Source organism: Panulirus ornatus, chromosome 66 (genome assembly GCF_036320965.1).
Source record: "Panulirus ornatus isolate Po-2019 chromosome 66, ASM3632096v1, whole genome shotgun sequence".
NCBI classification, from domain to species: domain Eukaryota; kingdom Metazoa; phylum Arthropoda; class Malacostraca; order Decapoda; family Palinuridae; genus Panulirus; species Panulirus ornatus.
Genome location: NC_092289.1, coordinates 2,706,866 through 2,778,954, shown reverse-complemented (window position 1 = coordinate 2,778,954; position 72,089 = coordinate 2,706,866). Strand labels below are relative to the sequence as shown.

General features: G+C 41.1%; 2 protein-coding genes across 2 annotated transcripts in view; one reads left to right on the top strand and one right to left on the bottom strand.

Annotated features, from left to right (window-relative positions):
- Positions 1 to 12,364: 12,364 nt before the first annotated feature.
- Positions 12,365 to 60,156, bottom strand: Pdcd4 (Programmed cell death 4). The gene is made up of 8 exons (XM_071658432.1): positions 59,689 to 60,156; positions 26,710 to 26,879; positions 25,456 to 25,675; positions 22,849 to 22,988; positions 20,418 to 20,651; positions 17,862 to 17,993; positions 17,485 to 17,612; positions 12,365 to 14,022 (listed from the first exon to the last, which is right to left on the bottom strand). Exons 1-8 carry the CDS (start codon positions 59,978 to 59,980, stop codon positions 13,959 to 13,961), a joined length of 1,380 nt encoding a protein of 459 aa, XP_071514533.1. The 5' UTR covers positions 59,981 to 60,156; the 3' UTR covers positions 12,365 to 13,958.
- Positions 60,157 to 69,645: 9,489 nt separating this feature from the next.
- The window catches only part of LOC139746957 (putative pre-mRNA-splicing factor ATP-dependent RNA helicase PRP1), a 53,873-nt gene continuing 51,429 nt past the window's right edge, over positions 69,646 to 72,089 (top strand). The window contains exon 1 of the mRNA XM_071658655.1: positions 69,646 to 69,795. Within this exon, the coding sequence (XP_071514756.1) occupies positions 69,749 to 69,795 (47 nt within the window). The 5' untranslated portion in view covers positions 69,646 to 69,748. The remainder of the gene's footprint in view (positions 69,796 to 72,089) is intronic.

The window sequence follows — 72,089 nt, the reverse complement described above, 5'->3', positions numbered from 1 at the left end:
ATGACTTATGAAGAAATCAAAGGAGGGTAAAAACTTAAAAGGACTGAGAAAATCAAAGTTATAGATGTGTATAGGCAGAGGAAATATTTCACATATAAATAACCAAAAAATAAACTTTTCACAGTTAAGTGGAAATAGGTATAGATGATATGAAGTTAATTGGGTGTTTATGTATGTAGGTAGTGTAAATATTGGATGGTGTGAACATGAATAGTGATAGCAATGTTATGAGGATTTGTATGTGTCAGTGCAGTTGAGAGGAAAAGATGTATGTACTGTTGGATAAATACATTAGACAAACTTTAATTATACTTTCCCATGGCCAGGGTTATAAGAAAAAAGTACCACAGAATGTAAGATAGCATTATGTACACTTGTTTTATTGGATATTGTTACCAGGAAAATGTGCTGAGAATTGCAAGTTACCAATTAAATGTGCTGAGAACTGCAAATTTTTAAACAATATCGTTCAACAAGTGAGTCATGTTTGACGAGTGTTAATTGTTAGTCAGACATTAAGTCAGGCACTCTAATTAATGAGATCTTGTATTAAATTTTTTGCCATTTATTGTTGTTTACCTTATCCCAGTATCCTAATATGTTTAATGATATTGGGGAGGTTATCAGCAATGAGATGTCAGAGGAAGAACCAGGACCAGTGAAGCAGTCAGGTAAGCTTAGCATTGGTGGTAGGTTTTGATATCAAGAGAAAGATCTCTGTTTACCTGTTCCTGATATTGTCACACTTGGGCAGGAAATGTATATAGTGTATATAGTTTTTTTTTTTTTTCAAAACTGATTTGTGTTGTGAATACAGCAAAATGAAAAGTTTTCAGGTGGTCATTCTAAAGTAACTGACATATCTTACCTCACGTTGACTGGCAGTCAACTCTTGAAATATGGGTGAATTGCTGAAAGTTCAAGATTTTGACAAAAGGTTTCATTATGAAAGGAATGTAGGAAAGTAAACTATGTAGAAAAGTGACAACTTTTGTGACTGTGGTAAAGTGAACTCTGTATGGTCTTTAGTCATTATGGTCCAGTCCCTGGATCTCTTGTGCACCCATTAACCTCTTGCGCCACCGCCCACACGACTGGTTGGAGTGCCCACTAACTTGCCCAATATTATGGCGAAAAGCAAAGTCAAAAGCTCCAACGAGGGATAGAGGATGGGGGTAAACCTCTGATGCAAGTTTAACAAAGCCTCCCCACTTGTGAAGAAAATGTGCATTCTAATAAATAGAATAATTAGAAAAGTGAATGAAAATTTATTGAGATGTACCTTAAGATATGTAAGGTAGGAAGTTCATAGTGAGCCTTGTGACTCACAATGACCAAATGGCATATCGTTATTTATGTGAAATTTTTGGATTAGAGAAAACATAGGGTTCATAGAGGGTGTTTCGAATATATGGTGTTGGAGAAAACATAGGGTTCATAGAGGGTGTTTCGAATATATGGTGTTGGAGAAAACACTATGAACCTAATTTTTACCAAGGAGTAATACGCATGGGTGAGGAAGGCAGGGCGGATTTACGGGAAGGGGCCATGAAGGGACCTGGTTTCCCAGTGAACCTGGTGTTCAGGAACGCTTTTCTTTTTTAATCAGTTTTCACTGCTTTTTGCTATATATATTGTCGTTCTGGTTTCTCTCATTGGCTTTCATTTATGAGTTGTGCTTATGTTTTAGCTCGCCTATGATTGGTCACTAATGACCATTATTTTCATTTAGTGGCTGGTACATATGTTCCTCTGAAGAGTTGCCAACTCAGCGCTATTTATAAAGATCTAGCACCAAAAATTCGTATTTAAAGTGGTTTTTTTCGCCAAATTGTGTTATTTCAATACACGAGGAAATTCAAACATTAAGGTATGTTAATGTGATTCAGGAAGTTCAATTGAAACCTATTAAGACAAGGAAAACAATACAAATGTTGCACGTAATTCATTTTCATCGAAATGAACATGTTCGAAAATTAATTGAACAGCTTCAGTCCAGTTGTATTCCGCTGGCTCCCTCTCAAGTCCCTCTTCCTCCGTTCCGTTCAGGTTCAGTCGGACTCGGTGGTAGCAGAACTATCCGCTGGTCATGAAGGACAGTACTAATGCTGCAGGTTGTGTGTGCGTGCAGGCCATTACACTTAACGAACACAACATTGAGTAAGAATATATATGTAAAGCAGAGTGGTTGAAAGACCCCAATTATGAAAAGTGGTGAAAAAAAAGTAGAGGTGGATGATACATAATCTTTGGAAATACTGTCATTGTCCGTTGTCTGCCAGACTTAATTATAGATGCAGTTAAATTTAAGTTATAAGTTCCTCATCTGATCATGATCAAGTGTGTGTTATTCCCTACAGCTATATATTCTGTCTCGTGCAGCAGCAGAGTGCCTCCCTAGGAACCTGTATTTTATGATCAGAGATACCTATAATTGGTTCTCCCACTCTGCCAAACAAGGTATATGGGGATCTTTTCTTTAATCAGTGAAAATCAAGCTCCATTGAAATTAATACAGGAAAGCCAGAACCTATGGCTGTCAACTGAATCAGCAGTTGGAATACTGAAGCAGTGGGTTGAACTTCAGACTCGCTTTGGAATGACAAGAAATTGTGAAAGGTGTTACACAGCTCAGATCCTTTATGACAATAATAATGATGAAAAAATATGCTTTCCTGATATTTCTGAAGCATATTCTTGGAGAAGTTCAGCATGTAAATGAGAAATGTGAAGCGGAGGTACAGGATCCAACCAAACTGCTGAATGACCTTATTCAACTTATTGATTCCATAAGTTCTAAAGTCTTCATCCCAGGCAGAAAATTAAAAGATTCAGTAGAGAACTACTTGACCCACATCCATACTTGAGGTACGAGTTTGAAAAGATGGCAAAATGTATATTTCCTAATGAAAAGGATCTTCGAGGAAGCTGCGGACAGTTTGTAGTAGAGTTGGTGAAACAGCTTCGTCAACTTTTGCCAGATAATGTCCAAGTGTCACAGTCAATGTCATTACTGAATGCAAGCCATCGCCTGCAACCTATAAAGTCTGGAATACTAAAATTAGGAAAGATGTTTACTGATAACGAAGAAATTCTCACACGCATTGAGTTCCAGTGGAGGAAGCTTCATCATGTGGAAACAGAACACTGGCACTGTAGGTTAAAATAACCTCGAACATGGATGCAAAAGGAGAAAATCCCTTCAGTAACCTCTCTGAGTTGGCTTTGTGCTGACATTGCCTCACCAACGTTGATGTAGAGTATCTTAGTCATAACCATCGTTAAGTCAAAGCTTTGAAAAGTTTAAAGGCAAAACTATTATAATTGTCAGATATAGAATTAGAAATGTAAACTGCTGTTATGATCATAAATTCCCTCAGGGAGTAATGAAAAACATTAGGTCATTGAAAGCACACGATTCACCTCAACCATGACCCTCACATAGACCAGGACCTAGACACCGAGGATGAAGAATGGTGAACATTTTAGTGTTAAAGCAGTCACTTGTACCTGTTATTAATAATCTGTCACGTCAAAAACCAGAAATAATTCGAAGAGCAATTTTTTCACCGTCATTTTAGTAAGTTTAACGCTTTTTCGGGAGTGAATCTAGCGCTACCTGAAATTTTGAGTTGGCAACTCTGTGCCTCTGTTTCCATCCTCCAGTACCAGTAGTTACGTCAGTGTGGTTGCATGTGTGTTGACCCAAGTGATTACGCAGGAATAATTGCCTTTACTGACATATCTGCGCAGTGCTAGAAACAAGTTAGTGTCAAGTGAAATTTATTTATTGTCTGTTACATTCGGTAATGCTTATTATATGGACAATGTAGAGAAAATGATGAGAATAGTACTCAACACGTTGAAATGTCCATGAAATGATGGTGATTGGTGGGTTAATGATCGAGTATATATGATAGAGGGTTCGTTCATGTGATTGATTTATGTGATGGTGATCACTACTTAACTACTGACGAAATTACCTTCTAACGAGACTCCTTATCAAAATAGAATGAGTGGAGTAAATAGCCATGAGTCCATTATTGATGGTGTGGGAGTAGGGTAGTCGTCCAGTTTATAGACATTTGTACGAGTTAATATTTTTTAACGAAATTGATTACAGTTTTGCTGTAATGTCTGAAGTTGACGTAGTGTGAGATGTAGAACGTCCTACGACATTTCGTGCCCTTAAAGCAGACGGGGGCTTTGAATTAGAGGTAAATTGGGGGAGGAAGGACTGTATTAAACAGTTAAAAGTTTAACGACTATTTCGTCAATGCTTTCGTGAAGATTTAGGAGGGACGCTGGCGGCAGACAGACATCCACCTGACGCTCAGTCTGATTTTATCGAGATTGATTTAGTTTGTAAGTCGACATACAAACGAAACGAAGCTGTAATACACGAAGAAAACTTTCCTGCCTAATTTTCTGTTTTTAATGCATTTTACTGAATGTTAGAGTGCGTCTTTAAGTATGAATGTGGCTGGGTTAGTTTTGTTAATATGTTAGGCAAGTTCAGGTAAAGATATTGGGATCGAATTAATATTCATATGTCCCACTCAGGGTCACAAGCCCCGTATCTCCCTTGACACCTAACCTTCCTGTGTACCTCCCTCAGGTAAGAGGAATATATGTTTAGATGATGGAATTCACCATCCATGTTACCCAGGAGAGATCGGTAGCGTAAATCATGTTAGATAAGTTTAGTATTTATTGGTATATAACATTATGTATTATGTAACACCACATTTTCCCCCTCTCCATAATAACCTTACCATGAACGAGTTATTTGTTATCGGAAGACAGGTTTTTGAGAGTGATAAGAAGGTAAAAAATCCCACAGTCTTAACTCCAGAATGACAACCAATTTAGTAGTAGAAGAAATTGTAAGCTTAGATAAGATAATATACGTCTGCCAGAGTAAACCATACAGGAAGAAGTGGTGAGCTGTGATGTTCATTAACGTTAACTTTAAGACCCCATCGTATTATAACTTGCGTGTATATGTATAGAAGTATACATAAAAGAATAAATAAATACTACAGTAAATCATTAAACTATTATAGACACATTATTTGACTAGGTCGCATTTGACAGGTTGGCAGACACCGATATGTCGTATCCAGGTATATGCTGACATCGGCTTTACCTGGTGTCCATAAGTAGGTGCCTTAGGATCAGTGTCCTATTATACCTATGATTCTGTAGGATACCTGGTAGACTTATGACATTTTTGTTTATATAACCAGTATATTGCTTATCTGTTTATCTGTGGTGGTATGATTAATCGGAATTATCTAGGAATGTGTTAAAATCGGGTTTCCTTAATGAAATCCAAGAGGATTGAAGTAGGTTTAGTGAGGTATAGCAATGAAAGAGACCCAGTTGCCTTGAATTCCTTTGGGTTTCAGTAGATTTTGTGAGTGGGTGTGAGATTGTGTGGGTAACCCTCACCACTACGCAGAGGAAGTAAGGCAAATCGTTTGAATAGAGATTGCGAAACAAAATAAAAAAAAGAATACAGAAAAGTAATAAATTGGTAATGCAGACAAGATTTTCAATGGTCAATTGTGTTTAATACAGTATTTGAATTTCACTGATGTTATTACAGTTCGCGTGGATTTTGGTATACTTCGTTGTTAAGAGAAACTCCCTCTTTGCACTGTCAGTTTAATCATAATTGCGGCAGGACTCCCAATAAAAGAGTTTGTGTTTCTCAGGACCTATTTCCAAGGGCACCTGAAGGCCCAAGGCTTGGCTGCCTCCAGTAGCAGAGATATGTGGACTAATTTAGAGTGTGAAGTTCTTTGACGAGACTAAACTCTTCCAATGATACAGCCTCGACATATGTGACTTGTCAAACAGGCGGAGCCCGGTAACACCTGCACTGGCTGGATCAGTTTGGCAATTTTCTATAGTGAAGATATTATTTCTTTGCTAATATTGCTGATAAAGTAGAAAATTTGATTAGTGGCCTTAAATCCTAGATTTATGAACTTGCAACTCATTAATACCGTAGAGTTTCCCCTGAATTAGTGTCAGTGCCTCTGGGCATGTTTTGAACACATCCTCATGATTGCGTCGGCGACAGCAATTTAATAAGTCTAAATTCTCATAAGTATAGAAAAATGATGTATCTGTTTTTAGATTATATGTATGCGTAAATGTATACAGGGGAGAGCTACGTAGGTCTACATCCCGGCCACTTTGTTAAAATTGGCCTCTGGTCAGCCAGAAATGCCTCTATCCGGGGACATTCCATGGTGCCTTCAGTTCAAAGGTCTTGCTTCGTAATTTCTAGTTTCTCAACACGTTCTTCATTATTTTTTCAATAAGTGTAGCTGTCTAGTGTATATAAGGGTGTTAAGGCAGAAAGATAACCAACTTTTCCTCAACAAATTAAATGTTTGGCTACCACTCTTCCAGGCAAATACCAATGATTTAGAATTCTTTGTTTTGCTCATTTCATGGTTTATGTTATTTTGGAGACGACATATGTGAATAATAAGTGAGTAAAAGTTAGACAAACTTCAGATACATGGATCTGATAAGGAAGGAGAAAAACATCAAAGATACCTTCATGACAATGCTCAGAAACATGCTTCTTCGACCCAGATGTTTTTCCAACCCTAATTTGGAACTTCCTAATTAGTACTGTGCCCAGCCATTATGTCATCTGTAGTTACAGCACCATTGTCACTTGAGACTGATACATGTGTACCAGAATCAAAGATTATGCAGAGTACAGAGGACAATGACACTACAGCAGTGGTTACTGTAGACTGGATCATATCACCTTCACCTACTGCATCTTGTGAATCATAATATATGCAAGGTACAGGTGAGACATTATCAGCAGTGACATCAAAATACAAGAAATTTGCACATAATTCTGCAACATGCAATTATGTTTGTACTGTATTGCCGTACAGAGGCAGGAATGCAACACACTCCTTAGACTAACAGAAAAGTACAAGTTGGCAGCACAGACCATGTCTCTTCAAGGTCACAGAGATAATGAACCTATTGACCATCAGGCCAGTATTGACCACAATATAATGAGAACTTTCATCACCTGCTTTTTCGTGTATGAAATGGTGACACATTACTGCGCAAACAGCTTAAAATGGCTACACAAAGAAGACAGTTTATGAGCAAGACGAGTTCAGAGACCACTCCTACTACACATGATGTCACTTGTAAAAGACAATATTCATGAGATGTGAATCTCCAATATGGTTAATTTTACCTGTTGAAAACTCAAGCATGTGAACAAATGGTATTAACTGTGTGCTACTTTGGAAAGTTTATGGAAAATTTATTGTTAAGGAAGACCCAGTATGTATGTGAATTTAATGACATTTGAAAACTTGTTGAATTAGAACAAAAAGGGGAAATTGTGTTGATGAAAATAACATTGCAGCTGCAGTTCAAATAGAAATAAGTAATTTTGAAGTTACAGTTTATGGGTTAGTTGGTCACGTATTTGTTAGGGTAGCAGTCGTGTCTTAACAAGTACGTTGCTATAACAGCATACATTGAATAACTTGTAGAATACTTTCAAAGTGCAAGCCATGCAGTCAGCTTACTGTGCTCATTAGGTTGTGGCCTTCCATCATGCCTAAGTTAGTGCATGGGACTCCCTAGTCGACTGCATCCCCCTTATTGGGTAAATTTAAACTGCCCCAAGATAAGGTTAAGTGGTTCCTGAAGGTGGATCTACAACTATGATGTGTGATATCACTGTGGATGTTTAATCTGTTTATGTGTAGGGTGGAGAGGGACTTGAATGCAAGGGTTTGGGTGAGGGGCATGGCTGCAATCTGCTAGGACTGGGAAGCAAGTTACTTTCTGTATGTTGACAAGACTTTTGTTTTCAGATTTAAGTGAAAAACTGCAGAAACTGGTTTTTGAGTTTGGGATTAGTGTGTAAAAGAAGAAAGTTTTGAGTAAATGTGTGTGAAAAAAGTTTGAGAGGAGATTACTAAGGAAGAGCAGGTTTTTACGAATGGATAATGGCAAATAATGGAACCATGGGCTCTTAAGTGAGTCACGGGGTGGGTGAGGGGTAGATGGTCCTGGCATATTGAGGAACACATGGAAATGTCAGTATATGTAAGGGCAACGATATATATGTTTGATGGTATAGTGCTCCCATCAGTGTTGTGTGGGTGCAAGGTATGGGCCTTAGATTACATGCAAAGAGGGTGAATGTGGGGGAAAAGAAATGTTTGAGGAAAACATGTGATGCGAGAAAGATTGTTCTAATAAATGATAGGATAAAAAGTGTGGTAGTAAGATTAGTATGTATGAAAGAGTTAAAGGAGGCGTAATAAAATGGTTGGGCATTTGAAGGGGATAACCAACAGGGTAATCATAAGTCAAGGAACAATGTAAAAAGGAGAAACCAAAGAGGTGGAAGGATGGAGTGAAAGATGCTTTGAGCGTTCAAGACCTAAACATGTAGAGTGCGAGACGTGCAATGGATGTTGGAGTAGTTTGGTATACATGTGACGACGTGCTGTCAGTTCCCTGAACTAGGGCAACTGTAGAGATGGGGAAACCATGGAAATCTGTGGGGCCTGGTTGTGGATAGGGGTCTCTGGTTTCATTGCATTATACATGACAAAGAGTGGATCTTGGTGAAAGGGATGATTTCTTCATCTACCTCTACGTTCTTAACACTTGATGCAGAGGCAAGTGAGGCCCTAATCAAGATCATTTTGTGCTACATAATATCCCTGGGGATAGAGTAGAAAGAATACTTCCTACATATTTCATGCTTTTCATAGAAGGTGACTGAAAGGGGTGGGAGATAGGGGCCAGAAATCTTCCAGTCCTGTTTTACTTTTCCAAAAGAGGGAATAGAGATGTGGGTCAAGTGAGCACTTTTCTCTCCGAGGCTCGGTCATTTGTTCTTGACGCTACCTCGCTAAAGCAGGAAATGGTGAATATGTACGAAAAGATAATTATATATATATATATATATATATATATATATATATATATATATATATATATATATATATATATATATATCCTAGCTTGAGTCAGGTACCCATTTTATTGACCAAACCCTAGGGGTTGATGGACAGCTGGGTTGACAGTGGACCGATTGCCACTACCAGAATTCAAACCAATGCGATTGATTCTGGGTGGCCCATGAATGTGTCACAGGCAGGAATGTTAACCACTGCACTACGGATGTCCATAAATATTATTTTTTTTTTTTTTTTTTTTTTGCCGCTGTCTCCCGCGTCTGCGAGGTAGCGCAAGGAAACAGACGAAAGAAATGGCCCAACCCACCCCCATACACATGCCTTGATTCAATCCACTGACAGCACGTCAACCCCGGTATACCACATCGCTCCAATTTACTCTATTCTTTGCCCTCCTTTCACCCTCCTGCATGTTCAGGCCTCGATCACACAAAATCTTTTTCACTCCATCTTTCCACCTCCAATTTGGTCTCCCTCTTCTCCTCGTTCCCTCCACCTCCGACACATATATCCTCTTTGTCAATCTTTCCTCACTTATTCTCTCCATGTGACCAAACCATTTCAAAACACCCTCTTCTGCTCTCTCAACCACGCTCTTTTTATTTCACACCTCTCTCTTACCCTTACGTTACTTACTCGATCAAACCACCTCACACCACACATTGTCCTCAAACATCTCATTTCCAGCACATCCATCCTCCTGCGCACAACTCTATCCATAGTCCACGCCTCGCAACCATACAACATTGTTGGAACCACTATTCCTTCAAACATACCCATTTTTTGAATTGAATTGACCCTCAACCCTACTGTACCTAATAACCTTGCTCTTATTCACATTTACTCTTAACTTTCTTCTTTCACACACTTTACCAAACTCAGTCACCAGCTTCTGCAGTTTCTCACATGAATCAGCCACCAGCGCTGTATCATCAGTGAACAACAACTGACTCACTTCCCAAGCTCTCTCATCCCCAACAGACTTCATACTTGCCCCTCTTTCCAAAACTCTTGCATTCACCTCCCTAACAACCCCATCCATAAACAAATTAAACAACCATGGAGACATCACACACCCCTGCCGCAAACCTACATTCACTGAGAACCAATCACTTTCCTCTCTTCCTACACGTACACATGCCTTACATCCTCGATAAAAACTTTTCACTGCTTCTAACAACTTGCCTCCCACACCATATATTCTTAATACCTTCCACAGAGCATCTCTATCAACTCTATCATATGCCTTCTCCAGATCCATAAATGCTACATACAAATCCATTTGCTTTTCTAAGTATTTCTCACATACATTCTTCAAAGCAAACACCTGATCCATACATCCTCTACCACTTCTGAAACCACACTGCTCTTCCCCAATCTGATGCTCTGTACATGCCTTCACCCTCTCAATCAATACCCTCCCATATAATTTTCCAGGAATACTCAACAAACTTATACCTTTGTAATTTGAGCACTCACTCTTATCCCCTTTGCCTTTGTACAATGGCACTATGCACGCATTCCGCCAATCCTCAGGCACCTCACCATGAGTCATACATACATTAAATAACCTTACCAACCAGTCAACAATACAGTCACCCCCTTTTTTAATAAATTCCACTGCAATACCATCCAAACCTGCTGCCTTGCCGGCTTTCATCTTCCGCAAAGCTTTTACTACCTCTTCTCTGTTTACCAACTCATTTTCCCTAACCCTCGCACTTTGCACACCACCTCGACCAAAACACCCTATATCTGCCACTCTATCATCAAACACATTCAACAAACCTTCAAAATACTCACTCCATCTCCTTCTCACATCACCACTACTTGTTATCACCTCCCCATTTGCGCCCTTCACTGAAGTTCCCATTTGCTCCCTTGTCTTACGCTCTTTATTTACCTCCTTCCAGAACATCTTTTTATTCTCCCTAAAATTTAATGATACTCTCTCACCCCAACTCTCATTTGCCCTTTTTTTCACCTCTTGCACCTTTCTCTTGACCTCCTCTCTTTCTTTTATACGTCTCCCACTCAGTTTCATTTTTTCCCTGCAAAAATCGTCCAAATGCCTCTCTCTTCTCTTTCACTAATACTCTTACTTCTTCATCCCACCACTCACTACCCTTTCTAATCAACCCACCTCCCACTCTTCTCATGCCACAAGCATCTTTTGCGCAATCCATCACTGATTCCCTAAATACATCCCATTCCTCCTCCACTCCCCTTACTTCCATTGTTCTCACCTTTTTCCATTCTGTACTCAGTCTCTCCTGGTACTTCCTCTCACAAGTCTCCTTCCCAAGCTCACTTACTCTCACTTACTTGTATGAAAGGTGTATGGGCCTGGCTGTACATAGGGGGCTGTTTTCAGAGTATTGCACATGACATGTAGAGAATGGATATGAAGCAAGTGTGGCCTTTTTTTTTTGTCTGTTCCTGGAGCTACCTCACTGATTTAAGAAAAGGGTATCACGCATGAAAAAATGACCATTTACATTTATTTAAATACACACTTACAATTCATTAGTAGTTCCAGAGGGAGGGAGTTTCTGTCATACCCATCCACAGTTACCAAGAGACACTAAGCATCCATTCAAATTTTTTTAACTTTGGCAAGTTTTTAATATCAAAACATTGAGAATTTAAAGACCTTTATTGATTAAGAACAACACAGACCATGCTGTAACATAGATCTTGCACCAGTTATGCAGTGAAGCAGTTAAAATGCAGTTAGATAATATGTAGAAAGATCCAATGCCAATGAAACAGTAAAGATGTAAAGCTCATTTCGTGAAGATCCAACTAGATTTAACATTTTTCTTTAGCTGGGATAGGTAGGCAGAACTATCCAAATTTTATTTCAGTGTTTATCTTTATGCTCTTAAGTTCAATGCATATCTTATGTTTTGATTGAATTTTCAGAATTCCTTCCAAACACGTTCATTTGTCTCCCAGCAGTGTACACCCTATACCCTCCATGGCATGCTTGCACAAAACTTTACAATTTCATGTAGCTTTTTTAGCTATAGCTTTCTCAAAATCCTTTTTACTTCATGTATGAACTGTTTTTGCATACTATTAAGCCACTTGCATATTTCATTTACAACAGGCTTGAATGCTAAGGAATGTCTAGAGGGATTCAAATACTTCTACCAAGAACTTTAGTGCACAGCTGAGCCATCTGAAATTGAAGCTCATCATAAACTAAAATAAGGGCAATTTTCAGCTACCCTCTTTCTGTAATTGCATAAAAATGGTATCAATAACAGCTAATCTTGTTGTGCAAAGTTAACTTCGTTTTATGTACACTTGCCTTCATGTAGATTAACAAGTTTTTTCTTTTAAGGGTAAAAAAAGAATGGTTAGATTTTGCAATTTTTATTATATATTTTAAGTTTTACAATTTTTTTGTACTTTTTCTTGTGCATTTACAATCAATTCAATGAATCCCAAGATAATTATGATACCTTGTCACAAACAGATGCATAATGAAAATCTGTGAGGTCAATATTCATAAAAGAAAACTAAATGGAACAAAGATTAGTGCTATACCAGCACATGAAACAAAAATTCATTTTAAAGACACATGATCATATTTATATGAATAATAAATAATGCAAATTGTCCCCACTATGCATCTACCCCGACAAAGCTATTATACCAATCCTCTTCCCTGGTCCCAGGCCCCTCTCTAAGGGATGGCCAGAGTTTTTTTTTTTTTTACCCCATTTTTTTGGCAGTCTGCAAAACTAATATTAGTCTTGTACTTCCAACTCTTGCTCAACTCGGCAAGAGTTTTTATAACTCACAAAAGAAAACTTGCTCTATAACCACAAAACATTACATAATTTCTTCCCTATAGTCTTTACAATAGAAAAAATAGTATTCACAAGTGAGCAACGAATCCTTTGCTATATGCAACAACAAGTATATGCATGATTGATACACAGGTACGGCCGAGTAGGGAACAATAAAGCTTAAGATGCACCAACGTGATGCTGAACAATTTCATCACCTTAGGTTCCATCACAGCAAACAATTCGCTTTAAAACCTATTCAATGTGTCATGTAATTCTAGGTTCCATCACAGCAAACAATTCGCTTTAAAACCTATTCAATGTGTCATGTAATTTTTGCCAATTCTATGAATATGACCACGTTGGTGAAAGACTGTCAGGAGCAAGCTAACCTTTCCATTCCCTAGAGGAAGACACACTAGGTGGATTACATCTTATTTTAATGTAGCATTCTACAATACAGTTGTAACCATCTGGATTCTCCCTACTCTGAGATTTCCAGTTTCCACCACCAAGTTAGGCTTCCTTTGGCTTATATAATTCAGTTCCCTACCCCTGTGCCTTTGTCTAGGGAAGTGGTATTAAGCGTAAGGTGTAGGACATAATGAAGCAATGCACTACCTGACTACAGTACAAGCAGAGTCTCCAGCTGTTCACAAGATAATTATATTTCCAATTTCCATGAAATGGATATAAACCTTTTCAATATAATGCAATTCAAATTGATCATGACAACACTCTGAAACAAATGTTTTGTGTATCATATTCCTCAATATATTAACGAAAATACCTGCAAACAACATGGAAACTCGGTCCACACAATAGCTATCACATGAATAGAGGAGATGGTCTTGTGATATTTCTATGAAATTCAAGTCTCCTCTGTGCATCTGATTAACTACAGAACAATACCACACAGGAATTCTCTGCATGAAATGAAGTAAATCAATACTGTCTGTGTATGTTAAAATAACATATCAAGATAATGCATGTACACAAAAATCTACTTATATTCCATTGAAAATAATAACTGATAATTGTTACAACTCTTGAGAATGCATACCATTAAATAACATTTTCCAAAGTTAAAAACTCAAAGTGCAATTTGAATACAGCTATTATGTTCCTTTGTGGCATCATTGGTGTGTGGGCTGACTGATCAGAAGTAGGCATCGTCTTTTACGCGGCCACCATCACCTTCAGACACAAACCGTTTACGGCCCCTGCAAAAAGAGAAAAAAGTCATGTCCATGTAAACTATAGCAAAACAAGCAAAAAACAAAAACTGCAAGACATCATTATATCTGACTTGCTCTTGCCTTGGTTGGAGTGGTAAGAATAGTAAATAATCAAGACCCCTATGGGCATGTGAGAATCTGACAAGCTGAGAAGTGGGATCATCATCATCATTCAGAAGAGAAAAAATGACACTTATGTATTTATGAATGGAAAAGTTCAGCCCATTATACTTAAGCATAACTTCAGTACTGACTAGGCTGATTTCCCTAAGTAACTGTGGGAAAACAAGGGCTTCACAAAAATTAGTAAATGTAAGTTGTGTATTTACTGTGCAAAAATTCATTAATTGGGACGGGAGCAGATCTGGAAAGAAAAGGTTATGAACACTTGAATAACATAGGGTCTAAACAAATGCTTTGGGTTACATCTCAAAACTCATTTCACAAATGTTTAACATATAGTACTAACAAAATGTTTATTAGCAAAGCAACACAACATTATCGGTTTAAAATTTTCTATTTGCTGCTTAAAGTGTTTCAAGTCAAATTGGAAATAATTTGGCTGATTACAAATCCAAATACTGTACAAAATTGATTAAACTAGGACATTCCTATGTCAAATTTGGCAACAATATATCTCATATGAGAAAATATGCCCATTAAAGTTCCTAGTTAATGTATTATTCTATCTCTTATCCACAGATATCACCAACAAAGCAGCTGGAAAAAATACTATGCATCACAGTCATCCCTGACCTCTCACACTTCCGACTTCAACCACATGCAACATAGATGCATTTCTCCGAGTTCTTAGTTCACCACTGTGATATGAAGATGGGCACCTTCAACACTGTTTAGCTGTTATATCTGTATGATGAAATTTACTCGACTTTCACGTTACTGTAGAAAGTAAGTTCCTTTTTGTTTGTGCTGTAGTTTGTAAAAAAAATTAAAAATCAGGAAAAATAGTGAGGTATTACAGACACTACATGATAGGATGAAACTGTGGGAACCCTATTTAGGCTTTGTTGCCACAAAAGATGATATATATCAGCGTGAATCATTAGTGAGAACTTAGGTATAGAACTCAGAAACTTGGATGGCTGCATGTACACACAGTTAGAGGATAACTTCACCTTCCTGCTTGTTTAGGAAGAATGTCAGAAGGCAGAAGTTCATGAAAGGAAGATTCCAGTTCATAATGGGTTTAATTTACTTGTGGATGAAGTGCAGGATACTGATAGTATCACTCTGGTTAGGAACTCGATACATAAAGATCAGGAGCAGGAGTTCTGTGTTATGGAGAATAGAAGATAATTGTGCTTTCTGTGTTATGGAGAAGAGAAGATAATTGTGCTTTCTTGTTGTAAAATCAGGAAGACATTCTGGTGAAGTTTGGTGCCACTGTCATAAACACTCCTGAGGACACATCTTTTGCTGTCCAAGAGGAGACAAACAATATAGCCAGTGGGAAATCAGAAGAAATTTTAACTAAGTATAGAGATCCCATCTGTACGTTTAAGGAGAGCCAAAGGAAGTTAGTTATGGCAAGATTTATGCCCAGATGACATGATAACATGTACCCTCAGCAGAATGCTGGAGATGAACTGCATAACTGAGGCTCACTAAAGGGAGGAAGTAACCATCTTTTGAATAGATTTTTTGGATCATGTTAGCTGGGATGGGACCCTCTGTCATGGTTAAACTGCATTTCAAAGGAATAGGGAAAGCCTGCCTTGGTAATGTTTGACAAAATTAAGCTATTTTTCAATAACACTACTTAGGTACTTAGAACACAGAAAAACCCAAAGAGGAAAGCAGGATGATGAGGAACATGGCAGGACAGATATATCAGAAGTCAAATACCTCATGCAGGTAGGGAACACTGCAAAATAGGGCAACTAGAGGTCAATTCCTAGTTAAGAGAGGTTACTTCACAGATAGCAGCAGGGGATGGGCTGATGGGGGTACATGGCACAATGGATCAGCTGATGCAGGTAAAGGAAATGGCAGAATGCTGGAGCATCATGTGACATACCAGGTAGTAAAGATTACCTCATAAGTAGAGGCAGATAACATGGCAGAGGAAACATGACAGGATAAGTCAGTGAACTCAGTTTGGGAATAAGGAAGGTAGGAGAAATGGCAGAGTAAGGCGGCTTTGGATCAATTCTCAGGTAGAAATAAGGAACACACTTGGTAGCGAACAGGGCAGTACAAGTCAAATTAAAATTGGGTCTAAGTTCACATAGATAAGCTCCCAACAAACACTGCTGCACATAAACACACCAGTGAAATAAAGTTTCACTTTTGTATGTGGATTTTTGTTTGATGCAATGAGTATATGTAACAAATGTTCATGAAGATTATGATACAACTGATATTTCAGATTCTCAATGAGATATTAAAAACTGAGATTTTGTAGCGGAATGCATAATTCTTGGGTACACTATATAATGGCAGTAGAAGAAATTAATTGGGTAGAGGTATCTTGCTCTTTCTTCAAAGCTCATCTTAATCCTGTGATGAAAGGTGTTGTAACTGTTGATGGAAAAAAATCCATTTTTAACTTTTTTTTTATACATATTCGCCGTGTTACATGTCCGCATTAGTAAGGTAGCGTTCACAACAGAGGACTGAGCCTTAGAGGGAATATCCTCACTTGGCTCCCATCTCTTCCTTTTTTTGGAATAGTCAACAAACGGGAGGGGAGGATTTCCAGCCCCCCACTCCCTCTCCTTTTAGTCGCCTTCTACGACACGACACACAGGGAATACAAGAGAAGTATTCTTGGATTTATATGTAAAGTTATCAAATTTAAGTTTGGAAAAATTATGCTCATTATTTGCAAAATACTGATGCATCCCCAGCTTGAATTTTGTGTACAGTTTTTGTGAGCATACATCAACATAGAATTGAAAGAGTATAAAAGCAAGATGGTTCCTGAATTAAGAACAAATTATCAGAACCAACTGATGCATGTGACTAATGAAGGGAGACAAATGGAAGAATGTATGCAGAGACATGTAAGGAAAGGGATAAGTGGAGACTTTTGCCATGGCAACACCCTTGATGGGAGCTCCTGGAGGGAATGGATGTTGGAGGTATAGATACACAGATAGCAAGCGTAAATATGAATAAGATCTCTATAATTATGCATGAATTGAAGAAAAGTGTGTAATGTGTTTATATGCAAGAAGAATGAAATAAAACCAGAACTCTACAATCATTGTATACACACTGCTTGAAAGAGGCCTCTCATGTCACCTCAATACTCACATCATGCACCTCAATACTCACATCAACACACAAGTACATATATACTACATTTTTCAGCATTTTCTTCACTAACATAAAATAAGGAAATATTCTAAGAGATGGTTTTTCTGCACTGGGTACACACTATTTGTACAAGATAACAAATGGGAACTGGACTATATCCCTCACCTGACAGGCAACTTCTTCACAACATCTTCACCAATAACCCTTGCAGCTAGGCATTGCATGACGAATCTCTCTAGCAGTGAATATGCTGGAGGCACATCAACACATATTTGTGGCATGTCCTCATACACCTAAAAACCAAGAAATATACATATTTACAGAGGAATCTTAATTCTTAAGATTATGCTGAAAATGACATGGAATTCTATCTCGAAGAATAACTATTAAATCAAAAACAAAATTATTGTTCATTCCACTTCGAGTCATAAGAGTAACATGTACTTGTCTCCCTACCACACAAACAATGAAAAAATTGCAATGAACACATTAAGTTAATAATACCATAAAAGTCCATTGCAAATTGCTAATAGTTAACTTACTCTGAAAAATCCAGCCTTCATCTGGTTTGGAGTGATAATAACAGCACGGTAGAGTGATTCTAACAAATCACACATCATTTTTGATGTACGTTCATCCATCTTTTCCAAAGTCATAACTACAGCTTCATACACCTGTTTGAATCAATGCTGTATTAAAAACTAATAATTTCTGCATATGTTGCATAAAGAACTCAACAAACACAAATTGAGAGCATCAGTTAAAAGTTCATTTATTTACACTAGTCGCACTACATCAAATTGACTTCTAAGGACATGAAGAAGTGTTGTTAAGTAAACATAATTCTTAAACTCTTCACTTTAGTTTTTTCTGTACAATAAACAACTACAGAACAAGAATATCTACAGTAAATTTTTTAACCTAATAATTAGTTTTTAATGTTCCACACTCCCACAAATTTTACCATTACCTTGCTGAAACTGAATAAACTCTTGTTTTCCCTATTTACCACCCATGTAGTACAAGGAGAGCTCCTAATCCAATATTTTTTTTTTTCTTTTTTTTTGCCGCTGTCTCCCGCGTTTGCGAGGTAGCGCAAGGAAACAGACGAAAGAAATGGCCCAACCCACCCCATACACATGTATATACATACGTCCACACACGCAAATATACATACCTACACAGCTTTCCATGGTTTACCCCAGACGCTTCACATGCCCTGATTCAATCCACTGACAGCACGTCAACCCCGGTATACCACATCGATCCAATTCACTTTATTCCTTGCCTTCCTTTCACCCTCCTGCATGTTCAGGCCCCGATCACACAAAATCTTTTTCACTCCATCTTTCCACCTCCAATTTGGTCTCCCACTTCTCCTCGTTCCCTCCACCTCCGACACATATATCCTCTTGGTCAATCTTTCCTCACTCATTCTCTCCATGTGCCCAAACCATTTCAAAACACCCTCTTCTGCTCTCTCAACCACGCTCTTTTTATTTCCACACATCTCTCTTACCCTTACGTTATTTACTCGATCAAACCACCTCGCACCACACATTGTCCTCAAACATCTCATTTCCAGCACATCCATCATCCTGCGCACAACTCTATCCATAGCCCACGCCTCGCAACCATACAACATTGTTGGAACCACTATTCCTTCAAACATACCCATTTTTGCTTTCCGAGATAATGTTCTTGACTTCCACACATTCTTCAAGGCTCCCAGAATTTTCGCCCCCTCCCTCGCCCTATGATCTACTTCCGCTTCCATGGTTCCATCCGCTGCCAGATCCACTCCCAGATATCTAAAACACTTTACTTCCTCCAGTTTTTCTCCATTCAAACTTACCTCCCAATTGACTTGACCCTCAACCCTACTGTACCTAATAACCTTGCTCTTATTCACATTTACTCTTAACTTTCTTCTTTCACACACTTTACCAAACTCAGTCACCAGCTTCTGCAGTTTCTCACATGAATCAGCCACCAGCACTGTATCATCAGCGAACAACAACTGACTCACTTCCCAAGCCCTCTCATCCCCAACAGACTTCATACTTGCCCCTCTTTCCAAAACTCTTGCATTCACCTCCCTAACAACCCCATCCATAAACAAATTAAACAACCATGGAGACATCACACACCCCTGCCGCAAACCTACATTCACTGAGAACCAATCACTTTCCTCTCTTCCTACACATACACATGCCTTACATCCTCGATAAAAACTTTACACTGCTTCTAACAACTTGCCTCCCACACCATATATTCTTAATACCTTCCACAGAGCATCTCTATCAACTCTATCATATGCCTTCTCCAGATCCATAAATGCTACATACAAATCCATTTGCTTTTCTAAGTATTTCTCACATACATTCTTCAAAGCAAACACCTGATCCACACATCCTCTACCACTTCTGAAACCACAATGCTCTTCCCCAATCTGATGCTCTGTACATGCCTTCACCCTCTCAATCAATACCCTCCCATATAATTTACCAGGAATACTCAACAAACTTTTCTTTCTTTCGTACTATTCGCCATTTCCCACGTCAGCGAGGTAGCGTTAAGAACAGAGGAATGGGCCTTTGAGGGAACATCCTCACCTGGCCCCCTTCTCTGTTCCTTCTTTTGGAAAATTGAAAAAAACGAGAGGGGAGGATTTCCAGCCACCCACTCCCTCCCCTTTTAGTCGCCTTCTACGACACGCAGGGAATACGTGGAAAGTATTCTTTCTCCCCTATCCACCTCTGTAATTTGGGCACTCACTCTTATCCCCTTTGCCTTTGTACAATGGCACTATACACGCATTCCGCCAATCCTCAGGCACCTCACCATATGTCTGTGCTGATTACTTCTTGCCTTTTTTCATTTTAAATCTACCATTTTAACACAATACATGCATCTCACATTTTTCTGTAACTAATTGGCAAAACCTAAGTGAAGTTGAAAGCTTTCCCTGTGGTTATACTCTTTAGGAATAATGACAACTGGGTATGTAAGAAGATAAGGTTATGGGAATTATTACATTAATTCTAAGGGAGATTTAACATTTTAACTATTATAAAATGGCAAAAGGAAAAACTTACCAACTCATGATGAAAATGAGGCACCTCCAGTTCCTGAAGGCATCTTGCAGCCTCAGCAATATCTGATGATGAAAGGTACTCCTCTAGCAGGAGTGCCATTTTCTTCACCAGGTACTTTACAGGGCGGGTACCACCTCCCACACCCCACACATTGTCTAGTCTTACCAGACCATGACGCATTGACAGCAAACTATCCGATCTTGCTAATGTCACAACTGCATGCTCACAGTCCACCTGTTCAACAAACCAATTATAATATAGGCATCAAAAAGGTACTTCCCTTCAGAGTTTTCAAGTAAAAGAACTCATGAACTTAGAAAAAAAAAAAATACCATGGGCAAGTAGGCACAAATTTTCAACATCTTTTTTGTTGATTTATTAGTATTTAAGTTTGGGAAACAGATGCAATGCAGACTGACTAATAAAGATGCCTGTCCATGAATATGCAAGTATAAAAACTTTTTTAAAAATTTATCAGTCATTTCCCACATTAGCAAAGTAGCAACAGGGACAAAGAAACAGCATAACTTGCTCACAATTAATATCTACCTGTCATGTGTAATGCACTAAAACCAGAGTCCACAATCAACAAGGCCTAACATAAATTTTCTGTGGTGTCTCCTGGACCACTTCAAGTGCCCATTGAAAGCAAGTCATTATATGTTTAAATGTAACTGCAAGTCAATCTCAACAAGTTGCTGTGTTATGGTGATGTTAGTACATGATTTGCAAGTAATTTGATGTATACAGTATAATAAAGCAACTGTCTACAAATAAAAGCATGTAGAAAAACAGAAGAGCAAAAACAGCATCACAAACATTATCCCAGTGGTACTGAGCATCTTAACTAACTCAGTATAATGTGAAGTGCAAGATTGATTATTTGGTGTATTTAACATTACAATCATCTTGTGAGAAAAGCACAAAAAAGAAAAACCACATCAAATAAATATTTTCTGAAAAACACATTAATGAGACTGACTGCATGCTGCATGTGACTTGTTCACCTTGGGGATACTGGGTGGTCTCACCTTACGATAAACTAACAATAAGGCAAGCAATAGTCCAAAAAGGAAATTGGCCAAACAAACCATTGGCTTAAAAAGGTCTACTTGAACACTATATCTGAAGGCCAATTATCATATGCAGTCTTATTAACATACTCTACTTGACTACACCCAGTTCTGTTGAAGAATAAAGAGGAAGACGAGAAAATATTTACTCTCCCAGAGGATGGGATCTATTATTTATCTTGCATTGTCCTAACTGCTGACATTAACGATATTTGAAAATATGTCTTAACTGTACTGCAAAAGCCTTTCCTGCTTTCAAAACAGGGCAATACACAAAGCACCCATTACCTTTCTTTGATGAAGCATACCCTTAAATGGAGTGTGCAAGACCAAAGAACATTACATAAAACATCAACTTAAGAACTCTGCCTATTCGTTTGCAGATAAATAATTTCACCATTCATCTACTCAACGACCTTATGAATTAGCAGAATAAGGGTTCCCTCAGTAAACAGATAAATGGTGCACCAGATACAGAGGGGAACAAAAATAATTTGAAGACTACATAAAAATAGAAAGGCAAAATGTAAATAATTCTAAAAATGTAACAAAGCACTAACTGTTGCTGCTGGCATTATAATTAATAAAGATTTTTCTATCTATCCATCTATATTTCTGACACCTGTTCCAACTGGATCCCTCTCCAATGGGTGACCATGGCAACAGAGTTTCCTTGACTAATAAACTCCAGCGCCACTTCTTAGCCTTTAGTACCTCACCCTTAACAGGCCAATGGCAGACGGCAACTCTTGAGCAGTGTTTGCTGAGGCTCCTACCTAATGTTCCTCCTGACTACTTTTGTCTCATGCTCCTGCCTGCATGTTCCTACCTACTACTTATGTCCACTGCTCCTACCATTTTTGCCAAAAGGCATGACAAGGAAAGACTGTACATTTGTGAACAGAATAACAGTAGTCCACATGTTAGTGAGGCAGTTAGAATAGACAACTATCTGGATCATGGGAGTGCAACTTGACAACCACTGAAGTGTTGTCTCACTATGCAGATATCACTAACCCTCCCAATATCCAGGTGGGTAGTACTGGAAATGTTTACAATTGCATATTCCATAGTTACTCTGAACAATCCACACATTTGTACTTCATCCTGAATCAAGGATCAAATTCATGTCTTTTTAAAGCAGCAGTATAAGGAACCATTGCAACCTAACTAACTAATCAAACTCAAAGTCATAATATGCAAACTAACGTGTCTTACTTCAGAAAAATACTGAAGATCATAAGGATGTATACAAGCAGTGATTATGGAATATATTTACTAACAAGAAGTAAATGCACATAAGCTAGGCAGGGTAAATTATCTCCCATGCAGAAATTTCAAAAAGACTCCTTACTCACTTTGCCTTTATAACTCTGGAGGAACTTTGGGGGTATACAATCATCAGCAATGGATCGTGCAATGAAATTGCCCAAAATGATTGGAGCGTCCGGGGTGTCCAGCACCAGATCACTCAGGTTTTTTATGAGAACATCATAACCTACAGGAGAGATAAACCAAATGCAACTGTTTAGGAACAATAGTACAGTAACAAATATAAAAATGATAATATTAACAATAATAATAACTAATAAAAATAATAATACTTGATCGCCATTTCCCATGTCAGCAAGGTAGTACCAGGAAATTGACAAAGAAAAACCCATCTATTCACATGTATACATACACATACATAAACATAACATATACAAATATACCCATGTAAATTTTCATGCTTGCCTGCCTTCATCCATTCCCAGCGCCACCATGCCCCACAGGAAACAGCATTGCCACCCCCTGCGTCAGAGAGGTAGTGCCAGGAAAAGACAAAAAAGGGCCACATTCATTCACGCTCAAGTCTCTAGCTGTCATGTGTAACATACCAAAACCACAGCTCTGTATCCACATCCAGGCACCACAGACCTTTCTAATAATAATAGATTCTTTTATTCTTGTCTTGTGAGGAGGTGAATGAAATGTCAGGTGTTCTGATGAGAGTGACTAGGTATTGGCGATCAGCGATTTGAATGCAAAAGTAGGTAACATGGCAGTTGAGGATATAAATAGGAGGTATGGGGTATTTAGGGATGAGAATAGATTGTTGAACAGCTTGAGAATTGTGCTGAAAAAAGAACTGGCGACTGAAATTAACTAGTTGAAAAAGGGGGTTATACATGAGTATACACAAGCAAGTAGGATAGACAGTAAATGGGCATTACTGTACTGCATTCTATCTACTGATATCTCTGATGCCCTGTTTCCTACAGGAACTCCCATCAAGGGAGTGGCCACAGCAAAAGGGTCTCCATTAATCCCTGTCATTATATGCCTCCCTCACATACCATTCCATGTGTTCTTCCACAATTTCTCTTGTGGACTAATCGATAGGTGTGCAATAGGAAAATTCTTGGATGTGAATATGATACGAGGGCACCTGGTGGGATGTCTGATCATTACTTGAAGGTGAGGATGGAAATTTGTAGAGGATTTCATAAAAGAGGAAATGACACCAGCAAGAGGGTGGTGAAACTAAGTGGGCTTGGAAAAGAAGTTTGTGTGATGAGATACCATGACACTGTGTAGAATGGCAAAATGTTAAAGAGTTAATAAAGCTAGGAGAGTAGGTGAGGAATGGGAGGTATTTATGGATGCAGTGTTGACATATGAGAGAAGTGTATGGCATGCAGAAGGTGGACATATGTTGTTGGATGACAAAGTTAAGTTGTTGCTTACAAAAGAGAAAAGGGAGGTGTATGAATGTTGCTGACAGAGAATGAGGGTGAGTGATTGGGAAATGTACAAGAGAGTGGTAGGAGGTCAAGAGGAAGATGTAGAGACTAAAATGAAGGTAAACAAGTAAAAAGTATAAGGAAACGTAAGAGAGGATGGGAAACTCTTTTGGAAGGAGTTTAATAGTGCGAGAAGGACAAGTGAGCAATCAGGATATTAGTGATGGGGTCAAACAGGGAAGTGGTAATAGGCAAAAATTAATGGGAGATGAAATACACTGAGAACTCCAAAGGAATGTTGAACATGTTTGATGGTGAGGTGACGACATTGGGTGTACATTTGGGGAAATATGCTAAGCGAGAGACATGGCAAGTTGTTTGCCGAAAAGAAAAGTGGTTGAAGCAGTCAGAGTGGAGGCCACTGCAGTTACGTATCTTACAGAAAGAGGGTAACCGTTTTGTTTATTGATTATTTAACATTTTCACTTTATGGATCATGATTATGTGTATGAGGATCGGCAGAATGCCTGCAATGAGGTGTACAGAGGTACAAGTTTGATGAGAGTACCTGTTAAGTCATAAGGGAGAGTGGTGAAAAACACTCAACTGAAATTTGTGGAACTGAGCTTTATGCAATATCTCAGTCCCTATTACATAATATACGATGGTTGTGTACTAATTCATATTGAGAAAAAAATGAAAATATTTGCACATACTGAGTAAGCACACAACCTAGAGAACAACTGAGCTGCTCAGTGGTCACTGATGACCACCTTCTTGGCAGCCTTAGACTGGCCAAGGGCAGACCCAATATAAACAAGCAGCCCATATCTGTGGCTGTTGGAATGAAAGCAATGGGTGAAGAAGGAGTGTTCCCCACCAGAAATACTGTGGTTTCAAATGTCCTAACAACAATATTCCAAGGGATATGCACATGCTCGATGGACACAAAGCAGCAAGAAAAATTAAATTTCCAAATAAATTCCACTCTAAAACTGCTATCTTAGAGCATATAAAAGAAAAAATTACAATCTAAAATTATTTAAGAGCACAAAATATAATTATTCACTAATAATGAAGCTCACTACTATATAATCTAAATACAAGTAGTTTACACAAGTTTTTTATGAAATATAAAAGCATGTGGAAAGTAGTAAATGATACCAATTCTAGGAGTTTATGAATACAGAAAACTGCACAATGCACATTGTATACTATAGAAGAAATTAACAGTGATACCTTTGGCATAGTGGGGCTCAAAGAGCAAGTGACAATATAGATCAGCCAGCAGGACACTAGTCATCTCCCGATGAGAAGGCTTGTGGTCCATGGCTAACTCAACTGCTGTCACCAGCAGTAGATGGGCTCGCGTTGACACCTGCAACTCTTCCAAGGCCAGACAGGTTTCTTGCGTGTCTCCATGGTCAAAATACTCAGCCACTAAAGAGGATATTTGTTTCTGTAATAGAAACAAAACGTAAGTACACATGTACAATATATAATTAAACATTTTTATAAGTTCCTCAAATTCGACATTAGTTACATCATATCTAAAGGTATATCAATGAAATGCAGAGTAAATGTTTCCATTTATCACAATTAACGTAGAAGGTAGTATCTAAGATGGTACCCTTAGTTCACTCTATTCTTAACATAAAACACAATTTCATTCTACCTTCCTCAAGTAGCATACAGTAATTCCATCATAAAAAGCCATGTAGTATCTTCTCTCATACTTTATATAGGGCATCAAGAGCCAGCATGAGAGTATGGTAAACAACTCGCCCATTCCCTTGGAAATGGGTTATTAGGGGCCCTTTCTCGTGCTTTTATGAAATTACTCAAGAGATCCTAAATTGGGATTGCAAAGTGCTCATAAACCAAACAAAATGCACAAAGTGTGTCAATTATCAATGAGGAAGTGAAGACAAAATATTTTGCTCTGAAATTTATAGCAATATAGAGATTTAAAAAAATAGTGCTTTGGCCCACCCAACACAAACCCTCCCCTTGAGACAGTCCTTATGTAATGCATCCATATTTATACAAAGCTAATATTTCTCATACTAAACATATTTTGTTTTCAAGACTTTCAAAATTCCTTAACAACTACACCGATTACGTTTGTGCAACTGAAGCAAGGTACTCTCTTTGTAGAATATTAAATAAATACTTTCATCACATCATAAAAAGAAATCAATATCTAAGGATCTTGCTCAAGACTTCTATGTCGTCCCCATTTCATCCTTGCTAATGTAAAGTGGAGGAATTGGAAAAAAACCATCTGAGTTTTCTATGTTAATTATAATCTCACATTAGTGAAACTTACTCAATGTTGAGATAACTAAGAATTTCATAACCAATATTAAACAATATTTTGTACATAGCTTTGTAAGCAAACTGAAGTATTTTTCAAATGGCATTTTCATAATATAAATACAGTACTATTACTTCAGAAATCCTGGAAATATAGAGTACCTTTGACTAACTTACCTGAAGATCTTCATCAGACCGATCCAAATTGATGACCTTCAATTTAAAGTCCCTGTGCTCTGGGTTAGATTCATCATAGTTGGGGTCATTGGAATCAATAGCCCCATCCAACTCCTCCTCTGCTAATTCGGAACCCAGCGCTCCCCAAGTTCCCTTGCCACCTGCACCACCTGGAAATGAGTAAAGACAAGTTAAATAACATGTGTGACAATTCTAGGTAACGTAGGCCTTATTTTTCTCAACACAATTTTACTACATGTGTCCAATGACTTTCTATGATTATTCAAAAGATCCGAAATGTACAAGGCAGTCACTGCCTACAGCCCTGTGAAAGCTAATGGCAAAGGGCACCATTTAATCAACTGGCATCACTACACATTCTTTTAAGCATTTAATCCAATACAAACAATTATTAGCATTAAAGACAATTTTTAAGTTACTTCCCATCCTTGAACAACTGGAAATGAACCATTTTAGATGAACATTCTTAGTATATCCTCAATAATTATAACTAGAATTACTGAATCTATAAATTGAGGAATATGCCTCTAAAATTCTAATCTCATTTTGTCTTCTTTCCTCGTTATAAAAAATAATGTTCTAATTATGTGTAATACGGGAAAGTGCATCCTATCTCTTGCCAACCATGAGCTTTCCTCCCCCTCCATGCCTGGCTGCCGCTAACTTCATCCACATCTCTCCTCACGGTCAACAGTCAAACCTCTAGAAAAACTGAATTGTACCATCCTCATTAGAACCCACGGTAACAATTTCTTAAAAATAGTCTTGGCGTTATCCAAAACCTCTTTCTAAAGGTACCTTTGCTGCCCAAAGTTGCGCTACGTTCCGTAAAAGGGAAATGCACAATCATTTACTTTAAGTTATTTGACGAAGTCTGTATTCCCAATGGTAGAGCCTCGCCAAGTATAACTTTTCAACAGAGATGTAACCTCTTGCAGGGGCAGCCAGGGAACACCAGTCATGTCTTCTTCCTTATTACACCAAATTTCCTTATCTCTATAGACTATGCCTAAATTTTCCTTAATAACATAGTTTATTTTCGCACACCAGCGATCTAATTAGGTTTCATAGTTAAGTATGCCATATTTATAACGATCTTAAAAGTCTAAATACAGCTTTTTGGGCATAAATGTTAGCTCAATAGCGCACCATGCAACACGGGTGCTCCTGAAATACTCATAGTGTTACACCAAACCGTAGATCAAGGTGAGGAATTCTTGCACAAGCCCAGCTAACTTTAACAAAATAAGGCTTCATACTATTTCTATTTCGAGAGCGGAACTAACTCGCGGTCATTTTTGGAAAACGCGATGCAAGCATATGAATTCTACTGGGAAGTTCACACTACTCATTGAGCTTTTTTTTTTTTTTTAAAGTATGCAGTGGTTACAGTCCCAGGAGACAAACACATTCAGATGCTGAGAAGGACAACAGGTGTAACTGGGATATTGTAAAATTCATCAAAACAAAAACAATCAAAAACGTTTATGAAGGAAAATGTTGATCGCGTGTACGGAAACAATAACCAACTCGTTATTTGTATGTTAGTCCCATAACTCAGTCCTCTAGCTAACAAAGCTCAGACTGATTTGCTTTACTTTCTTTAAACATAACCATGATGTGAGAAAATGCGTCTCAAGTGTTACACCACCACAGTGATCTGTTCATTATAAGGTGAAGTGAGAAGAGGAGCAACACAGAGCCGGCATGAGCGGAAGGCCGCCGGGTGACGGGGAACGAGTGTGTTGATGGGGGGAGGGAAGGAGGGTTGGCTGGGGGGAAGGCAGGGAGGGAGCGTTGGCTGAGGGGGAGTGAGGGAGGGTTGGCCGGTGGGATGGAGGGCGAGGAGGGCCCGCTGGCTGCCAGCCAGCGCTTCACATCCACGTTCGTTTTCCTGCACTGCAACTTAACCTCGGCTCGGCTGCAACCACGATATCAAGGCATCTCGAGTTTAAAGCGAGTTCCGTCCAGCCTCTGATTCGGTTCTGCCTCTCTCGATATGGCTGATAAATATAAGAGAAAAAGATTCACACCATGTGCACCGATTTCAACTTTACGTTGTAAGCCAAAGTTTTAGAATTTCGTACACTAAAAGTTAATTCAATAGGTGGGGAACCGAACGTGCGAGCGGCTGTGGTGCCACGTCTCCACCTTTCACACAAGTGCGGACTTTCAAGGTCAAACAGTGTAGTAAACAAAACTTTCAAACCGTTTCTTATTCTTTAGGATATATATCAAACACTCAAGTTGAAGCTAGAGATATAATACTAACATGAGATAAGAAACTTGCATAGGGAAAGCAGTGTGTGCTCACACATTGCTACATAATTTTCTGATGCTGTACATGTACCTTGTAACAAGTCAGTTTTATTTTTTTTCATTCACTTACATATCAATAACATGCTTGTGTGAAACATTCACGTGCCTAGGTCCAGCCATTACATAAATACGTCATACTCCTCTCGAGCGCCACTTTCTAATCCTGTTGCCAAGGGCGTCTTGCAAACATTCGTCTGCATAGACTCCGCCGTCATTACGACTGAATCAAGATCTCTCAACAAGGGAAACTGTAAATCTAGTTTTGATGTTTTGTTATACTATACGAGTTAAGCATTAACCATGTCATTAAACTAATTCTAACATGTTATAAGAAAAATGAAACGCTACACCACTGTTACAGCCATACATGAACACGGTATAAAAATGCTGGACGTAGACTTTAAAACGTGGAAATATTATTGTGGCTTAAAAGTAGGAGTGGTGTTTCATACATGCACCAGGAAGTGGTGGAGGGAGGTGTGTAGCAACCCCTTCAGTGGGGCCAGTTACGGTGGAGCAGCAGAGCAAACTCCTGCATCCTAACCCGCCCACCACACACGCTCCAGCAGAACACTGCCTGGTCGCGTATATTGAAAACACTGCTAGGTCGCGTATATTGAAAACACTGCTAGGTGGCGTATATTGAATACACTGCTAGGTCGTGTATATTGAATACACTGCTAGGTCGTGTATATTGAATACACTGCTAGGTCTCGTATATTGAATACACTGCCTGGTCGCGTATATTGTAAACACTGGTAGGTCGCGTATATTGAAAACACTGCTAGGTCGGTCGCGTATATTGAGTACGCTGCTAGGTCGCGTATATTGAAAACACTGCTAGGTCGCGTGCATTGAATACACTGTAGGTCGCGTATATTGAATACACTGCTAGGTCGCGTATATTGAATACCATGTGCATACTCCGATGGGTGACTTACGAAATTGGATGATGGGTTAGAGGAAGAATAAATTTTAAATTTTATCCCAGTCAAACTCGTACCGTACTTATACACGGGTCTTAATGATTTATGAATTGGCGATCCAGTCTCATGAAATATAGTTTTACTTATGTGTGGTTTAGTACAATGCTTTTCAACCGCTGTAACAAGAAAAATCTTCCCTCTATTATGTTGCCGGGCTGAAACAAATTAACCATTACGCCGCTGAACGAAAAGGGGCTGTGAAGCGATGGCCTTGTCTATTCCCAAACACTAAAATAACACGATTCGTGGCACATAACAGCTCTAAGTAATCAAGTCTATTTAGACAATACACAGCCCATCAAATAATTATATTCAATGCAGCAAACAAGGCAAATAAACAGTGTGTGGGATAGGCTGGAATAGTTAAAAATAAGAAGCGGGCCAGTCTTGCAGTGACACTGGGCACATTCATAAACGTATACATTTTCCCCAAGTTATTCTGCGAAAGCTTAATAATAGGGAGCAATTCGCTCTTGAAAAACAAAATCAAGGTCCCAAGCCAGTTAATACAGTTCCTTTCGCGGTTGCCACGATATTTTACACACATGTAGACGTAAAGACCAGGATGCGAAAGTCTTCCACAACCTTGAACATCACAACAACCAGGCTGTGAAAAAAAAAAAAAAAACGGCTGGAATTTCTCTCGTGAACCTCCCATTGTTGATTTTATCTACGTGAAGGCCGGTAAGAGAAACGGAACTAGGGATAAGCATGAAGGGAATGGGAGACATAAAGAGTATAAGTACATATTCAACGACACCTACATAAAAAAAAAATTACCAGTAGCATTGAAGACTTAGGACGAACCTGATTCAAACACAACGCAACAGTTTCGATCATCGCATAAGTCGGCCGTCAGAAATTAACTGTAGGTTGTTGGGTTCACTACACAATGTGAATTATGTAAAACCTAAGAAGGTGTCTACGCAGCGTTATATAATCATTATGTAACGCTAAACCAGTTGCCGAGTGATCGGTCTCCACCTGAAACATTTATACACCCTCAACAGAACATGAGCCTTTATGCAAGCCATAGCAACCTATGCATGGGTTAGAAATAGAATCGCTTACCAAAAACGCGGGGTCACACAGTACACACATGACGAGGCAGTCCAACCGACCAATGTTTTACTTTACGAGACAAGACAGTTCTATAACAGTATCTTAATCATTGCAGGAAGAGCTTAATTAAATGTTCCAATGTGGTATCTTATGTTTTGGTTCCGTATACTGCAAGCGCTAGAATAAAGACAAACGTTTAAGTCATAATTCTGAAGTGAACCCGATGAAGATATTTATCTTATTGATACGATAAATTATTTACGAACGACGTGCACTTTTTTTTTGTGCCTGTGGCCACTGAGTACAGTAGAGTACCTACCACATACGACGTGAGTAACAAAGAATCGTGGCCGAGTTTAATACTTCAAAAAGTGTCGAACTGGTGACCTCAAAAACTTAACATACCGGAAGCCTCGTCGCTTTACAAAGAGCTGCCACAATCTTAAAAGTCACGCTATTTGTATTCGATGGATAAATAAGTTCCACTTTCATAATTCCACAAAGTCCTCTCAGACAATCCATGGAACCAAGAGCTAGGCATCCAGGGTTGGCTTATGGCCAATACTAAAACCACAACACATTCATAATTCTAAAAGATCTACCACATGAGCAACATCTTGTTACGTGTTCAGCGAGCCTTACGTTAAGAATTTAACCGACCTAATTTTACTTTCTGGATCGTACCCAAGACTTCAGGGAGGAAGGGGGTGGGGGGGGGAGCAGCTCCAACATGTCCGAATTCCAGATTTCATACTGAAGAAAGACATGTATGTATACTACGAACATTTCATAGACACCCTTAGAACTTAGAGGAGTGGCCTAGCTCCGTGGAAATGAGTCATGCCAACTTTATGAGACTATGTTTACCACGCTGATTATATCTCTTGCTTGGAATGCATTCCCGTCGTGCTTCCAGCCTTTGCCACTACCTCACGCGACTTGTCATGCATCCATCATGAAAGAGGCAAAAACCCCGCACTGGGGGCGGCGTATCCCTCCCAGTTAACACCCTGAGGAGGTAAGTTATATAGTTATCCGCACTTCAAATGTCGCTGAAATGTAGGTATTCGGTTTACCGGTGTGTATATATATATATATATATATATATATATATATATATATATATATATATATATATATATATATATATTCGAAACATAGGCCCTTGCAAGCCAGCTTATGCTTCACCATAAACCAGTATGTTGCCAAGCACCGTGACCTACATTACATAACATTTATGTAACCATGTCCACCGGCGGGGTATCGTATGAGAGGATGCACCATGTCGCTTGTTTACAAACTGCAAAGTAAATACTCCAGAGGCGACTACCCATATAAGAGCACGAGAGCCACGCCTCCCCTTGGCTCTGCTGTGTTGGCCTGTGAACGCGCGCGGGCGGCGCGCCGCCTCTACCACGCGTCCAGGTCTAAACTACGCAGTAAGTTTAACTCGGTGCACCACGTGGCGTCCTCGCATCGGACCCGCCCTCGCCTCCCGTCACCACGTGAGCAACTGCTGGATTTCATTCGCTCTCTATTTATAGTCTACTTCCTCGTATCCGTGACATGTGTCCCAGAACCTGTACTACCTGCATGAATAACTTTGACGCTAGATAATGCTGACGGCGAGATGATAAGTACGGTGTCGGAGTATTATGTGTGCGTGCGTGGCCCACGCCACGCCGACATGGATAGTTACTAGCGCTATCCAGTACTATCAATAGTCAATTGTCATCTTTGAACACAAATGTATTCACTAATAACAATAAATCACGACCACAGAAATTCAGAGATTTTCATGAAATATAATGCTTGCTTCAGTTCGGGGTAAATACATCGCAAGATCAAAGAGGATGTTGTTATTTTGGCCAAATTTCTTGCACCGTATTTTTTCCACATTAAAACCATAGTCAGATAGCAACACTCCATGTTAATAGAATGATGGATGAATGGTTGCATATTTGGGCTTCAGCCACACCAACTGGCCGGACCATTATGGCCATCAAGTTATAAAACCACCGACCAGAAAAACCTAAGCACCTCCAGGTGTAGGAGAGAGAATTCCAAGACCACGTTGCATTCACACTGTACATGTGCCATGTCATCGATTTTAGATTCCCTCAATGTTTAACAACGCTCACTTCGCTTCCTGTAAATGCAAACCTCAACAGCCTCTTCCGAAGCCATATTTAGGAAGGAGAATGGGGCAGATACTGTGCTCCCAAGATCACACTACCTCAATCCTCGTCCTATTCTCGGCATGCGTCACATAGTACATGTAGTGTGTGTGTGTGTGTGTGTGTGTGTACCGCATCGCCATGTTAGGGTCACCCACTAGCAACTGGCTGCTGAAGCAGTGGGGAATGATGTCGCCCTCTGTCGCCTCACTCTTACCTGCAGGAGAAACTCCATATAAACTACGATTGTGGCAATAAAAATGCGAGCCCCTCAAACTTATCAATGACTCCTCTCCCTCCTCCTCCAGAGATAACCCGAGTAAGAAGCTAAACATGATACGCTACCGTTTGGCCTTCTAACTCTGCTCAACACTATAAACTTTCCGCGTACCCTATACACTCGGAGTATCCTGTGTGTCAAAGCTCCACCGGCTTACCAGCGTTGCCTCACAGGAGCCTGTAGCTCAACAGTACTACGACTTACAGTACCAAGCGTCGTAGTGTACTGCTTGTGGACAGGATGCAAACATTACGTGGCAGTGATGTGGCGAAACGATCAACAAATTACGTTTCATTATGTGCCGGTACATGATCCAAATGCCAGCACGAATACGAGTGCATGACACCAAGTGCCAGCAAGAATAAGAATGCATGACACAAGTCCCAGGACGAAGAGGCGTGCATGACCTATCATCAAGTGAGAATGACTCAGTAAAGGCCAATAATACACCCAAGAGGTAATATATATCCCTAGCGTAGTATACTCTGCCGTGTGTAGTGTCCCGTACACACCCACCCTGGTGGCCCGCCAAGGCTGTTTGTGTGTACCCCAGCAGCTGCCTCCCACACGCTGCCAAATGCCAGGCGGCTTCCCACTACTGTCTTCTGTAAATAAAATCACGTCCTGGCGTGGTGTGTGCATTTGATGATGACATTTATGTCAGTCCCGATGCTATCGTGGAGGTTCCAAACCCCCATTAATTTACTTATGAACAATGCTCTTTCATAAGTCCTTGTTTGTTGGTTTACATAACTTAGCGTCATTCTGCTGGATCAATACTACTGTTTACGCGAAGGTTAATGGGCCAGATTCCTGCCGGAAGTCCAACACAATACTTGTGGTTCATCCTGGTTCAGGTTACCGGACCAACCATTACACACTGCTGAATATATTCATCTCGTCACAAGCATCAAAACAACATGCTAATAATATGCCGACGTTAACCGTATGGTTGGATCTTCAAATTTTTCATGGTCAAGGTGAGAGAAGAGGTTAAAATAGACAATCTTTTTTTTTTTTTACTCAATAACAAGTGTAATGTACGGACAATTCTGCACTCGTGGGGCCCAATCTGTTGAACTTTAGTTGTTCACAGTTTTATAATACAGTATTTTATTTACCCACAACTACTATAAAAATACATCTTTACACCTTTTCTAACAAGTCCCATGCTTAATTCCATGTTAAGACCAGCGTGCGTGTCTACAAGATATCAAGAAAAACATAACTCCATCTACACATTTCATGGGGCTCTAACCCCATTCCAGGAATAGTTTGAATGAGTAATATCCTGTCTTTGTGTTGCAGAAAAAACAAAAGTTAACCGCCGACAAGCAAAACAACCTACCTACCAAAGTCCTACTGGCTTAAGACAGTTGGTTATAGAGATTATTTTTGTCCTGCGCCACAGTAAATAGGTCAAAGCGAGGCTTGGGTTCCCAAGCAGGCATGGGTTCAAGCGAAAGCAATCTGTTACGTGACTAACAGGAACATGCAGCCGTGCACGTAGGCTACCCCATACCTGTATTATTCAGTTATCCTTTCGTAAATTTTGTAACAGTCGATATTAGCTAAAATAACTAAACTATATCCTCCCACGTGTAAAATTACATGTCTGTTTTTGCGCAAAAAATGTGCAAATACAAACACGCTCCAACAGTAACTCATCCTAAAACAGACGAAACTGGTATTGGCAGCCGTTAAACACTCCAGAACGCTCTCGCACGTTAATCGATAAGTGCGTAATCGATAACCAAAAAGTGCTGAACTCGATTTATATCAAGAGCATAAATGCACTCGGCGACAAAGAAGTACCACCATCAGCGTGGGAGTGTGCGCGTCGTCAACACTCCTGGGAACGCTCACGTCTGCATCATGCGGAATGGCTAGGGTTGCCACCTCCTCCTCCCTCCCCAGGAAAGCAGGGTAGGGTGGGGTTATGTGAAAGTGACACCTCTTACGTGATCAGTCCTACGTGCCTGATTCCAAGTCTCTCAAGTGTGCCTACCTATCACTTATGTAAACACAGGGTAAATAAATACACCGTGCTATTTTAAATGATAACAAACAGGTCGATTCACTCGTCAATTTTCAGTCCCGTCAAAAATGATTTAAATTATCACAACCACCGTTAAAAGTAATAAAAATCCTGATAATTTAAATTATCACAATCACCGTCAAAGTAATAAAATTCTCAAATAATTCAAATTATCACAACAACCGTCAAATGTAATTAAAATTCTCAAATTAAATTACCACATCCACCGTCAACTTTAAAATTCTCAATGTTTCTTCTGTTAAAACCAACACTTTTTTGGTAAATTAGTTTTCAATTTGTTCTATTTCCGACCTGAACACCGAACTGATGGCATTATCTAACTTATCAGTAAACGAAAAATCAAATCGAAAATTGAAGCAAATATTAACCCAATCCAGTCTATGTGTACTTGCCCATCTTGAGGGAATGAATCTCAAAACTTATGGCAATTTTTAAAGTTGCAATACAAATGATTCAAACGCATTCAGAAGAGAATGTGGGTCGAGATGAAGTACAGTCTAAATATAATTCACCTTTTTTTTATGAAACCTGCAGCTTGTAGATACGCATGCGCTTGCCTCAAATACAGGTTTAGGCCAGGGCATCTGTGGACAGCTTTCACAGACATTGTTCTTCTGCTGGAGATACACACGTTCTCGACAATTACAACTATGTTGGTCCTTACGGGTGGTGCAATTTAGCCATATTTAACAACAAAAATGCTTTGACAAGACCTTGTTCTGTTACCAGTATTAAGCAACTGAAAATACAACATGGTCTGAAAACATTGGTTGTTGTATTCAGCAAACAAGTTCTCAAAAAGTAAAGCACTTCTGCTCCCGGTATAAAATACATGAGAAACTTGGGTATTAAAGGGAAAGAGGCACTTAGACCTTGAGCCTTCACCTCAAGTGAAACTGAAGATGAATATCAAGTAACGAATGGTGGAAACGCACTTGATCCCTCAGTTAATGGACAGAATTGTGGGAAATGTCTTTCTTTGTGGGTGGAATACCCGACGAAGTTCCATACATAAAAATGGAGTACCTTACAGAGTCTCTTAACATTGGACTGAAAAATACTCTGAATTGTCATTCATCATTTACATGAGACCCAGAAGTTGTATAGATTCTCAACTAGCGTACCGATTATCAAAAATTCGCTGGGACGGAAGGACATACGCAGTAAAACAGACGCGTAAACATATACTTCCTTAAAGCAACAGTCTTTCATGGCAAAACAGTAGAAGCATAAAAGACTCAAAACTCAAGTATTTTCGTTGACGTCCCCTGCAGGAAATGGAGACAAACGCTCCTAACTGTCAAGGATCAATAACAAAACTAAAGACCAGCCCCGCGTCCGTCAAGTGAAGGCCAACCAACGGGGTTGAGTATGAGAAACATTACCTTAAGAGTTCTGGCTCCACATTCCAAATTTACGTCACGCTCTGCTGGGGTTTCTCATTTACCTATGTCATCGGATCTTCTCGTACTGTTTACTGGCTAACGACATTTGAATAAAGCTTTACAAAACAAACATAAGCGTGGGCGCAAGCTCAGTGCACCGAGTGCGCTTTAAGATACGGGCGGGAGGGGAGGCGAACCTTATCAGAAAAACACAAAACACGTACAGGGTGCCCTAAGGGTAGGGAGATAAGAGGAAACGTTCGCTTGAGCTGACAAGAGCGGGGGAGAGATTAAACAATGGGGAGGGGGGGGGAGATGTTGCTAGGGGGGTTGTATCTTCTGTGACTCACCGAAGAAGGGGGAGGGTGGACACCTAAGTCACGCTGCAGACTCTTCTTTTCGTTCTGTACAGTGACTTGGCCACACTTTCACATTATGGTCATAAAACGTATATACAACTCCTTAACGCAACTCGTACCTAACATTTGCGAAGTCATGACTTGCACCAACACTCACAACCGAGCACAAGAGTTACCAACTTTGATTTCCAGCTTTTAAAAAACTTGACGATGACGCTTCAAACTTTCTAATGGTGCATTTACCACGTCTGAGAGGGAGTCCAGCATGGCAAACGAAGCAGTGTTGACAAAACATGGCTGGGGGAAGGCGACGTTAACAAAGGGTTTAAACATGTTTACCAATGTTTAGGGCAAAGCTGGCATGTGTACATGGCGGTAGGATGCCATACTTTCAACTATAAATAAAAACCGCCAGTTGTTGCACACCGCGATAAGTTTAGAAGAAGTGCAATGGGCGCGCTGAGCCTCAGAGTGCTCCGTGGCGGCCTGGGGCGAGCAGGAAGGAGCGTGAGCGGCGGTGGTGGTCATCCCCCAGCACAACATCCTGGCCTGCTCCTCACGTTCACTGCGCTTCTGCCCAACGACTCCTGCACTCGCGCCATCTCTCTCTCTCTCTCTCTCTCTCTCTCTCTCTCTCTCTCTCTCTCTCTCTCTCTCTCTCTCTCGTACTACCTGCCAAGGAGCGTTTTTTTTTCCTGTCTCTCCCGTACATGGGTCTGATGATGGTATTCACTTCACAAACATGCAATATCTCCATCTCACTGATAACAATTTGATTACGCGTTGTTAACTCACACGACTTCCCGTAACTAGATTTTCCTACGCTACGCACCAGCCCTACCTTTTAATATAATCAAGTACTGAGTTATTTAAATTTAATTTTCTGTAACAAAAGATCAGGAAAAGCAGACGAGGATGGTGTAATTAATAATTGTATTACTACACCAATACATTGTCATCGATGATAGTAGCCTAGTAATACTCTGTTCTCCAAAGCGTGTTTATCACCCTTTATGTCACCATTTCCATAAACAGTCACATTTTATAACCTTGAGCTGCAGTCAACGGTCTTTTCCGACCAAACATCTTCCACCGAAAGCCAAGTCCGTTCCAGTATTAGGTTATCCGGCCACTACTACAGCACGGTTAACCCATTCCGTAGGTCTGCTTATCTCGCACAAAGTTGCTCGTCCTTTGTCACGGAGTTTCACGTCATGAAGTCGTATGAAGAAGCTGAGGATGACATAGCGTCACGCGGGAGTTAGATGTGGCGTTGTGTGTTGGTCTGGTGTTACGCTGAAGGACCATGGGGGGGGGGGTGTTCACAGAGGCATATGGTAACGTGAATCTAAAGTTACGAAACGGTATCACGGGAGTCGTGTGGTACCATGACACGAGTTTTATGAAACAGGATCATAGGGGTCACGAAGGAGTCATGAAGTACGATGAGGCGGGAAGGACCACACGGGATCACGAACTCGTCTGACGCCATAATAAATATGCTGGTATAATGCAGGATGACCAATGGCGAGTGCCATTTAGCTAGGGAGTACGTGGCAAACAGCCCTGAATGCGGCCTCGTTAAACTTTTTTCTTGGCCTCGTTCCCTTACAAGGCAACTATACGCAATCGATCAGTTCCTTAATATCACGCAAACCCGTTCGTAATTAAGAACAAATAACTACACATTGTTCGTAAGTGCTAAAAAGCCTTGATAGAGAGAGGAAGATGGTATATTTAAAACACGGAATGACTGACGGAGTTTGCGTGACTTAATCCAATACATCAAGATCTAGAAAGACCTGGAAATATATATATATATAGCCTAGTGTGTATCTGGTGCAGCAGCGCGTGTGCGTGCCTACGTGACCCGGGAAATGTGACCCATGAAATGTGACCCATGAAATGTTTGCAATGAGAACACCAATATCATGGTGGACTTGTATATATAAAACTTCCTCTTATAACAATGACAATATATCAAACAATCATTGAAGCAAGCAATCAGCATATAAGAGTAGGTACAAATTTATTATGGGGGAAGAGGAGTGCAGTGCAATCGTCACACAACTGCCTGGGCTAGGCTAAGACAACGTTTCTTGTCTTTTCCCCCAAGGCTGTACTGTGTTTAGGTCCCTAACCCAACCTTCATTGTGATGACTAGCGGCTTTCCCTTGATGTACAAACGACTATCGAAGGCGCTGTACTGATGTACATATCAGTGTAAGTATGAGCCACCTACAAACTTTTCAACCCAGGTTAAGACAATAATAGGACAGCACACTGTAGGTAGTGTAAAGCAGCCGGCACAGCACAGCTGAAACATGAAGTAGCCACAGCAGGGGAAGCCTGGGAGGGGCGGGGCAGCAGGAGTGCTCCCGCCCGCGACCGACGCTGCTGACGTGATAACGTCCTACATTTTTTTTTTTTTTTTTTGTCACATCAGCACTAACTCCTCCACCACATCACCACCGCCGCCACATGTCTCCCTCACCACTTCCTGCACCATGGTCGCTACCAACACCGCCATCCCCGGTCGCTAACGCCATTACAAACGCCTCATTCACCTGTCCCTACCCCATCCTGTAGCTACAGCCCTCACAGGCCAACGGAGTGGCAGGAGGACAGTGGACATCGTGGAGGAGGAGGAGATGATTGGAGGGAGGGAAATAAGTGGAGTGTGGGAGGGGGGGGGGGAGAAAGAGTGAATACCTTCATGCCTCCACCCCAGCACAGCTGCAGCTCCCACACAACCTTTTGCTGGCAAGTTTTACCAGCATCATTACTGGGTGGCCTTTGGCAACTCAAGGGTGGGCTGCTGTGACGATTGTTCCTTACACAGTTTCTCGTCTGACGACTGCTACGACAACTTCGTTGATGGCATAGATTATTTCTGGTATTCCTTGCTTTTCTAACTTTCGACAGCTGTCTGGTGACAGGTACTTCAATAAATAAACTGGACTCTGGCCAATAATCGATGTAATTCCACAAGATACAGATCTTCAACAACTGTTCTAGAGAGAGAGTTGGATTCCAGGTCTGCATATCAGAATCTAAATTCAGCGAAAGTACCGAGACGACCAATGATCTCGACCTTGAATGACGGCATGGTCCTAACCTCTGACCTGACCACTGAAGGCCAGGTGAAAGGCCACGCCATCGTACCCAACAGAGTTGTAGTAAGGTCGTGCGTACGGGTACACCGAGATTCTCGTCCACCATCGAACACGTACAGACTTCAGTGTGATCGGTTAGGGGTTAGACCAAAAATCTTTGTTCGGTCGATGGCGGTATAGCCTAGCTAAGATAACCTTGCCAGTGGAACGATGGACTTCTGGGCAAAGGACAAACCTGGGCAAGATAACGACAAACATGAACAAGATAAGGACAAACCTAAACAAGATAAGGACAAACCGAAACAAGGACAAACCTGGACAAGATAAGGACAAACCTGGACAAGATAAGGACAAGGACAAAGCTAAACAAGATAAGGACAAACCTGGACAAGATAAGGACAAGGACAAAGCTAAACAAGATAAGGACAAACCTGGACAAGATAAGGACAAACCTAAACAAGATAAGGACAAACCTGGACAAGATAAGGACAAACCTGGACAAGATAAGGACAAACCTAAACAAGATAAGGACAAACCTGGACAAGATAAGGACAAACCTGGACAAGATAAGGACAAACCTGGACAAGATAAGGACAAACCTGGACAAGATAAGGACAAACCTGGACAAAAGTCTACATAACACGGCCTTGCCCAAGACCCATTACCGAGCTTGCCACAGCGTAGGAGTGTCAGCTTTAAGTCTGGCTGCGTTTCAAGTATCAGGATTTGGGCTCACTTCCACAACGCAAACCTTATTAATGCTGGACCCACGAACGGACGCAACACCTCAGGAGGGAAAAGACACACTTTCTGGTCAGCTTCCCAACCAAGCTATGGCCGTCCATCTTGGGACCCTACTACGCACGGCGCTGATGCGACCTCTAAAATCCAGAGAACGTAAGGCCAATCGTTCCAGGGAGAAACCTCTGCCAGGAGCAAGCTGCTAGGTCGTCGACCTGGTGAGAGGCACTCTCCCTATCCTCACAACCTTGGCTCTCTCCCCATGGAGGAGGAGGAGGAGGCAGCAGCCAGCTAGCTCATCACCTTATAGAAACCCTACCCTCGCTAAATCCGTCTTCCACCCACTAAAGAAGCCACGACAATAAGCTATATGGAAGCCTTTCCTTTCCCCACCCAGCAACCTTCTCTACAAACACACACACACACACCCAGCACAAACAGGGGGCATCAACCTACTGGAGGCACCCCCCCCCCCCACACACAACCTTCACTACATAACCCCTCCCTCTCTTACCCACCCTCCCCACACACGGCCTGACGGTGGCACCTGGCGACTGCTGCTGTGTGTGGGCGAGTATCGACAACTCAGCAGCGGCTGTGCCACACACACACACACACACACGTCACTTGCCTACAAGATAAGAGGTACACGATGTGATATACATGCCTGATAGCTGCAATCAGTGGCGTTCACCCCTGAAGTGGCGCCCAGCTCCTGTATGATTAACACGTTCGACAAGGGTCTTTTACGGCTGATCCCCAACAGTACAAGCGTCTGTGCCCACCAATACAAAGCGTCTATGGAACATACAAGTCAGTATGAAATGCATCAGTAAGGCTCTGTCTTTCCAGACTTGTGTATGTATCCTGGTGGTGCACGCAAACACTAGCCGACACCTACCACCATGCCACCACAATCCATCACCAAACACGACCCGCATCGTGCCCTTTCACTTTCGGCACACCCTAATTCCTCTTACCAGCCCTCACTCTCGGGCATTCAACCCACCTCTGAAATCGCCTTTCTTTCCAGCACCAAACCTTACATCTCACCACAGCTTCGACTCCCTCATAAAAGCTCCCATTCCCCATATATATATATACGCTCGCTCGCTTACAGAACCAAGCCCAGCCCAAAACACGTCCCCTAATGTTCTTGTGCCAACCCCACTCTCCTCCTCAGCTTCCCTAACTCCCGTTGCCAAGCCTAACCTGTCGTTACGTCTTTACCGTCTATCAAACCCGACCACTAGCGCGCCCCATATCTTATGACACCGAAGCCTAGACCCTGATCATGTCCTCCATCGTCCTGCGCCAACCAAGGCCGCCGTCCCTCACCACGTCACCTTACGCTTCCTGAAGGCCTAACACTATTCCCAAGCCCCGTCAACTCTACCTACGGAGGCGAGCCTCCGCCCCTCCCTCACCCCCTCGCTTTCTATCCACCTGCTTTATTTTCAGTAACAACAAAAAAACGACAAGCAAGGTTTCCGTACCAAGTAACAGACGAGAAGCCTTACAACGCCCAGGCCATCAACAACCTTGGTGATCGTCACCCATTACACTTGCGTCACCAACCCTCCCCTTCCGTCTTCCTCACCCCCCAGCACCACACCACCGGCTTCCCCCACCCTGTGTGTACGTCTTCATTATAACACGTGAAACGTAGGCGGGATGTCTGAGCACTTAACATTATACGTTCGAAGTCACCCTGACGACTCCATATTCACGACGCACGCACAAAGGCTTCCCTTCCGGGCTGGTGGGTAGAGGGGGGGAGATCAATGACAAAACCATACATCAACGCGGCTCCCAAAGGTCGTGGAGTTCCGCGTCCCAGGATTGTCCCAACCACACAATGCTCCCTTATTTATAAATAACAGGGTGTGAGGTCATAGTGCTTCAGGGCGCATTCAGTTGCTTTCAACGACACTCTACTTATATATAGCGGTTATAAACAGCCCTTTCGTTCCTTCAGAAGGATTCCTACTGCTCTTGGACATTAATCATGTAAACATCTTTATGATGATGGCTCACAGTCGAACACAGATAAATGGAAGAGACTGTGATGATCTCGTTGCGGTGGGCGCTGTCTGGCAGCCGCGAAGAGCCATGTACCGGTACAGCACAAGTCGTTCCTCCGGCCAGACATACTTGAGGGCGTGTGATGCAACCCGATCCAAACCTGTCTTGGTTTCTGTTGTACGACCCAAACGTATTCAGTGCGTGAGCGAACAGGTACAGAAAAGGAGTCGTCCCTCCAGCCAGACACCTCACATGTAACCCCGCATCTTAACCTCTTTCATTCTGTGTTCTACAGAGGACATAATGTGTGTTCCAAACTGGTACAGGGCAATAATCGTCCCTCTTGTCAAATATCCGCGTGACAGACACACACACACACACGTCTCTTGCAATCCCCTTCCAAACCCATTTCTGTATCTGTACGACAGTAACGTATTACCAAATAGCGTCCTAGCTACGTCTCTTCGTTGTATAACAACCGACTGTTATATTTCTTTATTGTATCTCCCTTGATGATGTGAATCATCACACGAAAGTGCACTTGGGAACTTAACATGTTTCATTTCCCTGTGGTAAGAAAGGAATTCGGTTGATCACGCGCTCAATTGTGATATCTTCCACCACATGTATATAACAAAATAGCCCCAAAATTTCGCTGAACAAGCCACAGATACGGACTTCAAATAAAATCACCGTTAGCTCGTAACGCGCAACTTTAACCATACATTAATTCTTTCAAATCCTAGTACAAATAACATTTAACGCCAAAACAGATAAACCGCTAAACATGGTTGAAGACGGAGCAAACGACGTAAACTTCTGCTGTAAGCAGACTCTTCCATCCAGTCTCGCATACTACATATAGCGGGGGGCAGCAACTCTGTTCTACCGAGAAGCCTTCACCAACAGCTGCATATATGTGTACCTTGAAGCAGCATACCACCGCCGAGATATGAACACCTGCGTTAATTTAACATAAGCTCTATTCATCTAGTGATTACGTGATACTAATGTACACACCTGATAGCGCAATAGTTTTTTATTTATACTTGACCGCATTTTCCCGCGATAGCGACGCAGCGTTAGGAAACAGACGAAGACAGACCCATCCACTCATAAACATACAGGTATATCATATAGGTGGCGATGGGAAATGAATAAAGGCAGTGTGAATTGTGTGCATGTGTATATATGTATGTGTCTGTGTGTGTATATATATATATATATATATATATATATATATATATATATATATATATATATATATATGTACATTGAGATGTATGGGTATGTATATTTGCGTGTGTGGACGTGTATGTAAATACATGTGTATGGGGGTGGGTTGGGCCATTTCTTTCGTCTGTTTCCTTGCGCTACCTCTCAAACGCGGGAGACAGCGACAAAGCAAAATAAAAAAAATAATAATATATATATATATATATATATATATATATATATATATATATATATATATATATATATAAAGCACAATAAAACAAAATTACAGGAAGACTGCTCTGCATGTAGTTCCTGCAGCTCCAAGGCTGGGCGCAACTTCCAGTACTCGGGGAAATAATGGATTCCTTTAAAGCAAGTTGGACGAGACTGTATTTCCTTTCGTGAACAGATGATGATACAGCCAAGCCGAAGGTGACTCGTATGGCACTTGCCATAAGATCCAATGGACATTTCCGCCTGTGGCACAGGGGTCCCGGGTTCGATCCTGGCTGCTGGAGGTTTGTATGATATATATATATATATATATATATATATATATATATATATATATATATATATATATATATACAAATCTCCAACAGCCATAAGGGAACTTATCGTGTTTCATTTTTCCCGTAGACTCAGGAATATACTTAATTACGCGCAACACTGAGATCCTTTCAATATAAGCTCCTTGCTATCCCACTATTTTTGAATAAAAAATAAAAAACAAGGAAGCAACTATGAAGATTCGTATAAAATCAGTTTTCGTTAAGTTTTCGCAGGCTTGCTAATTTCAGGTTGTAACGAGTGTCAAAAAAATTATAACTTTTCTTTTTAGTACACTGACGTGAAACGTGCATTTTTTGAAGTCAGTCCCTGACTTACCAGTGTACCGACCAAGTGGTAGCTCTCTCGTCCCAAGCTACTCTGTTTACCTTCGCCGGTGCCTCAACCAGTTGCTTATTCAACCTGCTGCACCTAAGTCGTCCAAACCTGATCACGACTGCCTCAGCGCTACTGCAACCGCCATGCTCCTCCCGCCCAAGGTTACAATGCTACCGCCTTAAAACTTGCCCTCCCTCGCTCACCAACGACGACCGGTTCTCTCTACCACTTTCAGCACGCCACACCACCACAGACACCCACAACTGCGCACGTTACATCATTCATATAAAACCTCAGACGCCACGGAGTAGGAAGCCACGCATCCTCTCCGAAAGACTAGGATGCCATGAATTAGGGAAGCGACGCCGCGCCTACCTTGCCTTCACCAAACATCTCTCGGTTATTCTCGTTTTCGCAATGCTTCTAACATGATCAAAACAAACATGGAATCACTGTAACTATGATAAAAAAAAAATGATGATGGGGGTAATCAACTTCGTTTCCCCCCAACACTAGTTACGGACAGGGGAGGAGAGAGGTAAGCCTACCAGAGTTCCTACCAGAGACCAGATCCGCTTGCAAGGTCTCATTACACTGTTACCGTGAGCATCTCATGCAAGAACAGGACTCGTTACGGGTTACATCCTCTTCACCGCAACTCCTTAACCTCTATCTCACGAAATTCGCTCCGGAAACCTTTTCGCCCATCTTCACCGAACAACAAACCACGCACGGGATTCCTCTTTCCCGGCCTGTGGGCGAAATATAAACACCGAATTCCTCTAGCCGGTCTCCGTCTGACCTAAAAGCAGTGCTCAGTCTTCGGTAGGCGACCAGATGTGGAACCAAATACCGCCAACAATGGCGAAGATAATACTCAATACCCTCAAGCCGCCAGCGTTTCCCAGCCAAGCCTACGCCCTTCGTATTCATGGTCCACATATGTAATGACACGAGTATATGGTCTTGGAATCTATAACACGTGAAGGCGTACAGTATTATTCACATGTTGGTTGTAACTTTACGTGAACGGCCTTGGTAGTCTGCTGGCTTTAAAGAAAAAAATTAAATATCTAACCAACCGACCTTTCTGCTTACACAGTTCTTACCAGACAAATGCTAACATCCTGAATTCGTTATACAAACCAAAACCACTTTTTATTTAACATATTACATCACGCTACTTAACGGTTTCGCTTTCAATCCTTAAATCAAGAAGAACCGAATAAAACCCACCCCGCTGTTACAGTCAGAAGACAGATTGAGAGATTTAGAATGGTCTTTACACCAAGAACTGAAAACGAAGTTTTTTCCAAAGATAAACTAGTGGACAAGATTTCGAAGTGTATTGTGCTACAGGTCGTAATATCTGGTTGTTTTAAATATCTCATTTCACACCAGGTTTATCCATCCTAAGGTTTAGTTTAGAATGATTTCTACATTACTTCTTTTTACAGGGGGGCCTCAGGGGAGGGACTTTTGGCCTACAAGCCTGGCTCTGTATACAAAGCGTTCCTCATACAAAAAAAAAAAAAAAATGCCTCTCTGCCACATAATTTTGTGATGTAAAATGATAAACAAGAAAGATTTAAAGTTAGATGGTAGGATATTCTGTATTTAAACTAAAATCTATCTACCTATATATAGCGTTTAAGTTTGATCATAACTTTCATATATATATATATATATATATATATATATATATGTATGTGTGTGTGTGTGTGTGTGTGTGTGTGTGTGTGTGTGTGTGTGTGTACGCGTGTTTACAATTTGTGTGCCAAGGAGTTTGTTTCACACTCGTGTTGCCCCGTCTCTTATCCCTGCATATATTACCATGTCTTTACTCCTGTGTACACACACACACACACACACACACACACACACAAGTAGAGGGAAGGAGTGTGTGTGAAAGTATTTGGCTTTGTGGATGAGTTTCTCACTTGATGTGGTCCCATGACAGGGCAGACGACTAATGGCGTAAGAACAACCACCACAACCATTACTTGAGAACCCTAAGTGTTTGCAATCGCAGACGCCAGCGGTGCAAGCAGCAGGTCCGTCCGGGTCACAGAGTCAACATTCATCCCCCTCTCCCCCAACTCTCCCCAACAAGAGCCGTGGCTGAGTGTGGAGGGTACGCCAAACCACAGGACACATTCGCATTCCTGTAACCCTCCTGCATTTAACGTTTAACACTTTCTTGTATATGAGCGTAGACTGCGATTTTCTCACAGCCTGTTTGTTAGTCCTCGAGCAGAAACGGTTGCACAAGTTTGTGATTTTTTTCTAATGGTGTCTTTTATGAAGTTTTGAAGGAAAATATGTCTAGATCCATTTAACGATTTTTAAGGTACTTCGCAAACGTGAACCCTGTTCTCGAAATACGTGTATAAAATTACTGGGTACCCGCCAAAAATTCATCAAGGAATCCTAGAACTTCGGTTCGCTCCAATAGTACCAAAGATAATCTTAACCGCGAGCAGCAGCAGAAATCATGACCTCACGTACGTACACAGGGTTCTTGTAACTCACGCTCATGAAGCAAAGCTATTACGAAACTCGTTGGAGAAATAACACAGAGAAGCACCAAGCTTTCAACTTAAAATTGTTCGAAGTCGAAAGTTTGGAGCTTGTGTTAAATTTTCTGGCGACTCCTCATATCGTGGTGCACAGGGTTGTGATGAACAATATGTCGCTTCCCTAACTGATGGCGTAGCATTAAAACGCCAGGACCGACCGAGCCCACTGGCAAGAGCCTTCTCTTTCATAGTTCCCACTGTCAATTTCCCATTTCCAGAAGAGCCCACTTATCTGGCTTGGACGAAGTAACTCGTCTGTGACCCCAAATATCGTCTGCTAAACACAGGGGCCCCAAGTACCTTAAAGCTCTACTGCCACTTGCTGTTTGCTTGACGCCTTTACGTAACATCGGTTGCCAGTTGCGAAGCCTAGTCCAATGGCGGTTGGAAGAGGTCTCCTCTCCGCGCACCGTCGATAAAGCCAGCTGATAATAATTCTAGCTTTACCATACTTCACAGGTCTGCTTTATCAGCACGTCCACAGATAACATGACCCACTGCTCTATTTATTCGTATTCCACTCCAACCAGACACCTCCTGCCACCAGAGATTGTCAGTTTGCCACCACAACAGCATCGAACCCATCCGCACTCGTGCAAGCCTGACATGCATAGCCTCACTCCAACCATTGCATTTTAAAATACCCAACCATAATATTAAATTGTGTAAGGACTTCCGATACCCCAATTCCCCCTTCACAGTCCTATATTTACTAAAGGTCATTCGTTTATTGTCAGCCCTTGAGATGCATCCATTATTCAATAAGCCATTATTATTATTATTATTATTATTATTATTATTATTATTATCCAAACATAGTTACAAATGTATTAAGTATCCAAAATACTAGTGGGAGCACAGACTTACAGGAATGATAAACTTATAAGTTTCATTTCGAGCCAAACGTCAACTCATCACCCGACCCGTCTCCAGGCCAGAACACAATCTCCCGCTTCGCTAGTAGCACTGTATCGCCCTACCCTATCTCTTAAACCAACCTTCCAAGACCTGGCTGCATCGACCAATCGCCAGCATCATCCCCAATTATTACACCAACCAACAGTAAATTAATCAGCATTGTTCGACGGCCTTGACACTGAACCCAACAAGGTCAGGTTGTTAAGGAGACGAGAGAAGGGAGGTGCTGGCAAGTCTCTCAAAAGCTACCACGTTATCTGTGAGTTGTTTGTTCCCAACCATCCAAACTATCTTTTTTTTTTTTTCTTCGTATGGGGAAGATGTTAACGAGAGTGTGGACAATAACGATGAGGGTGGAACGAGGCTTAGTGATACAGGCCAGTAACAGGTAAGACGGGCCCGGCCGGCAAGGAAGAGAACTTGGGCAAGCCGGGACGCCGCTCAATACCGGCCAGATGCGGAGGGCGGCAGGGGGTACGGAAAGAGTGGGGCGGTCCATAGCGAGAGGAGAAAGAGAGTGGAAGGTGGAGACCTGACGGAGAGGTGGCAAGGAGGGAGTCAAACGAGGGCGAAAGGCAAAGTGAGGCTACACAGAGGAAATAGGATGGAGGAGTAGCTGGTGGGTAGACCAGGAGGGCACTTGGATACAGAGAGGGTGGACAAGCGAGCGTGGACGGGAACGCTCACGCCAGGCGGGTAGAGGAACGAAGGTCAAACGAAAAAAGTAATTGACGGTGACAAGTGCATAAATAACTCCGGAGGAAATTAAAAACTAAGTAAAATCTACCAAGAGACCAAATCTTACCTATATACACAACCCGAGCACCAACATCTGATTATAAGGCACTGGATTAGATGAAGAAATAACATGAATTAATCAGCTAAACCATACAATAACGCAAGACTGATAAAAGCATTAACCCAGCAGTTTCAACACGACCAGTCAAGCTGGGTTTAGAGAGGAACACGTTCGTGTGGCAGATGCGTCACACGTAGCTTCACGCGCGCACACAACACAACCGACCCATGACTTCACTTGCCACTCCACATACGCATGGATCCATCATCGCGATGATTTCCTACACACCTGGATAGTCTTGCTTATAGAGACGCGGAATGGTACAACGTGGCGTATGAACACTACACACATCCCAAAATCAAATGGAATAACGACAGTTTTGTATGTTAAACCGAGTGGCGTCCACAAATTAAAAATACAATGAAACCGCATCAGTAATGAGTCACAGGTTATGACAAAAAAAAAATAACCTCAAAAGTATAATATGTTATCTGCGGCAAATTATGTACATATCCGTAACATAGTAAAATAGTATTACATCATACTACACTGATAAGAATATCTTTTACCATCAATTACATTGGCAGATCCGCTTGACTGATTGATAAAAGTACTGTAATGAGAGGCCAGACATCATCAATTCCTCCGAGATAAATTAACCACATTCCCAAACACTCGTCCAAAAAGCGAAATATGGAAAAATGCCATTTGAGAAAACACGATTCCCACAACTGGCTTCTCCAGCAGTCGGCTCATGATAAAACTTCTGGCTCATTACTGCCTTGTACTGCACTATGCAAGACACTTATGAATGAACAACCGTGAGTGGTACAGAAACACCAGTCTAACGTAAAGTCTTACATGGCACTTCAAACACAAGACAAGCTTCACTCTTATAACTTGTGGGGAATCAAATCTGCCCTTCCGAAATTTTATATTTACAAATAAAACTGGAACCAATAATAGTGCCAGGTATTATTATTGTTTATAATAAATAAAAACATCAAACATAGAAGTTGGGAAAGAAGATACACATCGTCTCGTACGCCCATAAATTTACGCTCTCGTTTAAGTAATTAAACGTAAGAAAGAGAGACGATGGCTTGAGCGGTGCGTAAAATGTCGCCTTAAATCGACTGTGCCTCCTTCTCCTCCTCCTGCCTGTACGCCAACTAAGGTAGTAACAGGAGCGTCACGCCCGCGTGCTAGTCATGCTCACGTGAGGGCAACACCTCTCCACGACAGGATGCCCGTCGTCCCCACACACCCCTACCCCCCTCCAGCTGTTACCTCCACTACTCCCCCCTCAGCTGTTACTTAACACCTAGAAATTCTCCAGCCAACCTAAGGTTCATCTGGGTGATAATATTTTTATACAAGTGTGATAGCGAGTCGTAATAGAAAAGCAGATACGTGTCTTATCAATGTTAAAAATTGGGAGAGATTCTCCGTGACAAAACAAGACTATACAACACTTGTGCCAGGAAACGGCAAGGTCCAATCTCTGAATATAAGAATCGAGTTGACGACTTATTGACGGTTGGGTCCAGATGGCTGGGCGCTGCATAGCAACAAGAACCACCACCACGAGCACAACAGAGAAAGCCACCCCTCCCCCTAAGGCCACGGTCACCATCAGAGCCAACACTACCACTGCCATCCACTGAGACAACCACCATTACTACCATCCACTGAGACAACCACCATTACTACCATCCACTGAGACAACCACCATTACTACCATCCACTGAGACAACCACCATTACTACCATCCACTGAGACAACCACCATTACTACCATCCACCAAGACAACACCATTACTACCATCCACTGAGACAACCAACACCACCAACAACCACTGAGACAGCCCCCATCGCCAAACGTACACAAACCACCACTGAGACAGCCACCATCACCACACGTACACAAACCACCACTGAGACAGCCCCCGTCACCACACTTACACAAACCACCAGTGAGACAGCCACCATCACCACACGTACACAAACCACCACTGAGACAGCCACCATCACCACACGTACACAAACCACCACTGAGACAGCCCCCATCACCAAACGTACACAAACCACCACTGAGACAGCCCCCGTCACCACACGTACACAAACCACCACTGAGACAGCCCCCGTCACCACACGTACACAAACCACCACTGAGACAGCCCCCGTCACCACACGTACACAAACCACCACCATGGCCGCCACTATTGCTGAGATAACAGTTTATGTCAGGCGGGGGTTAGGTCAGCTTTATGCAACCACCAGCCTGCCCACCCGCCAGCCAGGTCGCTCGCTCGCTCGCTCCCGCTGCCATAGTGAAAGACGAACAACTCTACCGGTAGAGTGGGAGAGCAGGTGGACCTGTGGTGGATGAGGTGCTCTCCAACAGCTGATGTGGAAGAGAGGGGAGTACTGGCAGCTAAAGGGTAACTCTGGATGAGAAGTTATTTCGTGATACTGGCGCTATGTCCAGGCTGGTGATGGAGAGAGAGAAACAGAGAGGGAGGGAGGGAGAACGAGTCGCAGCGGTGGTGGGACGGAGAGAGGAGAACGAGTCGCGTTGGTGAGACGGAGGGAGAGAACGAGTCGCGGTGGTGATACTTGTAGTAACGTGATATGACATGGCAGGCGTGGAGGGAACACTTCTGGGGTGGCAAACGAGGTAGACTGACGGGGAGGAGGGGAGTTATGTGGTTGTATCGCACGTAGGTAGAAAAATCTCGAGTTTCCTTGGGGGTGGTGTCGGTCGAGGTTACACATCCGTGTTGTGGGGGGAAGGAGGAGCAGCAGCTGTGGAGCAGGTGGGTCGTGGAGGTCAGTGTGTTAGAATCACCACAAACTTCTGGGGTTTGACTGAGTACGTGGCAGGTCTGAAGGTGTCGGGGAGGTGGGTGTGGATGTTACTGGAATATATACGGGTGGTGACGGCCGGCAGGGGGGATGGTACGCAAAACCCACCCTCGTGACACGGACGCAAGAATAAATCTTTACGGTGGTAAACAGACGACCCAAATTTAAAAGACCGTGAGCCCTCCGAAGGATGTGGATGGGGGGATGGGGGGGGGGGGGATGAGATGGTTGAGGTAGGGGTTGCATCATTGCTGTATAAATACAAACCGGTGGGGATTACCCTCCCGGTTTATGGTGCTGATAAAACAGATAAACCAGCCATGGCAACAACGACAGACTGACTAACCTCCATAAGCCGGCTGAGTCATCTGTCCCTCAACACTTGCGCTTACATACAGACATACACACACGTTTACACACATGAGGGGATATATATATATATATATATATATATATATATATATATATATATATATATATATATATATATATATTATATATATACCCTAGCCTGATCCGGGTACCCATTTTATCGACCAACCCCTAGGGAAGGATAAACAGCTGGGTTGACTGTGGGCTTGCTGCCGCAACCTGGATTCGAACATACGCGCTATTTTCCTTGATCAGTAAGTTAGCGCCAAGAGCAGACGAAGAAAGGCCTAAGTGGAGAATTTGTCGTCCTCATATATGTCTTGACACAAGGCCCAATAAGGTCGTGAATTAAACTTGAATCCTAACCGTCAGAGAAAGAGCTCATATGAGCAGGATTACTGATAGCAAATTGGTTCCGATTATAAGTGTTCTCTCATGATGATGGAGGCAATCATGACTTAATGTTCAAGATGGAGGCCTTTATCCATGTACTACATCTGCCATCACGGAGAAATTCAATTAAAGAATCGATAAAACTTCCCGGATGGTGAACATAGGAGTGTCTGTCATACACGAGATCACGGACATTGCTTCGCCAAAGCCACAATAGTGATCATAGAGAAGGGAATGTATTCTACAATATTATCTATCACAGAGAAGGGAATATACTCTACAATATTATCTATCAGAGAAGGGATTGTATTCTACAATATTATCTATCACAGAGAAGGGATTATACTCTACAATATCATCTATCATAAAGAAGGGAATGTACTATACAATATTATCTATCACAGAGAAGCGATTGTACTCTACAATATCATCTATTATAGAGAAGGGAATGTACTCTACAATATTATCTATCACAGAGAAGGGAATGTACTCTACAATATCATCTATCATAGAGAAGGGATTGTACTCTACAATATTATCTATCACAGAGAAGGGAATGTATTCTACAATATTATCTATCACAGAGAAGCGATTGTACTCTACAATATCATCTATCACAGAGAAGGGATTGTACTCTACAATATTGGGGATCAGAGAGATGGGAACGGGATTGTAAGTGTTTGAGACACAGAATCCTTACGATGAAGTTTGTGTGTAATAACTCGAAATGGACATTCCTTCCTCAGACACATGACTTCCTTTATAACTGGAAATGATAACTGCTCTTATGATCTTTCTTTTTCTTATAATGACCGTCATTGGAAAGCATGCCCCAAACAAGGCCAAAACGGGTTTAAAGGAAAGGGGAAGGCAGAATATAATGTCAAATCAATTAAGGCTCAGCAGACATTTACAGACCAGACTCTTACATGTGGAGAGGACAAACTGAAGAAATGAATTACACAACTTTGTTGTTCGAGTTGTTTTTGCTGTTTGACATTAAACCTCCCAAGAAGTCAGGAGGTGCGGGCCCTATGCTCTAGGGCGGCGAGGGACCTAAGCACTGGGCCTTGGGGGGTTAGGCTCGTTAACCCAACAGGCCCCACGACAACCAAGCTCCCTCTGAGATGTATCATCGTTCACACACACAGACGCGTGCTTCTGGGCCAAGCCTGGAAGGTTTAAGGACCCAGGCATCAACACGAGAGTAAAACTCCCTCCCCGTAACACAAATAGCCATCACAGCTCACGTGAGCAGTGGCCGAAGTATCAAAGGAGCAGGTAGAGGGCAGCAACATGGCGCAGTCAAGATACAGGTAATGGCAGAGAAAGTTATGTCTGGAGACCCGGGCAAAACGGAGAGCTTTGCTTCCATTCTCAACAACAGAGAAGTGAATGACGAACACCCGTAATGCATGAGCAGTACTCCATACATGGGTGAATACACCCACTGATACGAAACGGACAAGTAACCACTTCAACAATGCAATATACCCAAGCTTTTGAAAAACATGTTTACGTGGGGTTTCCAGGATAGAAATAAGGATATGGTTACGCCCATGTTTATATTACTGCTGGATTAAACTGTAGTGTTTTGAAATCAAACACTACAGCGAGTGATACTCAGGAAGAAATGCATGAAGAATTTGAATTATTGAGCTTAGAATTTGGCTAGGTTACTGCTTTTCCCATGCCAAAATGTTACACAGGTTCGAATATTTAGGTTAAATATGTTCAAAACGAAGTAGGACTTGAGGGAGGTATGCCATTTGAGCCGTATTCCTCGTCCACTTGGAACTGGAAATGTACTTAAAAGACTCTGCGCGGAGAAAACATAAATGACACAGGTTGAGGAGGAGAAGAAGGGAGAGGGGAAGGGCAGGATTAAATGCAGAATAATCTGGAGCTGAATCGGAGGAACATAAGGTACTAATAAGAGCGTAGTTATCAGCTGGGGCGTTAGCTACAGTTTAATCAGGTCGGAAAAGGAAAGGTGGAGTTAAATCAGTTATCGGAGATACTTTTGGTCTAGGACAGAGAGGATTGTCAGCAGACGTCTCAAAAGTACAATCTTCTTAAGGTGTGCTTCACTTTAGGTAAACAATGCTGCAGTGATGACAAAAAAAAGTAAAATGATTTGGGCTCTGGGAAGTTTCATCGTCCGCTACGCTTTGTTCTAATCCGCCAGACATGCACAGGAGTGATCCAACCTTAATTTAGGGGACGGATATCTAGTTCAGGAATTGTAAGACTCCGTCCCAGCTAAGAAAACGCCAGCTGTGCTTTAATTAAGGCACAGCGCGAAACAGTCTATTGAGTGAGCGTCCTAGGCTACGCACCGATGCTTGCGAAGTTCTCCTAAAGTGCCATTAAAGTATGTTTCTTTTACATCAAAAGACTTCTTAATTCTGAAGATTTTATCATTAACTACTACTCAATCCTTACATAATCTCAAGTGAAAAATATGAACGCTATTATTTCGAGCATATTGTTTACAAAAGTACGAAAGCATCATAGCTAATAATATGCGCAAGGTGAGAAAGTTGAACTTTGGATGCAATTATGTCTTCTATCAACGCGCAGAGTCCTGCGCACCAAAGCATGAACCCTGTGTCCTGTGATATTTAGATGACACGGCAAACATCCGGGGAAAAACCCCTTCTCTACGACTTGTACACTCGATCATCAATGCCAACGACATGTCGGAGTACGAGACTTGTGCCGTGACAACGCCGGCCGGGTATCGGCAACCCAAGAGAAGTCACAGGACTGTGGGTAAGATTAGTGAACGTCCGAGAAGGACCCAACACCTAGCCCTGGGGATGCAAGCGGTTACTACCAGCAGGCGATGCTGGCCGCGCCCACCGGACAGGAGGAGTAGACCGCAGTCCGGCCAATCATCTCTCTTCGCTACCTGGCTCGTCACACCCACGGCTTCCAGCAAACTGGTACACTACGTACTCGAACTTTACTCGCTTACTCACGCACAACAAAAAGCTGTTGAGGGGAGTTTCATTATAGATGAAAATCCTGTTATGTTCCAGTCTTATCGTGCCGTTTTTAACCCTTAATTCACATCAGCACCAAAATGTCACGAGGGGTTAATTCTATCAATTTTCCATCATTTTTTCTCATGTTCTACCTCTCTTTTGGTTAAATAATGATCCATAATTTATCTGAATGAAGTACCAGAAAAATATAAAGTCATAAATCAGTATGCCAAGAAAATAACTAACATCCATTGATGAAAAGTTACGAAAAAAAAATTCTACACACTTTCAACGTCATAAAATATGCACAATATTATGGTTCATTGTCTGGAGGTTCTGGAAACGTCTTGTGGGAAAGGTCAGGCGAGAGTAACTTAGCCAGTGCTTCGGCGGCCAAGAACAGCCTCTCTTGGTCACAGTGTCTGGGCACGCTGCTCATCTCCCGACAGAACTATGACAATTTGCCAGCAGCATCAAGAATTATAATACAAAACGTTACACAAAGTAAACTTATCCAACCACACATATAATCACAAAAGCAAAATCATCCAACCACACAGGCAATCCTCTAGTACAAAGACAGTACCAGAGGCGAACCTACTTTAGTCCGCTGAACTGAATCTAGCAGTGAAAAGATAAACCAATGCCATGTGAAACTCGCGACACGGGCGGTGAACGACCTAACCAAGGCTAGCAGTGCCTGGGGGAAACTTTCAAAAGTGGGTGGTGGCAGCTTCGTCATTGTAGTAATCGTGTGGGAGGGAGGTGGTTTACCGGTTTGGGAGAAGGGGGGGGGGGGGGAATCCACGGGTCGCAGACTTAGTGCGTACTATGACGAGGCTTTCTTACTGTCAGGGTCACAAACACTCGGTAAAGCTACCAACAGCGTAAACTTGAGGCATGTTTACTACCAGAGGGAGGGGGAAGACAGGTACCAGTAAGGGACCGAAATACGTCAGCGAAAATGGAAGGTGATCAGGTGGTTTTAGCTGGTGGTCAAGGATGGAACTGCCAGTGGGGACGTATCATGGAGAGGGCAAGAGAGGGGTCGTCATATGTGTCTGGGAAAGTTATCAATGTGAAACGACGTACAGGGATCAGCGAGGGCCTGGTCAACTGCCCCTCCTAGAGTGTGGCTAACCCTCCCCCTGCGCTGCCTCCCAAAACACGCCAATTTCTCCCTTACGAAAACCCCGTCTTTTCATTGTCTCGTTGGCTGCTACTGACATCTCAACCAACTGTACCTAAGTCACCCTGCAACTGTCCCTCTTCATATCTGACTACATCCTAAGCTACACGACAGATAAGCCATTGTAAGTCTAGTGCTAGTGTGCTACATTATAAGTGAACCGGCTAAGCGTCCCCTGAAACTAATTTCAACACAAGCCAAATGGCTCGCCAACCTCTAACATAAACAGACGTCTCCGACAGCCAGATCAAATGTCCCTCACAGCTGCCTCAACCAAGACCCCTTCTGTCTCGTATAACCTAAACAAAGTCTCCCCTGGGCGAACGCGCAGAGCAACACCAACCATCCCCACAATACCCACGGCAGGTAGCTCAACCGTCCCATCACTGCAAGGCCAACCACCTTACGCTACGTCACCCGGTCCTTTTAAACGTACGCAAGGGCCTGTTGCACGACCAGCCACCACTAGTAGCTTTTCTTTGCAGTCTCGTCTTGTGTCCCATCTAGGCCAACTCCGGCATCTAGGTCCCCGTATTCTAAATACAAAATTCATTCTCTATTATTTACACCAGTATTCAGCAAAAGCGCAACCTTTCTATCAGCATATTAGAATTTATTATGCAGTGGGAGAATGTAACACAGTTCATAAATATTAATGGAGTTTTTTAATGCTCTAATACTGGAAATGGAAGCAGGGACTATGGTCAAAGAAAATGACGAGTTAGTGTAGAAGAAGGGGGAACGATTGCAGAAATTCTAGACGGTCTTAATAGAAAAACGCCACAAGACTTCCCTTTGCAACCGAAATGTACCTTGTTCAGTGAGTGTTTTGGTTCCCTTTTAATGGAAGACCTGTACTACAGGATCCCTAGACTCCAATAGAAATTATTTTTCATATAATTTTTATCTCTTGTCCTGAAAGAACACCTTAGAATACTAAGAAAACCACAAAGGAACTAATATCAGCCTCGACTTGTCTTTGTATGTAAACTAGTCGAAACAAAGTTCTACACTAGCTTCAACATGCCTTGCCACGGGGCACCTGGAATTCACATTAGCACAAATTATAAACAAAAATCTTTACCTCAATGAGTCTCCAACAATATTACAAGTGTCTTTCGCCGACTTAATACCAAAACTGTTGCATTTCAGCAAAATACGGTGGATGTGTATGGGGAAAGCCTTTTATTTATATCAACGCTGGCAACCATTTCCCGATAAATTCACAAAGTAAACAAACCTCTCAACTTATATAAACCAACAAAATCAAGTTTATTCAGTCAAATATATGAAATTTCGGTTGCTATGGTAAATTTGGGTAGGTTCATGAGTTTTGATTTCCTCCACAATAACTTCTCATCTTCCCCAATCTTTAAGCTTATGCCAATGTCGATCAACATTTATAATCGTAGGGAAACAAATATACATACCACGCTACATTCAATAATTTCTACATTGTATCATCCCATTTTCTAAGTAATGCTGGAATCCCAGTTACTGTCATGAGGTCACTGAACAACCAAATTCCAAGGATTAAATTCTTTTAACGTTCCTGATCAACATGATCAAATTAATAAGACTTGCAAAACATTAGGTCTACAAGACTGACGTCACTGCCTCTAAAATCAAGTCGCATAAAAACATGTTTTGGGGGAAAAGTACTCTTCCCCGTCAGGGCACAAAAACAGCCGCTCTCCCTAGCTGCCTGCAGGCACGTAGTACCGGTACAAATAACAGCCACGCCTCCCTCCACACTTGTAACTCATCCTGCTTACACCTGGGACCTAATTACAATCTGTACGGCCTCTATATGATTATCATAAGAAAACAATGGTAAGAACACCAGCAATGTGCTGAAATCACCATCAAACACAATGTAATACGCATTCATACCACTTCAAAAGTCCGATCAGCATTTTTTGATGCACATACACACAGACACACACACACATATATATAATATATATATATATATATATATATATATATATATATATATATATATATATATATATATATAATACAGCCTAGGTACATAGTGAAATAACTCTCAACAATCAAAATACTTACGAATACGAGTTGAACCCACGACAGCGGCAGCCGCGTCCCGAGTCATCAAATGGTTACATTTTCACACGTAATAACATAAGTGTCATGTGACAATATACACATTGACATCTACAACTCTTCCACTAGCCATGATCAATAGAAATATCTTAACCAACTGAAAACTCACCCTTCTTAGGAAGGCCGCGTCCAAACCCATTGCGCGACTTGCGAGAATTCTTGAGCGCACGCAGTGGGGCTATCACCTGCGTGTCCGAGTTCGCGCGACTCAGTTCTTTGGTCATAAACTTAGAAGGGCGCTTAGCCCGGCGCTTCACGCGCTCAGTCAGTTCAACTACACCGTTCACGAGTCCTTCAACATTTTCTTTAGTGTCCGAAGTTGACCCGTTCAACAGCACCTCATCGTCCACCGGGTCAGCCGCCATGATCGGCCCGAGACCGTTGACAGCCACCTCGCCCATCTCGCCTCGTATTAATTTCCTCACAAAAACCAAACGCCGGAATGATCGTGCGAGAGTGACCGCGGATGTTAAGAGGATTGGTTTGTAGATGTTACTTGGGATGAACAATGATGGTGGTGTTATTTACGAGTGATATGATCAGTCGGACTACATTCAACGAAGTTCAGGAGCTTTCTGAGCGTGGGGCGGACGGGGGTTTGCTTTGTTTTGGCTCGTGACGTCACAGAAGAGGCCACCAATCAGCGGCCTCCATAGCATAGCATCACATGTTGCCAAGTCGAGCGCGTCAGTTGTAGCGTGCGGATTAGGTTGCATTTGTGTGTATGTGTTCAAATGTATCATTATCCTTCTATTTCTTGCTTGTCATTACTACGTGGGCAGTTCACCTGTATAGTAAACACTAAACCATACGGTTACTGCATGAAACTCGTTCGGAAAATTATAGTACAAGCAATTTGTGTGAAAAACTGTTATAGCTCGAAACACCATTCACTGTGAAATAATTCATGTAATCTTAGAATTTTGAATGATTACAAACAATTGTAAACAATGTGTTGTTTTTTGTAAAACCACTAGTATTGATAAGGGAATTTCCAGCATCATCACTACAGACGCCACTACTACGAAGCTCTTACAGTCGCGCTGTGCCAATGGTGACCATTCCTTCCACACCCAACAATAGGCCTGCCTTAATTTTTAGCTGTTACTACATCCTGTTAGCACAGCTTTATCATTCAGGGATGTTTTATACATCGCAGTGAATCCAGAGATGAAAGGTACGACGTGATAACATTTATTATTTGGTAAATCTATTTTATTCTATTACCTAATTGTAGAAAATGTAAATTCTATCATAGTTTAGCCGTTTTCACTAATATAGCTTAGTCGAGGTTCGCCGCGAAATTTAAATATAGCGAAAACCTATATGCTCTTCATTATGTAACTCAAGCATATTTCGTGTCTTTTTTTATACATATCACAGAATCACAGACTTCTGGCAGTTGTAGATAAACGGGTTATTATGTATAGATGTACCATACTAGAAAATTTGATGAGCTTATTCCCTTCCATGATGTAAAAGTTATAGAAAAATCCCCTGAGTTCCTCCATTACTTTTACGTCAAAAGAAGCATTTCATGTTCAGACGTCTTTATCCTGTGCACATTCATGAAATGATCTAGAAAATCACTAATTTTAACCTTGAGGAAAGTTGTACTGTGTTTAATCAAATGAAATAAGGATTTCTGTTTTTCTTAGATACAATTTTTTTTTTCTCCAGAATTAACAGGTAGGTAATATACTTCTATACTGAGTACTGGCACATCTCTCCTTGATACGAGGAGCCTGTTTTTCTTGTAAATGAATTTGACTATTGTTAATATTTTCTGAGTCTTGATTAGTTCGTAGATCTAAACATATTTCAGGAGAACTATAACAAAAAGGTCTTTTCTCTCTTTTACTGAGGACAGCATTGCTTTACTTCAGTCTTGCTACTCAGACAATAGACAACAATATTCTGGCTTTTATAATTTATAATCTCTCACCCCCGAGGTGAGGCCTAAGGGGGAGAACCCGTTTCTTAATCATAGGCTTACTATCGTGTTAGAATCACTCTCATGAGTCTTAAAGGGTTGGATGAAACTGTCGTACATAAAGTCGCTTAAAAGCGACACGGGATTGGGCAGTAGAGACATGTTGGCGTCAGCCTATTATTATATAACCAGGAGGCGTCACGGGGGCGACCTCCGACCCCGAGTGCTGGACCTTGAGACTCGCGCCACTGGACTGGCTTCACATAGCTTACGTCACTGGGATTAATCAGTTTCTTGGCAGTGCCTCTGATGGGATGTAGAAGCCACATTTCTGTTAAGTGTCCCGTTTAGACGTTGAAATGTCTTTGCTTCCGAACAATTGCTCTCTTTATGCAAAGGAATGATGCGTCCTTCCATGGAGTTCTGCTCTCACATTCGGGGTGGTTCAAGCTCTGCTTCCATAATTGACAGTTATGTTGAAAGCGATCCCACTTATAAATTCATAGGCTAACTTCAAATCTTGACTCGCTTGCCCTACGCCGCAATGTTGCTTTATTTTCCCTCTTCTATAAGTATCATTCGGTTTTTGCTCCCGAGAGTGGGCTGCTTGTGTGCCCCCATCACTAATTAGACCACACAATACTCGGCAAGCCACATGATTACTATGTGACTGTTGTCGACTCATATACGAGCTGTTTTCATTGTTTTTTCTTTCGTTACCCCTCGAAGCTTCGAAGTTCTCTACTCTCTCGCATCTTTCTATGATTTGGCACATTTCGAAGGACAGGCTTTTCATTTCATCCAAAATTCGTTGATATTCTTCCTTGTCTCTTCTTTTTGTCTCTCATTAACTTAGCTATATTTCAGTTTGCGCCTGGCCTTGATATGGACATTTGTCCGTGCCTGGAGCCTTCAAACATAGAAAAAAAATTACATCAGGCGCATAGTATATTGACCACAAAAAACATTGCATTCAATAAAACGGAATCAAAATGTTTTAGTTTGACACCAGCATCGCTATTCCCTGCTTCAGCGAGGTAGCGCCAAGAAAGCAGGCAAAAAAGGCCCCATTCGTTCACTCAGTCTCTAGCTCCCTATCCACATCCAGGCCCTGCAGACCTTTCCATGGTTTACCCCAGACGTTTCACATGCCCTGGTTCAGTCCATTGACAGCACGTCGACCCCCGGTATAGCGCACCGTTCCAATTCACATTATTCCTTGCACGCCTCTCACCCTTATATATATTCAGGCCCCGATCGCTAATAATCTTTTTCGCTCCATCCTTCCACTTCCAATTTAGTCTCCCGCTTCTCCTTGTTCCCTCTGCCTCTGACACATATATCCTCTTTGTCAACTTTTCCTCACTCATTCTCTCCATATGTCCAAACCATTTCAACGCGCCCTCTTCTGCTTTCTCAACCATACTCTTTTTATTTACTCTTTCATTACTTACTTGATCATCTCACACCACATATTGTCCTCAAACATTTCATTTCTAACACATCCACCCTCCTCCTTACCACCCTCGCAACCGTACAGCATTGTTGCAACTACTATTCCTTTAAACATACCCATTTTTGCTCCGAGACACCGTTCTCGCCTTCCACACATTCTTCATCGCTCCCAGAACCTTTGCCCCCTCCCCGACCCTATGACTCGCTTCCGCTTCCTTAGTTCCATTTGCTGCTAAGTCCACTCCCAGGTATCTAAAACACTTCACTTCCTTCATTCAACCTTACATCCCAGTTAACTTGTCCTTCAAACCTACTGAACTAATAACCTTGCTCTTATTCACATTCACTCTCAGCTTTCTTCTTTCACACTTTTTTCCAAACTCAGTCATCAACTCACTTCAGTCAGCCACTAGAGCTATACCATCGGCGAACAACTAACTCATTTCCCAGGCTCTCTCATCCCCAACAGACTGCACACTCGCTCCTCTCTCCAAAACTCTTGCATTTACCTCCCTAACCACCCTATCCATAAACAAATTAAACAACCGTGGGGACATCACACACCTCTACCGCAGACCGACCTTCACTTGGGACCCATCACTCTCCTCTTTTCCTATTCGTACACATGCCTTACATCCTTGGTAAAAACTTTTCACTGCTTTGAGCAGCTTACCTCCCATACCATATACTCTTAAAACCTTTCACAAAGCATCTTTATCAACCCTATCATATGCCTTCTCCTGATCTATAAATGCTATATACGAATCCCTCTGTTTTTCTAAGTATTTCTCACATACATTCTTCAAAGCAAACACTTGATCCACACATCCTCTCCCACTTCCTACCTTTCCTATGCGAATCGGTTGAGGCTCAATAATAGTAAGAAAAAGCTGTCAATTTCAAAATGTTGTATGTGTCTTACTTTAAAAGGTCTTACAGGGAAATACCACATCCACTTCTGAGTGTATTGTTGATCACGATCAGCTGCAAGTGCATCGTGCCATCTTGTGATCAGTTGTTGAGAGTTAATCTCAGAAAAGGTTGACGAAACTTTATCAGGATGGCTTGAACTGTTGAGCCATACACTCGTTACTGAAGTAGTAGGAAGTGGATAGACTAGTTGAACGTAACTGCAAGCAATTTAAGGCTGGCAAACAGTGTGGTCTTCCGAAGTAGGTCATCTGTATGCAAAAACCTTTGAAATTCTATTTTATAGCTCCCTGTCTCGTCTTCATGGACAACTTTTGTATAAGTTACACTTTTACGGTCTGACGAGCTGGACCGAATCTGTTGTTAGGTTTATGCCATCGCAGTTTTTGAGGGGAAAGCTATATTCATGGGTATGTCAACTAGTTTTTTTTAATTACGTGTTATAGCATTCTTATATATGACCTTCTGAGCTTGTAAAACTCACATGAGGGTATCTACATGTACCTACACAATCAGTTGTAACTGGTATTGCTATATTACTGTAATGGGGTGCATCACATTTGAAATAATCAATCGCAGTCCTCATTTATGGTATTTCAGAACCTTTCCAGCATATCCTTAATTCCCACATAGATCAGAAATCTGAAGCCTTTAAGACTTCAGCAGATGTCTGATCATTCGCATTAGATCTCTTTTGTTTGCATATTAAGAATTCAATTTTACCAGAAAGTGTTCTCGTACAATGGCAGTTCGTGTCTTCGATCGCTTTCAGAATCTTTCTAGGTAAGGAATGACTCAGAGCTCGTGTGTTCATGAAGTTGCTGTTCACTCATAGGTGACATGAGTCACACTGGCCAGACTAAATGTCAATACTCGTGTCCTTTGTTTGCAGTACTGAAGATATCATAGCTCTGGCCTTTGTGTATGAGCAGCCAAGGGAGGGACCATCTTAGATGTACCGTTTGAATCTGTAGAGTTCGACGGTACGATCCTAGGGTAATGATGGCCTCTCCTTTGACCTGACCTTATAGTGTCTGGTCAGAGGTCACGCCCTCTTGGGTAAAGAGATCGTAGCTTCGTGTCCAGGTCGTACCATCCCTCTCAAGGGTAAATGCTCATCAGAAAGGAGAATTTAACCAGCTGTCATGTGACCTCCATCAACCACCTACTTTTTCTTTGGAATATGTTGCCAATTTCACCTTGATAAAGTCCTCGTAACCCTCCGCAGTATTTAACTTCTCAGTGAGGTAACATGGCAAAGTGTGAAGGGCAAGTGGACAGATGATATATATGGTCAGGGATAGAAGTGAATAGGGTAAATGATGGGTACGGAGAGGATTTTTTTTTTTTTTCATAGGATGGGATCATTCCTATGATTCATGTGTTTCTCAAAATCTTAATTTTATTACCAGATTCAACTGTTGTATTTCCGAATTACTTTTCCTCTCCATTTTTTTTACTTTGGCAATCTTATCAAATGTAGCATTTCTTTCTTTTCTGCTGACTTTCTTTAATACTGACTCATCAGTGAAGATGTTTAGCAAAATGTGTGTGCCAGGTCTGCAACCACGGACGGACTCGTATCAACATGGTAGGCAGCTCCTGTTGGCCAAACATCTTACAGATGTGTCATGATTATCATTTTTCTGTTATCAGTTGTTGAAAGACATACATACGAAGCTTCGTTTACACTCAGAGATCTTCTCATCTCCTAACCTCAAATTTCTTTCAGAAATATCTTGAATTTTTCAGTGCTCCGCTTTGTAAATTCTTGCATAACTTTTTGCTCGTGTGTGTGTGTATATATATATATATATATATATATATATATATATATATATATATATATATATATATATATATATATATATATATATATATATTTTTTTTTTTTTTTTTTTTTTTTAAACTTCGCCATTTCCCGCATTAGCGAGGTAGCGTTAAGAACAGAGGAATGGGCCTTTGAGGGAATATCCTTACCTGGCCCTCTTCTCTGTTCCTTCTTTTGGAAAATTAAAAAAAAAAAAAACGAGAGGGGAGGATTTCCAGCCCCCCGCTCCCTTCCCTTTTAGTCGCCTTCTACGACACGCAGGGAATACGTGGGAAGTATTCTTTCTCTCCTATCCCCAGGGAAATATATATGTGTGTATATATATATATATATATATATATATATATATATATATATATATATATATATATATATATATATATATATATATATATATATATATATATATATATATATATATATATATGGGAAAGGATCACAATTTTTGCTCGTGATCAAGTATATTCCTAAGAGTCGTCGGGGAAAATGAAACACGATAAGTGTTCCATTTTCCCCGTGGATTCTTAGGAATATATTTTGAAGGTTTGTTGAATGTCTTTGATGATAGAGTGGCAGATATAGGGTATTTTGGTCGAGGTGATGTGCAAAGTGAGAGGGGAAGGGAGAATGATTTGGTAAACAGAGAAGAGGTAGTAAAAGCTTTGCGGAAGATGAAAGACGGCAAGGCAGCGGGTCTGGATGGTATTGCCGTGGAATTTATTAAAATAAAGGGGTGACTGTATTGTTGACTGGTTGTTAAGGTTATTTAATGTATGTATGACTCATGGTGAGGTGCCTGAGGATTGGCGGAATGCGTGCATAGTGCCATTGTACAAAGGCAAGGGGGATAAGAGTGAGTGCTCAAATTACAGAGGTATAAGTTTGTTGAGTATTCCTGGGAAATTATATGGGAGGGTATTGATTGAGAGGGTGAAGGCATGTACAGAGCATCAGATTGGGGAAGAGCAGTGTGGTTTCAGAAGTGGTAGAGGATGTGTGGATCAGGTGTTTGCTTTGAAGAATGTATGTGAGAAATACTTAGAAAAGCAAATGGATTTGTATGTAGCATTTATGGATCTGGAGAAGGCATATGATAGAGTTGATAGAGATGCTCTGTGGAAGGTATTAAGAATATATGGTGTGGGAGGAATGTTGTTAGAAGCAGTGAAAAGTTTTCATTGAGGATGTAAGGCATATGTACGTGTAGGAAGAGAGGAAAGTGATTGGTTATCAGTGAATGTTCGTTTGCGGCAGGGTTGCGTGATGTCTCCATGGTTGTTTAATTTGTTTATGGATGGCGTTGTTAGGGAGGTGAATGCAAGAGTTTTGGAAAGAGGGGCAAGTATGCAGTCTGTTGTAGATGAGAGAGCTTGGGAAGTGAGTCAGTTGATGTTCGCTAATGATACATCGCTGGTGGCTGATTCATGTGAGAAACTGCAGAGGCTAGTGACTGAGTTTGGTAAAGTGTGTGAAAGAAGAAAGCTGAGAGTAAGTGTGAATAAGAGCAAGGTTATTAGGTACAGTAGGGTTGAGGGACAAGTCAATTGGGAGGTAAGTTTGAATGGAGAAAAAACTGGAGGAAGTGAAGTGCTTTAGATATCTGGAAGTGGATTTGGCAGGGGATGGAACCATGGACGCGGAAGTGAATCATAGGGTGGGGAAGGGGGCGAAAGTTCTGGGAGCGTTGAAGAATGTGTAAAAGTTGAGAACATCATCTCAGAAAGCAGAAATGGGTATGTTTGAATGAATAGTGGTTCCAGCAATGATATATGGTTGCGAGGCGCGGGCTATAGATAGAGTTGTGCGGAGGAGGGTGGATGTGCTGGAAATGAGATGTTTGAGGATAATATGTGGTGTACGGTGGTTTGAGCGAGTAAGTAATGAAAGGGTAAGAGAGATGTGTGGTGGTAAAAAGAGTGTGGTTGAGAGAGCAGAAGAGGGTGTTTTGAAATGGTTTGGTCACATGGAGAGAATGAGTAAGGAAAGATTGACCGAGAGGATATATGTGTCAGAGGTTGAGGGAACGAGAAGTGAGAGACCAAATTGGAGGTGGAAAGATGGAGTGAAAAAGATTTTGAGTGATCGGGGCCTGAATATGCAGGAGGGTGAAAGGCGTGCAAGGAATAGAGTGAATTGGAACAATGTGGTATATCGGGGTCGACGTGCTGTCAATGGACTGAATCAGGGCATGTGAAGCGTCTGGGGTAAACCATGGGAAGTTATGTGGAGCCTGGATGTGGAAAGGGAGCTGTGGTTTCGGAGCGTTATACATGACAGCTAGAGACTGAGTGTGAACAAATGTGGCCTTTGTTGTCTTTTCCTAGCGCTACCTCGCGCACATGCGGGGGGAGGGGGTTGGTCTTTCATCATGTGGTGGGGTGGCGACGGGGATGAATGAGGGCAGAAGTATGAATCATGTACATGTGTATATATGTATATGTCTGTGTATATGTATATATATATATATATATATATATATATATATATATATATATATATATATATATATATATATATGTATACGTTGAGATGTATAGGTATGTATATGTGCGTGTGTGGACGTGTATGTATATACATGTGTATGTGGGTGGGTTGGGCCAATCTTTCGTCTGTTTCCTTGCACTACCTCGCTAAAGCGGGAGACAGCGACAAAGCAAAATAATAATGATAAATATATATATATATATATATATATATATATATATATATATATATATATATATATATATATATATATATATATTTCTTTCATACTATTCGCCATTTCCCGCGTTAGCGAGGTAGCGTTCAGAACAGAGGATTGGGCCTTTTGAGGGAATATTCTCACCTGGCTCCCTTCTCTGTTCCTTCTTTTGGAAAATTAAAAAAATGAGAGGGGAGGATTTCCAGCCCCCCCCCCCCCGCTCCCTTCCCTTTTAGTCGCCTTCTACGACATGCAGGGAATACATGGGAAGTATTTTTTTTTTTTTTTTTTTTTTTCCAAAAGAAGGAACAGAGAAGGGGGCCAGGTGAGGATATTCCCTCAAAGGCCCAGTCCTCTGTTCTTAGTGCTACCTCGCTAATGCGGGAAATGGCGAATAGTATGAAAAAAAAAAAAATATATATATATATATATAATGAATAGTTATTAAATATCTTTTTCATCCTAGAAGACACGACTCTTATCAGGGAATATCATTATTTGGGTAGCAATCGCCTTAAATTTCTTGTTGCAATTTAATGATTAATCAAGAACAAACTGTTTTAAATGTTAGCATTAAGATGATTGACACATTTCGCCTTCTATGTTCTTAGCTGTAATCTTAATCGTGAAATATAGTTTGGTGTGTGTGTGTGTGTGTACAGTTTGAGAGAAGTTATGTAAATGAGTTCCGTCTCTAAATTTATGCATCATGTAATCCTATAAAATTATCTATGATTTAAACTTCATCCTGCAAACTTGTTTGTGACGTCCCCCCCTACGATTTCTTGATAAGTTGGTTCCATGTGTTGATAACAACTGTTGCTGTAGACGGATTTCATAACAGTTTCTGTCAACTTGTGGCTCAGTTCCCAGGCTCTGCTCCCGTCTTGCCTGGAATTCGTAATAACAGTATGCAAATATTTTGCTTGCATAGTTTGGCAAGGAATGACAAAAAAATATTCGGTAGTAATGTTTCTATACATGATTTTTAAACGTTTTTGAATAATATGTGTTGAAATTAGTCGAATTATTGATCAAAATATTGTGATATAATTATGGGGCTCCTTGACATCTTCTCTTAGTGTAAATATACTTATATATCTTTCGTAATTAATTTTATTTGCATTCAAATTTTATCATAGATTGTGTCTCTTGTATATCCCATCAATAATCTATAAATTATCTAATTGTTCCTACGTTCGTAATTCGGAATAAGAACCATCGTACAAGTTTAAACTTCCCTTGCGGCTTCTTGTGTATGGTGTTGTTCATCTCAAGGGTCCTCTGACATTTATTATTGTCACGTCCACATTGATTTACCCTGCTGAAGGAGAAGTATGTCAAAGCGAAAAATAGACATTGATCCATCCACACTCAAGAAAAGGTAATGTCATCTCAAAGTAATAAATGCGGCAAAAGGCCCTGATGAAGTTGATATTTCATTTCCTGTTTTTCCATTATTTTAACGCTTAATTAAACTCACCTGAGTTTTCACATGGCAGGGATATAAGATATCTAGTTCATATGTGAGTTTTTGAAGATGGAGAGCATTTTGGATGGGTGATATAATGGTAGGAAGATAATATGTGAAAGAATGAGGTTAAAGTGATGACACAATAATAGGCCGCCTTGATAACACAGTTTTGATGGCATAAGTTACTATATCGTCTCCTCGTCTCAGCTTATCGCTCATTTTCCCCTCATTGGTTTCCCAGAGTAATTAAGTAGATGCCAGGAAAGAAAAATCTATGGGTAGGGTGACATTCGCAGTTAATAAGCGCACTACCACCACTATCTCGGCCACAACGGGAAGGGCCTCGAAGTTCAGCGAAAACGTTGGATTGACTTATATCGAGCTTTATGTTCAGAGAAATTAATTCGATTTTCATGTTTGAAACAAAGCTATGGGCTGTGATACTAGAGTCTGAAACACTTTATATATTGTGATTACAGAAATGCTTATGGAGCATGATTTGAAGCATTATATATATATTGTAATTGCAGAGATGCTTATGGAGGATGATTTGAAGCATTATATATATATTGTAATTGCAGAGTTGCTTATGGAGGATGATTTGAAGCATTATATATATATTGTAATTACAGAAATGCTTATGGAGGATGATTTGAAGCATTATATATATATTGTAATTGCTGAGATGCTTATGGAGGATGATTTGAAGCATTATATATATATTGTAATTACAGAAATGCTTATGGAGCATGATTTGAAGCATTATATATATTGTGATTACAGAAATGCTTATGGAGCATGATTTGAAGCATAGTATTCTAAAAATTAATGTTATTAGTATCATACGATATTTAATCTGGGAAAATATGGAATTATTAGAGTAGAAGTAGATAATACCTTTGAAGGAATGAACAGGACCTATGATAACCTTACCTAACTTCATGACTAATCAAGATGTATCTTAAATATCACTAATGTAATTTTTGAAATTGGAAGATTTTCGGTTGGAAGACTCGAGCATTCTTAATTATTGTGTGCCATCATTGTGACTGTGAGGAATGAATTAAGAGTGCGAGAGTTTCCTTTTTATGCTGAGAACTTATTCTTTTATGTGAAATAACTTGTTGGTGGTGGGATTAGGAGGGATGGGCATTGTGTGGGGTTAGGGGATGATAAAATGGGTGAAGGTAGACATTTGAATTTTTTTTTAGGCATATTGGGCTTGGAAAAACTCCCCTTCCTCTGGCTTCCATTCAGCTTTTATCACTGCCCTTGTTCCTTTCATCAGAGGAAGTGTGGTAAGCTCTCCTTGTCATTCACTGATAGGTCTTTCTGGTCTCTACCTAGCTGCATCTCTAACACCCTCTGTCACTCTACCTTTCCTTTACTTTTCCTTTTTGACAGTACTATAGCCGTCTTTCCTGTCAACAGAGCAACTCTTTTTAGTTCCTGTTCCTCCTCAAACTCCACCTTGGATGACTTACATTCCTTCACCCCTGTTGCTCCTCTTACTTACTGATCCTATGCCTCTTCCTGTAATCTCTTTTCGGACTGCCTGAGAAATGCTTCTTTCTGTGGACACAAGCAAAGCTTATTATGGTCCTAATGGTATCCATCCCCATGTACTGAATTTTGCTCCTGTACTTGCTCATCTTTTCTTTTTCTGCTTAAAAACCAAAACTTTTCCTTCTTGGGGACATGCTTTGATACATCCCATCCCTAAGAAGGGTGACTGTTCTGGCCCCTCTAACTATCATCCTATTGCTTTGACATCTACCATTTCGAAAATCTCTGAATCCCTCCTCAACTCCCATATCCTTAAAACACCTCAAAAATCTCAGTCTTCTCTCTGATCATCGGTCTTCCGTAAGGGGAGATCCACCGGTGCTATTCTTTCCTAAGTAATGTCTGGTCATCATCCATGAGAGATGCTGGGGAGTCATATATATAGTTTCCCATGACATACTTAAGGGTTTTGATAGGATGTGGTATCAGGGTCTCATCTCCAAGCTCCCTCACTTTGCTCCTTGAAATCTAGCTTCCTCTCTGGCTGATCTACCTCTGTGTTTGTTGATGGATTAGCCTACCTCTTTTTCTCCATCAAGAGCAGTGTCCCTCAAAGTTCTGTCCTGTCCGTTACACTTTATTTTTTTTTTCCCAATACTTCCTCTCCTCCACAAATAATCCAATGCACTCATATGCTG

What these genes read in the sequence shown, in the direction of transcription:
- Pdcd4 (XM_071658432.1), bottom strand. Translation starts at nt 59,980, where the DNA reads ATGGGCGAGGTGGCTGTCAACGGTCTCGGGCCGATCATGGCGGCTGAC. An exon ending in ACGCGGCCTTCCTAAGAAGG is followed by an intron (nt 26,880 to 59,688) that starts GTGAGTTTTCAG and finishes ACTCATTTCCAG; the next exon opens with GTGGTGCAGGTGGCAAGGGA. An exon ending in CTCATTTTCATCATGAGTTG is followed by an intron (nt 17,994 to 20,417) that starts GTAAGTTTTTCC and finishes TGATTCAAACAG; the next exon opens with GTGTATGAAGCTGTAGTTAT.